Here is a 63,619-nt window from a genome sequence, read left to right as displayed (position 1 = left end):
GTCCTCCCCCGTGTCTTCATCAGATGGTGACCTCCACTGTCGTTGTCCCCCTTGTGTTCATCCTATGGTGACCCCACCTCCCCATTCCCCAACCTACTGTGTGTTCAACGTATGGTGACCCCTTCATCCCCTCTCATCTTCCCGTATATTCATCGGATGGTGACCTCCCCTGTCCTCCTCCTGTGTGTTCATCAGATGGTGGCCTCCCCTGTCCTCCTCCTGTGTGTTCATCAGATGGTGGCCTCCACTGTCCTCCTCCTGTGTGTTCATCAGACTGTGACCTCCCCTGTCCTCCTCCTGTGTGTTCATCAGACTGTGACCTCCCCTGTCCTCCTGTATGTTCATTGGATGGTGACCTCCCCTGTCCTCCCCCGTGTCTTCATCAGCTGGTGACCTCCCCTGTCCTCCCCCGTGTGTTCATCAGATGGTGACCTCCACTGTCGTCGTCCCCCTTGTGTTCATCCTATGGTGACCCCACCTCCCCATTCCCCAACCTTCTGTGTGTTCAACGTATGGTGACCCCTTCATCCCCTCTCATCTTCCCGTATATTCATCGGATGGTGACCTCCCCTGTCCTCCTCCTGTGTGTTCATCAGATGGTGGCCTCCCCTGTCCTCCTCCTGTGTGTTCATCAGATGGTGGCCTCCCCTGTCCTCCTCCTGTGTGTTCATCAGATGGTGGCCTCCCCTGTCCTCCCCCGTGTGTTCATCAGATGCTGACCTCCCCTGTCCTCCTCCTGTGCGTTCATCAGATGGTGACCTCCCCTGTCCTCCTTCTGTGCGTTCATCAGATGGTGGCCTCCCCTGTCCTCCTCCTGTGCGTTCATCAGATGGTGGCCTCCCCTGTCCTCCTCCTGTGCGTTCATCAGATGGTGACCTCCCCTGTCCTCCTTCTGTGCGTTCATCAGATGGTGGCCTCCCCTGTCCTCCTCCTGTGCGTTCATCAGATGGTGGCCTCCCCTGTCCTCCTCCTGTGCGTTCATCAGATGGTGGCCTCCCCTGTCCTCCTCCTGTGCGTTCATCAGATGGTGGCCTCCCCTGTCCTCCTCCTGTGCGTTCATCAGATGGTGACCTCCCCTGTCCTCCTCCTGTGCGTTCATCAGATGGTGACCTCCCCTGTCCTCCTCCTGTGTATTCATCAGATGCTGACCTCCCCTGTCCTCCTCCTGTGCGTTCATCAGATGGTGACCTCCCCTGTCCTCCTCCTGTGCGTTCATCAGATGGTGACCTCCCCTGTCCTCCTCCTGTGCGTTCATCAGATGCTGACCTCCCCTGTCCTCCTCCTGTGCGTTCATCAGATGCTGACCTCCCCTGTCCTCCTCCTGTGCGTTCATCAGATGGTGACCTCCCCTGTCCTCCTCCTGTGCGTTCATCAGATGGTGGCCTCCCCTGTCCTCCTCCTGTGTGTTCATCAGATGGTGTCCTCCTCCTGTGTGTTCATCAGATGCTGACCTCCCCTGTCCTCCTCCTGTGCGTTCATCAGATGGTGACCTCCCCTGTCCTCCTCCTGTGCGTTCATCAGATGGTGGCCTCCCCTGTCCTCCTCCTGTGTGTTCATCAGATGGTGTCCTCCTCCTGTGTGTTCATCAGATGGTGACCTCCTCTGTCCAGTTTCTCTGTTTCCCCCAGCTTTACATCCCGCCACCACAAGGTCCCCTGATGAAGTCACCCATTGATCCACTCACGTGTTCATCTGACCTCCCTCCTCATTGAGAATTGTTGTGTTATTATATTCGCTATGCTGGCCAAATGTTGGATTTTTTTCTATCTTTGGTGGAAGTGAGGCCTTCATATACGTTCTGTACTAGGAGGACTCCTCGGGGGTTCTTTGTCATTGAATTGGGGAGGGGTTCTTTGTCATTGAATTGGGGAGGGGTTCTTTGTCATTGAATTGGGGAGGGGTTCTTTGTAGTCTTCACTTGAAATGTGAACAGTAAATACCCAGAGATGGAACGAAGGTAAGTGGTGAGCGGCCAGAAGCTGTAGGCTGCAGTAAATACAAAAATGTTGAAGTTGTAGCCCTGAAATGGGTGGATCGTTCCTTTATATCTGACCTTTGACCTCCGTCTCCTATAGTTCAGGCTTTTTTATTGGTAGGGACATTCCCCTATATAACCCCTCCCAGCAGACATCCCCCTATATAACCCCTCCCACTTGTAGCAAGGACACCCCCTATATAACCCCTCCCATTAGGGACATTCCCTATATTACCCCTCCCACTCCTAGCAGGGACATCCCCTATATAACCCCTCCCTGCAGGGATCATCCCCTATATAACCCCTCCCACTCCTAGCAGGGACATCCCCTATATAACCCCTCCCACTCCTAGCAGGGACATCCCCTATATAACCCCTCCCACTCTTAGCAGGGACATCCCCTATATAACCCCTCCCACTCCCAGCTAGCCTCAGTTTTTACTAGTGTCGTCAGGTGATGGACTTCTCCCTGGTGAGGACCCTATCTTCTTCTATGGAGGTTTTCTTTCCTGGGATGATCACACACCTTCACCATAGTCAGTGCAGTTCTTGGTGCATATTTCGGATTGGTTGACTCCTTGGCAGAGCCTTTGGGGACCATACCTGGACCCTGTCCCAATCCTGCTGTAGATGCTCCTCTTGGCACATAGTTCAGTGTGTGTAGTTAGCCATGGGGTGCTTTGCAGGTCTAGAACCATGGTCTGCCTGGTGCACAACACAATCCCTGAAGACCCCTGTGGGGGTATACCCACCATGGTAGACAAAGCCAGGATGGGGTTAGAACCCCTTATTTCTGCTACTGAAGTGACTTTAGGGTGGAACACTCACCCAGGGTGCTCATTTAATCCTCTTTGGATGTAAAAGCCCGGGGCCATCATCAAGCAGTTCAGGGTGTGGTGCCGGTTTAGTAGTCCTGCTGGAGGGCGCTTGGTGTGGTCCTCTTGCTGAGAGGCTCCATGTTGTGCTTGCTTAGCCTGAAGCGTAGCCTGCACAGCCCCCGCCTCATTATGAGGAGATTATTGATGGTGCGTGCCACCTCTTCCTCTTTGGGTTCAGGATGCCGGCTGAGCAGTCTTCTGGTCCTTCCTGAGGACACATTCACAGAGGTTTCCTCTCGCTGATCCCGGGTTGCAGCATCTACAGGTACTTGTACTAAGGCACCCCCCTGCACCACTGTGTGGAGGTCATCAGTACCCCTTTGGTGTCATTTTACTCACAAAACATGGGGGACCTTTCTAGGACAGATAAGTGGTCAGATGGGTACCAGCTCAGCCTGTACCTCCCTTAATATACAGGATGTATGGTGCCAGCAATCTGCACGGGAGACAATACAGGAACAATACAATTCTATACAAGAGGGATAGGAGGGCCTGATCCTGGGAGCTTACAATCTAAGAGGGAGGGGCCTGATCCTGGGAGCTTACAATCTAAGAGGGAGGGGTCTGATCCTGGGAGCTTACAATCTAAGAGGGAGGGCCTGATCCTGGGAGCTTACAGTCTAAGAGGGAGGGGTCTGATCCTGGGAGCTTACAATCTAAGAGGGAGGGGTCTGATCCTGGGAGCTTACAGTCTAAGAGGGAGGGGTCTGATCCTGGGAGCTTACAGTCTAAGAGGGAGGGGCCTGATCCTGGGAGCTTACAATCTAAGAGGGAGGGGTCTGATCCTGGGAGCTTACAATCTAAGAGGGAGGGCCTGATCCTGGGAGCTTACAGTCTAAGAGGGAGGGGCCTGATCCTGGGAGCTTACAATCTAAGAGGGAGGGGCCTGATCCTGGGAGCTTACAGTCTAAGAGGGAGGGGCCTGATCCTGGGAGCTTACAATCTAAGAGGGAGGGGTCTGATCCTGGGAGCTTACAATCTAAGAGGGAGGGGTCTGATCCTGGGAGCTTACAATCTAAGAGGGAGGGCCTGATCCTGGGAGCTTACAGTCTAAGAGGGAGGGGCCTGATCCTGGGAGCTTACAATCTAAGAGGGAGGGGCCTGATCCTGGGAGCTTACAGTCTAAGAGGGAGGGGCCTGATCCTGGGAGCTTACAATCTAAGAGGGAGGGGCCTGATCCTGGGAGCTTACAATCTAAGGAGGGGCCTGATCCTGGGAGCTTACAATCTAAGAGGGAGGGGCCTGATCCTGGGAGCTTACAATCTAAGAGGGGGGGCCTGATCCTGGGAGCTTACAATCTAAGAGGGAGGGGCCTGATCCTGGGAACTTACAATCTAAGAGGGAGGGGCTGATCCTGGGAGTTTACAATCTAGGAGGGAGGGGCCTGATCCTGGGAGCTTACAATCTAAGAGGGAGGGGCCTGATCCTGGGAGCTTACAATCTAAGAGGGAGGGGCCTGATCCTGGGAGCTTACAATCTAAGAGGGGGGGGCTGATCCTGGGAGCTTACAATCTAAGAGGGAGGGGCTGATCCTGGGAGCTTACAATCTAAGAGGGAGGGCCTGATCCTGGGAGCTTACAATCTAAGAGGGAGGGGCTGATCCTGGGAGCTTACAATCTAAGAGGGAGGGGCAAGTGGAACAAAAGGTAATTACTGTAAGGGATGGTTTTCCTGGATCGCCTAAAAGTGTACAGGGTAGGAGACATTCGGACATGGTAGAGAGTTTCAGAGGATGGGAGAGGCCCTGGAGAAGTCCTGAAGAGAAGCATGGGAGGAGGAGATGAGAGCAGGAGGTCATGGGAGGAGTGGAGAGAATGATTTGGGTGATATTTGCAGATCGGTGATGTAGCTCGGGGCAGAGTTGTGGATGGCTTTGTATGTTGTTAAAATTTAGAATTTTAGTAATTGGGCAATGGGAGGCCAGTGGAGGGATTGGCAGAGAGGGGTAAAGCACACTGAATGGAGGCCAGTGGAGGACACTGACTGGAGACCAGTGGAGGGATTGGCAGAGAGGGGTGGAGGACACTGAATGGAGGCCAGTGGAGGGATTGGCAGAGAGGGGTAAAGCACACTGAATGGAGGCCAGTGGAGGGATTGGCAGAGAGGGGTAAAGCACACTGAATGGAGGCCAGTGGAGGGATTGGCAGAGAGGGGTAAAGCACACTGAATGGAGACCAGTGGAGGGATTGGGAGAGCGGGGTGGAGGACACTGAATGGAGGCCAGTGGAGGGATTGGCAGAGAGGGGTGGAGGAGACTGAATGGAGGCCAGCGGAGGGATTGGCAGAGTGGGGTGGAGGACACTGAATGGAGGCCAGCGGAGGGATTGGCAGAGAGGGGTGGAGGACACTGAATGGAGGCCAGTAGAGGAATTGGCAGAGAGGGGTGGAGGACACTGAATGGAGGTCAGTAGAGGGATTGGCAGAGAGGGATAAAGAACACTGAATGGAGGCCAGTGGAGGGATTGGCAGAGAGGGGTGGAGGAGACTGAATGGAGGCCAGTGGAGGGATTGGCAGAGAGGGGTGGAGGACACTGAGTGTAGGCCAGCGGAGGGATTGGCAGAGAGGGGTGGAGGAGACTGAATGGAGGTCAGTGGAGGGATTGGCAGAGGGGGGTGGAGGACACTGAATGGAGGCCAGTGGAGGGATTGGCAGAGAGGGGTGGAGGACACTGAATGGAGGCCAGTGGAGGGATTGGCAGAGGGGGGTGGAGGACACTGAATGGAGGCCAGTGGAGGGATCAGCAGAGAGGGGTGGAGGACACTGAATGGAGGCCAGTGGCTGAATTAAATAAAACTGAGAGGTTGCCGTACTAAGCAATGTTCATGCAGCGATCGCCCCCTCTAAGTTCTGCCCCCCACCAGAACATACTGACCAGCTCATACAGTCGTGGGCTGCCCGCTCTGATTGGATGCTGGGTATTAGACTGGCTTCTTTTGGATAGGCTGCTGTACATACCGGCCGATGGTTGGCCTGTTTCTGTTGAACTGGCCGATATTCAGCCTTTACAGAGATTGGAGAAAACAGACGAATACATTGAGTCTCGAGAGAAGGGAGGGATAGTGAGGGATAGAACCAAACCAGCTCCACCTCCTTTCCATCCTCTGGGTGCGTCTAGTGGAGGCCACCATGGGAGAAGGCAGCAGGAGAGGCAGAGTAAGGATCTTTGCAACAGGTTTCAGTACAAGTAGGATAAGGGAATGGGAGACGATAATGTGATGGACAGAGGTGTGCATGTTAGATGAGTGGGAATTCCAGAGGACACATGAGAAGGGGGGGGGGGCTATTACCAGAGGGAGGAGTGTGCCGGGTGTGGCAATGAGATACTGGAGGTCTATGATAAGGGGTGATGACCTTTGGGGGTTGTAGTACATCTGTTCTGGGTCCTGGTTCCCAATCTCTGGTGGTTGCCCCCATTCTGGCTCTCTACCTTCCTGTGGTCATGCAGCCCACTTTCTGGCCATGCCAGCCTCATCCTTCTAGAAAGGGATTTTCTGCCCCAATGTCAGAGATCAGAGGCAGAATTTCTGGCCTTGCTGATGCCTTAGACTTCAGGGGTCACAGCTGTCTCCCACCTCCCCTCTATCCTCAGACTTTGCCCTTGAGCCAGGCGTGGTACCAGAGAATGAGGCATCTGCTGGGGAGGAATCCTCGCCTTCTGAGACTTCTTATCAGGATGACTTTTCTCCTCAAGTCCTGAAAAGGTGACGATTGTTACATTGAAGATGATGACTCTCGTTAAAGCAGCCTTCATCCTTTCTCCCTAAGGTTTCCAGTATGGGGTCATTAAAGTTCCCTACCCCAGCTAAGATCGTTCCACCTAATGTGCTGGCTGAGCCCATCCTATATGGAGGCTGGCCTTACCCCGAGAAGATTTTTTTTTCTCCAAAAACAATTCACCCAACAATATCCTGTTGAGGAAAGTTTCCGTCGGAAATGAGCAATTGCTGTGGAAGTTTCAAATATTTCTTACCTTAACAAAACCCTTTGGCTCCTATGAAAGATGATTCGAAGAGTTTGAAGACCCGTAGTCTAAAGGTTAGAGGACCTCCTTAAGGCTGTCCTTGCTTTGTGGTCCCTGCCGTGCAGCTCACATTTGCCCCTACGGCAGTCTGTCAGACCATTGTAATGTGAACTAAGTGTATGGAACCCCAGCTTCATCCTTACCGTACGGCTGCCCATGGTCAGCTGGAACGTTTGCCTTCTGCCTTACGCTACTACATGGATGGTTGGCGGATACATTTCACCACATATCTAGAATGATCCTTCTCTGTACATATGAGCGGCATTCTCTGACTGAAGTCAGCTAAGCTCCCATGCAAGAAATGCTTTGAGCGGTTACTTTTTGAAGGCCCGTTTGGGCTCTTCTTGGGTAAATATATAAAGGAGACCTCTCCTACCTTAGAAGGCAAAGGCTTGCACCTCTACTAGTAGGTCCTCTACTCCTGAAGTCAGGAACAGTTCCTTTTGTCCCTCTCAATCTTCCAATGTTAAGTCATACATTTGGAAAAGACATGGCCTCCCAAGTGAGCCCAGACTAGTGCCAAGGCCTCTTCACAGCAATAGGGCACCCTCCCTTCTCTGAATGGGGGGACTTCTGTCGGCCTTCTGGTCCCAGAACATCTCAGACGCCTGGGTCTAGTGCAGGGGTGGGCAAACTTTTTGACTTGAGGGCCGCAATGGGTTCATATATTGGACCCGGGGCCGGACCAAGAGTAGATGAATGATGTGTATGTGTCATCCATAGTAAGTATAGTAATATTCCCCCATAGTAAGCATAGTAATTCATCCCCCCTATAGTAATTCATCCCCCCTATATCCATATAGTAATTCATCCCCCATATAGTAATTCATCCCCCATATAGTAATTCATCCCCCCTATAGTAATTCATCCCCCATAGTAATTCATCCCCCATATAGTAATTCATCCCCCATATAGTAATTCATCCCCCCTATAGTAATTCATCCCCCCTATATCCATATAGTAATTCATCCCCCCTATAGTAATTCATCCCCCCTATAGTAATTCATCCCCCATATAGTAATTCATCCCCCATATAGTAATTCATCCCCCATAGTAATTCATCCCCCATATAGTAATTCATCCCCCATAGTAATTCATCCCCCATATAGTAATTCATCCCCCATATTAAGTCCCCAAGTCCCCCCTGTGTCAATTCACTTACCTTTGCTCCGCGCGTTCCTCTCACCGTGTTCCTGCGCCGTTCCGGTCTTCAGGGCGGACTGTGAGAGGAGCCTAGCTCCCCTCACGTTCCTCACGCTGCCCCGCCTACACACATCCTGACAGGCGATGTTTGCCACGCTCCGCGGGCCGGATTAAAAGGTCCGCCGGGCCGTAGTTTGCCCATTGCTGGTCTAGTGTGTTGTTTCCAGGGTCTACTAACGAGTGTTGTACTCTCCTTCCTCCATGCTCACCAACTTGTCTCCTCCATCATGGTGAGTGGATCTGCTGCCCAGCAACTGTTGGATCAAGGGGTCATGAGTGATGGTCCGAGTATGTGGTAAGATACGGCACAGCTACTAAAATCCGGCATGAGTTGTATTATGAAGCCACGCGGTATGTTAGTAGTGAGACATTCATTCCTATTTCAGCTGTCGGTGGGGTTCCCGGCTGACAGCTGAATGGAAAAAGAATTGTCGGCATTGCCTGATGTAACGTACCTGGTGGTAGAACCTGAAGTGCAGAGGAGGACCTCCCGTGCAGCTCTGGGTCAGGGGCCCTGGTAGAGTAACGGAGCACAGAAGTGCATAAGTGCCTGGTAGAACTTCTGCAGATGGATGTTGACGTGCGTCAGGAATGTAGGAGCAGCTGGTGGATGGCACACTGGCAGAGGTGCAGGATCGGCTAGGCAGGTGACACTCGGACAGAGGTGCAGGAACGGCTAGGCAGGTGACACTCGGGCAGAGGTGCAGGAACGGCTAGGCAGATGACACTCATTAGAGGTGCAGGATCGGCTAGGCAGATGACACTCGGGCAGAGGTGGAGGAACGGCTAGGCAGATGACACTCGGGCAGAGGTGGAGGAACGGCTAGGCAGATGGCACTCGGGCAGAGGTGCAGGAACGGCTAGGCAGGTGACACTCGGACAGAGGTGCAGGAACGGCTAGGCAGGTGACACTCGGGCAGAGGTGCAGGAACGGCTAGGCAGATGGCACTCGGGCAGAGGTGGAGGAACGGCTAGGCAGATGACACTCATTAGAGGTGCAGGATCGGCTAGGCAGATGACACTCGGGCAGAGGTGGAGGAACGGCTAGGCAGATGACACTCGGGCAGAGGTGGAGGAACGGCTAGGCAGATGACACTCGGGCAGAGGTGCAGGAACGGCTAGGCAGGTGACACTCGGGCAGAGGTGCAGGAACGGCTAGGCAGATACCACTCGGGCAGAGGTGCAGGAACGGCTAGGCAGATGACACTCGGGCAGAGGTGCAGGAACGGCTAGGCAGATGACACTCGGGCAGAGGTGCAGGAACGGCTTGGCAGATGACACTCGGGCAGAGGTGCAGGAACGGCTTGGAAGGTTACACTCGGGCAGAGGTGCAGGAACGGCTTGGCAGACGACACTCGGGCAGAGGTGCAGGAACGGCTTGGCAGATGACATTCGGGCAGAGGTGCAGGAACGGCTTGGCAGATGACATTCGGGCAGAGGTGCAGGAACGGCTTGGCAGATGACATTCGGGCAGAGGTGCAGGAACGGCTTGGCAGATGACACTCGGACAGAGGTGCAGGAACGGCTTGGCAGATGACACTCGGGCAGAGGTGCAGGAACGGCTAGGCAGGTGACACTCGGGCAGAGGTGCAGGAACGGCTAGGCAGGTGACACTCGGGCAGAGGTGCAGGAACCGAATGGCACCAATGCAAGGTACTATCCCAGCTTAAATAGCCCACCTGGTGCCAATATGCCATCGTGCATGCGCACCTGTGTACGCGCATTTGCCAATCAGCCCCCAGCATGATGGGGGCCCCCCCATTCATTCCAAGCTCTTCGGGCCTGGTATAGATTTTGAGGGGAACCCCCACTTTTTAAAAAATGGCATGGGGGTTCCCCCAAAAATCCATACCAGATCCTTATCCAAGCATGCTGCCCGACAGGTCAGGAACGGGGGGGACGAGCGCCCCCCCCCTTCCTGAAGCATATCAGGCCCCATGCCCTCAACATGGGGGGGGTGCTTTGCTGTGGGGACAAGGGCCTGTTCCCCACAACCATGGCCGGTGGTTGGGGTTTGCGGGCGGGGGGCTTATCTAAATATGGAAGTCCCTTTTAACAAGGGGGCTCCAAGATCCCATCCCCCCATGTAAATGAGTATAGGGTACATATGGGGTCAGTTGCATTGCTTTGGCCAATCACAATGCACTATCAGGGCGCAGGTGATGCCCTTACCGTTCGTCTGCTCACCGAACACTCGAATGGCCGATGTTCGAGAAGAACGTATGTTCGACTTGAACATCTAGCCCAACCCTCGGATCATCACTCCATACCACCAGCAGATCACGTTCAAGGTTTCTTTTGAATCATATTTTGATGATTCTGTGGACTGTATGGGGGAGATTTACTAAAACTGGAGCACTCAGAATCTGATGCAGCTGTGCATGGGAGCCAATCAGCTTCTTACTTCAGCTGGTTCAATTGAGTGTTGATAAAACCTGGAAGATGATTGGTTTCTATGAGAGCTCTCAGGGTTTCTTCTTGAACCTTTTTATTTTGCCTAACCAGATGGAGGAATTCGGCCCATTTTGGATCTAAAGACTCAGCTTGTTCCTAGGGGTTCATGCGTTTTGTATGGAGAATTCCAAGTCAGTCATTGTCTTCATCTTTTGGGGGGGGTTCTGGACTCAATAAACATCTAGGAAACCCATCCGCACATCCCCATTGTTCCGCATCATCAATGCTATCAGTATTACCAATGTGTCACCCTTCCCTTTGGTCTGCCTGTGGTCCCCTTCCACCACCAATGTGCTTCCTTGGATTTCGGCTCTCCTTTGTTCTTAGGACTAGATGGATGATCTCTTGTTAAAGGACCAGTCCTCCCCATCCTCCCCGTCCTCCCCGTCCTGTGCCTGTTTGCTTCTATTTTATCGCTAACCGCTCAGTTCATTGCTTGGGGATGTCCCCAAATCACCTGAAGGTAGCGGCATGTAACCCATGGCCTATGACTTCCTGTACTGTACTCCATGGAATTTACTGCTAGGTCAGAAAATACTCATTTTTATTTCTCTGATGTGTGTCGCCCCTAGAGATGTCCCTCTAAATCCTATGTCTGGTCATGTGTTCATCAGGTCTGAAGGAGCACCTAGACTGCTGCAGTGTGAGGGCACAATGGGCACCAGAGACCTAAAGTGACAATGCAGCAATACACAGGGGACCATTCTGGACTTGTATCTTGGAAAACTTGTCTCCTCTTCATGGTGGAAAGAGTGGAGAAGATTTACTAAAACTGGATCACTCAGAATCTGGTGCAGCTGTGTATGGCAGCCAATCAGCATCTAACCTCAGCTTGTTCAATTAGGCTTTGGCAATAAAACCTGGAAGCTGATTGGTTTCTATGCAGAGCTGCCCCAGTTTTTTCACCCTCCAGTTTCAGTAAATAACCCCCAGTATTTATATTGCCACTGAACGTTACCCTGCTGACTGCTAGTCTGAGGAGCTGCGGGGAACCCAAATACTCTACCTATGGAGGTACCAGGGCCATTAAGAGGTACTCCTCAAAAATGTCTCCAGAAAATGATGCAGTTATGACTGAAGTGCCGCTGTACACATTTCTATAATTCAGCCTTGAGTCTACCCTGGAATTGTTCTGGATTGGTCGTAATCACGGCGTACTTTGTTGGAGACAATGCAGGAAATGAACATAGCCATGATGTGAACCAACAGAAGATACTGAGCCCACCATCCTGACCACGATATATACTCTCCATTGTCCTCACCATCTTGGGTTGTCCCCATCTATCCTGTTCAGTGTCCTCTTTAACTCTCAGTGCTTCCATGGTAACATTTATACAAGTCTCTGGCAGCCCAACCTCCCAGTGCTGCCATGGTAACGTATGCTGAAATCTAGTAGCCTAACTTCCCAGTGCTGCCATGGTAACATATACAGGACACTACCAGCTTGACCTTCCAGTGCTGCCATGTTTGTGTAAACAGAACTTTGCCAGTGCTGCACAAGAAAAGGAAAGTTGCAGCACCGAGGACTGGAAAAGATTGGAATCAAACCCCTCATTGTACTTTACCTTGACATACCTGCTGTCCACACACAGCCAACCAGAGCCTTGGATTATCTTCAACCCCAATATTAATGGAAGTCATATCTATCCCCTGAGCTGGTGGCAAGTTTACTCAGCACTTAGCTTGTCCCTCTTCCGTATGAGTGGTACATGACCTTGATGAAAATGATGTGTGGGTTCCTTCATTCAGCAGTCATGGTGAGCGATGTCCATTAGGTTCCTTCATTCAGCAGTCATGGTGAGCGATGTCCATTGGGTTCCTTCATTCAGCAGTCATGGTGAGCGATGTCTATTAGGTTCCTTCATTCAGCAGTCTAGGTGAGCGATGTCCATTAGGTTCCTTCATTCAGCAGTCATGGTGAGCGATGTCCATTGGGTTCCTTCATTCAGCAGTCATGGTGAGCGATGTCCATTAGGTTCCTTCATTCAGCAGTCATGGTGAGCGATGTCCATTAGGTTCCTTCATTCAGCAGTCATGGTGAGCGATGTCCATTAGGTTCCTTCATTCAGCAGTCATGGTGAGCGATGTCCATTAGGTTCCTTCATTCAGCAGTCATGGTGAGCGATGTCCATTGGGTTCCTTCATTCAGCAGTCATGGTGAGCGATGTCCATTAGGTTCCTTCATTCAGCAGTCTAGGTGAGCGATGTCCATTGGGTTCCTTCTTTCGCAGTCATGGTGAGCGATGTCCATTGGGTTCCTTCATTTGGCAGCCATGGTGAGCGATGTCCATTGGGTTCCTTCATTCGGCAGCCATGGTGAGCGATGTCCATTGGGTTCCTTCATTCGGCAGCCATGGTGAGCGATGTCCATTGGGTTCCTTCATTCGGCAGCCATGGTTAGCAATGTCCATTGGGTTCCTTCTTTCGCAGTCATGGTGAGCGATGTCCATTGGGTTCCTTCATTCGGCAGCCATGGTGAGCGATATCCATTGGGTTCCTTCATTCGGCAGTCATGGTGAGCGGTGTCCATTGGGTTCCTTCTTTCGCAGTCATGTTGAGCGATGTCCATTGGGTTCCTTCATTCAGCAGCCATGGTGAGCGATGTCCATTGAGTTCCTTCATTTGGCAGTCATGTTGAGCGATGTCCGTTGGGTTCCTTCTTTCGGAAGTCATGGTGAGCGATGTCCATTGGGTTCCTTCTTTCTCAGTCATGGTGAGCGATGTCCATTGGGTTCCTTCTTTCTCAGTCATGGTGAGCAATGTCCATTGGGTTCCTTCTTTCTCAGTCATGGTGAGCGATGTCCATTGGGTTCCTTCTTTCTCAGTCATGGTGAGCGATGTCCATTGGGTTCCTTCATTCGGCAGCCATGGTGAGCGATGTCCATTGGGTTCCTTCATTCGGCAGCCATGGTGAGCGATGTCCATTGGGTTCCTTCATTCGGCAGCCATGGTGAGCGATGTCCATTGGGTTCCTTCTTTCGCAGTCATGTTGAGCGATGTCCATTGGGTTCCTTCATTCGGCAGCCATGGTGAGCGATGTCCATTGGGTTCCTTCATTCGGCAGCCATGGTGAGCGATGTCCATTGGGTTCCTTCATTCGGCAGCCATGGTGAGCGATGTCCATTGAGTTCCTTCATTTGGCAGTCATGTTGAGCGATGTCCGTTGGGTTCCTTCTTTCGGAAGTCATGGTGAGCGATGTCCATTGTGTTCCTTCATTCGGCAGCCATGGTGAGCGATGTCCATTGTGTTCCTTCATTCGGCAGCCATGGTGAGCGATGTCCATTGGGTTTTTTCATTCGGCAGTCATGGTGAGCGATGTCCATTGTGTTCCTTCATTCGGCAGCCATGGTGAGCGATGTCCATTGGGTTCCTTCATTCAGCAGTCATGGTGAGCGATGTCCATTGGGTTTTTTCATTCGGCAGTCATGGTGAGCGATGTCCATTGGGTTCCTTCATTTGGCAATCATGGTGAGCAATGTCCATTGTGTTGGTCAATGACCGAATGTTTCTGGGGATGGCACCTAGGTCATGGCACAATTTTCTTTGGCCTTGTATAGAATATTCCAGATCAGTGATGTCACCAGAACTCAGTGTGTCCATAGCATAGCCCATTCTGATGTCTCTTGAACCATTTTCATGACATGATGAATTTCTATGATTTCTAGAATATGTGATGACTGAGAAGTTGGTGGTTGATGCCCAATGGTGGCCCCAGGTTATCTCACTTCATAAAAGAAGCCAGTAGACGTTTTCGGTGAATCATTTTGCTGTAGATGTGGTTCTGTAGGATTTTGGGTACTCCAGTAGTGGTATTTGTGTCCTGTTATCTGCTCCTGGTCTACCTTTTTCTTTTACAGGTTCCTGGAGGTGTCGCAGCAAGTCATGGTGGACAGAGGTGGAGGGGTTCTTGTCAGCACTGCAATGAGCCTCTCCGGGAATGGGGGGAACCCATCATTGTGCCTCAGTCGAGGGATGGATGTGGGGTCTAGTCTGACTGGAGGAGTAACTATGGTGAAACATGAGGAACCCAGCACACCTCCGGTGCCCATGAACCTGTTTGCTACGTGGGAGGTGGACAGATGTTCTCCCAGCTGTGTGCCCAGGTATGTCCATGTCGTGTCTACTAAAGTACTTCACAGTAACAGTCATTCTGGAGGAAGATTCCCAGGAATGTCCAGAATTCAGGTCAAATTTTTACACAACTAAATAGCCCACCCTCTTCGTATGTTTTCATATATTTATATAGCACCAACATTCTCCACAGCGCTGTACATGGAACAGAGGACTATTCAAACCAGTCTCTGTACCAGAGGAGCTTACACTCTAATGTCTCAAAACTTCCCCGATCTCGGTATTTCTGTATGTCAGCTTTGTCTGTGTTCCAGTGTCTCTCTATGCGAGGATCTACAGTTGTGTCTTCCAGCTGTTATGGGGGCACAAACTGAACCTCATTAAGAGGTCTGTAACCTACCTTCCCAGGCGGATGGGTGGCCTAGGTATGGTGACCCCGGTGGTTTTCTTTTCTCTGATGTTTTTGAAACATAATTTTGGTAGCATGCTGGCAGAGGAACCGCCTGGGTGGGTTGGTATTTTTCAGTCCTGGTTTAGGCCTTTTCTACGGAGCTGGGAGAATGGTGGGCAGTGAGAAGCCTGAGGGTCCAACATGGTGAGCTCCCGGCTTATGTTGCCCCGTGTCTGAAAATGCTTCGGCAATGGTGAGTGACGGCGGAGGAAATGAAGTCTCTTCCTAGGAAGGCCCTGGAGAGGAGGGTTGTTGAATCTGCCTTTAGCGAGCCATTGGCCTTGAGGGATTGCCCGGGCCCGGTTATGAGAGAGGGATTGCCCGGTTGTGGGGGAGGGATTGCCCAGGCCCGGTTATGGGGGAGGGATTGCCCAGGCCCGGTTATGGGGGAGGGATTGCCCAGGCCCGGTTATGGGGGAGGGATTGCCCAGGCCCTGTTATGGGGGAGGGATTGCCCAGGCCCTGTTATGGGGGAGGGATTGCCCAGGCCCTGTTATGGGGGAGGGATTGCCCAGGCCCTGTTATGGGGGAGGGATTGCCCAGGCCCTGTTATGGGGGAGGGATTGCCCAGGCCCGGTTATGAGGGAGGGATTGTCCAGGCCTGGTTGTGGGGGAGGGATTGCCCAGGCCCTGTTATGGGGGAGGGATTGTCCAGGCCCGGTTGTGGGGGTGGGATTGCTTAGGCCCTGTTATGGGGGAGGGATTGTCCAGGCCCGGTTATGGGGGAGGGATTGCCCAGGCCCGGTTATGGGGGAGGGATTGCCCAGGCCCTGTTATGGGGGAGGGATTGCCCAGGCCCTGTTATGGGGGAGGGATTGCCCAGGCCCGGTTATGAGGGAGGGATTGTCCAGGCCTGGTTGTGGGGGAGGGATTGCCCAGGACCGGTTATGAGGGAGGGATTGTCCAGGCCTGGTTGTGGGGGAGGGATTGCCCAGGCCCTGTTATGGGGGAGGGATTGTCCAGGCCCGGTTGTGGGGGTGGGATTGCTTAGGCCCTGTTATGGGGGAGGGATTGTCCAGGCCCGGTTGTGGGGGTGGGATTGCCCAGGCCCTGTTATGGGGGAGGGATTGTCCAGGCCCGGTTGTGGGGGTGGGATTGCCCAGGCCCGGTTATGGGGGAGGGATTGCCCAGGCCCGGTTATGGGGGAGGGATTGCCCAGGCCCGGTTATGGGGGAGGTATTGCCCAGGCCCGGTTATGAGGGAGGGATTGCCCAGGCCCGGTTATGAGGGAGGGATTGCCCAGGCCCGGTTATGAGGGAGGGATTGCCCAGGCCCTGTTATGAGGGAGGGTCTGTGTTTGATGAATCTGGAGAGAATCCCTTTAAAGTTTCGGGATTTGGCCTGGCTCTCGTTCCATGGCAGACTCTATGTGAAGGGCAACCTGAAGCATCGCTCTGTGGAGAACCGTGGTTGTCCAAGAGTGGAGTGTGGTGGGGTGGAGGTGCTGGAGTGGAGTGGAGTGCGGTGGGGTGGAGGAGTGCGGTGGGGGGGAGGAGTGGATTGCGGTGGGGTGGAGGTGGTGGAGTGGAGTGCGGTGGGGTGGAGGTGGTGGAGTGGAGTGCGGTGGGGTGGAGGTGGTGGAGTGGATTGCGGTGGGGTGGAGGAGTGGAGTGCGGTGGGGTGGAGGTGGTGGAGTGGATTGCGGTGGGGGGGAGGAGTGGAGTGCGGTGGGGGGGGGGAGGAGTGGAGTGCGGTGGGGGGGAGGAGACGATGGACCATTTCTTGCTTCAGTGCCCCTTCAATATAGAAGTCTACAAGCGGGTGGGTGGGGCTCTGGGGATCCCTTTCCTTTCCCCCTTGAGTTACGTGGAGTGGTCTTACGGAGCCTTTCAGACTCTCCGGGACTTTGAGACACTTTTTCGAGTTAGCTTAGTACTCCATTACTACACGTGGAATGCACGGTGTCAGGTTTCCTCCTGCCGAGGTGGTGGAGCACAACATTCTGGGTGAGTGGAATGCACGGTGTCAGGTTTCCTCCTGCCGAGGTGGTGGAGCACAACATTCTGGGTGAGTGGAATGCACGGTGTCAGGTTTCCTCCTGCCGAGGTGGTGGAGCACAACATTCTGGGTGAGTGGAATGCACGGTGTCAGGTTTCCTCCTGCCGAGGTGGTGGAGCACAACATTCTGGGTGAGTGGAATGCACGGTGTCAGGTTTCCTCCTGCCGAGGTGGTGGTGCACAACATTCTGGGTGAGGTTGGGAAGATTTGGGGTCTTGAGAGGACAGGTGGGGGCTGGGAGCCTGGACAAAGGCGTGGAGGAATGTCAGGTCCCCGTAGCTGCTGTCAGTCTCTGGGGGCGTGGCTTCTCTTTCTGTCCTTTCAGGTCCATGCATGGGATAAATATTTCATTGTTTCTTAGCCTGAGGGGGGGGGGGGGGGGGTTTAGGTGGGGGATGGGCTGTGTGGAGGTGGGGGATGGGCTGTGTGGAGGTGGGGGATGGGCTGTGTGGAGGTGGGGGATGGGCTGTGTGGAGGTGGGGGATGGGCTGTGTTTAGGTGGGGGATGGGCTGTGTGGAGGTGGGGGATGGGTGGTGTTTAGGTGGGGGATGGGCTGTGTGGGGGATGGGCTGTGTGGGGGATGGGCTGTGTTTAGGTGGGGGGTGGGCTGTGTTTAGGTGGGGGGTGGGCTGTGTGGAGGTGGGGGATGGGCTGTGTGGGGGATGGGCTGTGTTTAGGTGGGGGGTGGGCTGTGTTTAGGTGGGGGGTGGGCTGTGTGGAGGTGGGGGATGGGCTGTGTGGAGGTGGGGGATGGGCTGTGTGGAGGTGGGGGATGGGCTGTGTTTAGGTGGGGGATGGGCTGTGTGGGGGAAGGGCTGTGTGGAGGTGGGGGATGGGCTGTGTTTAGGTGGGGGATGGGCTGTGTGGAGGTGGGGGATGGGCTGTGTGGAGGTGGGGGATGGGCTGTGTGGAGGTGGGGGATGGGCTGTGTGGAGGTGGGGGGTGGGCTGTGTGGGGGATGGGCTGTGTGGGGGATGGGCTGTGTGGAGGTGGGGGATGGGCTGTGTTTAGGTGGGGGGTGGGCTGTGTGGAGGTGGGGGGTGGGCTGTGTGGAGGTGGGGGATGGGCTGTGTGGAGGTGGGGGATGGGCTGTGTTCAGGTGGGGGATGGGCTGTGTTCAGGTGGGGGATGGGCTGTGTGGGGGATGGGCTGTGTGGGGGATGGGCTGTGTTTAGGTGGGGGGTGGGCTGTGTGTAGGTGGGGGGTGGGCTGTGTGGAGGTGGGGGATGGGCTGTGTTCAGGTGGGGGATGGGCTGTGTTCAGGTGGGGGATGGGCTGTGTGGGGGATGGGCTGTGTTCAGGTGGGGGATGGGCTGTGTTCAGGTGGGGGATGGGCTGTGTGGGGGATGGGCTGTGTTCAGGTGGGGGATGGGCTGTGTTCAGGTGGGGGATGGGCTGTGTGGAGGTGGGGGCTGTGTTCAGGTGGGGGCTGTGTTCAGGTGGGGGATGGGCTGTGTGGGGGATGGGCTGTGTTCAGGTGGGGGATGGGCTGTGTTCAGGTGGGGGATGGGCTGTGTTTCGGTGGGGGATGGGCTGTGTTTCGGTGGGGGATGGGCTGTGTTTCGGTGGGGGATGGGCTGTGTTCAGGTGGGGGATGGGCTGTGTTCAGGTGGGGGATGGGCTGTGTTTCGGTGGGGGGTGGGCTGTGTTTCGGTGGGGGATGGGCTGTGTTCAGGTGGGGGATGGGCTGTGTTCAGGTGGGGGATGGGCTGTGTTTCGGTGGGGGATGGGCTGTGTTTCGGTGGGGGATGGGCTGTGTTTCGGTGGGGGATGGGCTGTGTTCAGGTGGGGGATGGGCTGTGTTCAGGTGGGGGATGGGCTGTGTTCAGGTGGGGGATGGGCTGTGTGGAGGTGGGGGCTGTGTTCAGGTGGGGGCTGTGTTCAGGTGGGGGCTGTGTTCAGGTGGGGGCTGTGTTCAGGTGGGGGCTGTGTTCAGGTGGGGGATGGGCTGTGTGGGGGATGGGCTGTGTGGGGGATGGGCTGTGTTCAGGTGGGGGATGGGCTGTGTTCAGGTGGGGGATGGGCTGTGTTCAGGTGGGGGATGGGCTGTGTTTCGGTGGGGGATGGGCTGTGTTTCGGTGGGGGATGGGCTGTGTTCAGGTGGGGGATGGGCTGTGTTCAGGTGGGGGATGGGCTGTGTTCAGGTGGGGGATGGGCTGTGTGGAGGTGGGGGCTGTGTTCAGGTGGGGGCTGTGTTCAGGTGGGGGCTGTGTTCAGGTGGGGGCTGTGTTCAGGTGGGGGATGGGCTGTGTGGGGGATGGGCTGTGTGGGGGATGGGCTGTGTTCAGGTGGGGGATGGGCTGTGTTCAGGTGGGGGATGGGCTGTGTTCAGGTGGGGGATGGGCTGTGTTCAGGTGGGGGATGGGCTGTGTTTCGGTGGGGGATGGGCTGTGTTCAGGTGGGGGGTGGGCTGTGTGGGGGATGGGCTGTGTTCAGGTGGGGGATGGGCTGTGTGGGGGATGGGCTGTGTTCAGGTGGGGGATGGGCTGTGTTCAGGTGGGGGATGGGCTGTGTTCAGGTGGGGGATGGGCTGTGTTCAGGTGGGGGATGGGCTGTGTTCAGGTGGGGGATGGGCTGTGTTCAGGTGGGGGATGGGCTGTGTTCAGGTGGGGGATGGGCTGTGTTCAGGTGGGGGATGGGCTGTGTTCAGGTGGGGGTTGGGCTGTGTTCAGGTGGGGGATGGGCTGTGTTCAGGTGGGGGATGGGCTGTGTTCAGGTGGGGGATGGGCTGTGTGGGGGATGGGCTGTGTTCAGGTGGGGGATGGGCTGTGTTCAGGTGGGGGATGGGCTGTGTGGAGGTGGGGGCTGTGTTCAGGTGGGGGCTGTGTTCAGGTGGGGGATGGGCTGTGTGGGGGATGGGCTGTGTTCAGGTGGGGGATGGGCTGTGTTCAGGTGGGGGATGGGCTGTGTTCAGGTGGGGGATGGGCTGTGTTTCGGTGGGGGATGGGCTGTGTTTCGGTGGGGGATGGGCTGTGTTTCGGTGGGGGATGGGCTGTGTTCAGGTGGGGGATGGGCTGTGTTCAGGTGGGGGATGGGCTGTGTTTCGGTGGGGGGTGGGCTGTGTTTCGGTGGGGGATGGGCTGTGTTCAGGTGGGGGATGGGCTGTGTTCAGGTGGGGGATGGGCTGTGTTTCGGTGGGGGATGGGCTGTGTTTCGGTGGGGGATGGGCTGTGTTTCGGTGGGGGATGGGCTGTGTTTCGGTGGGGGATGGGCTGTGTTCAGGTGGGGGATGGGCTGTGTTCAGGTGGGGGATGGGCTGTGTTCAGGTGGGGGATGGGCTGTGTGGAGGTGGGGGCTGTGTTCAGGTGGGGGCTGTGTTCAGGTGGGGGCTGTGTTCAGGTGGGGGCTGTGTTCAGGTGGGGGATGGGCTGTGTGGGGGATGGGCTGTGTGGGGGATGGGCTGTGTTCAGGTGGGGGATGGGCTGTGTTCAGGTGGGGGATGGGCTGTGTTCAGGTGGGGGATGGGCTGTGTTTCGGTGGGGGATGGGCTGTGTTCAGGTGGGGGGTGGGCTGTGTGGGGGATGGGCTGTGTTCAGGTGGGGGATGGGCTGTGTTCAGGTGGGGGATGGGCTGTGTTCAGGTGGGGGATGGGCTGTGTTCAGGTGGGGGATGGGCTGTGTTCAGGTGGGGGATGGGCTGTGTTCAGGTGGGGGATGGGCTGTGTTCAGGTGGGGGTTGGGCTGTGTTCAGGTGGGGGATGGGCTGTGTTCAGGTGGGGGATGGGCTGTGTTCAGGTGGGGGATGGGCTGTGTGGGGGATGGGCTGTGTTCAGGTGGGGGATGGGCTGTGTGGGGGATGGGCCGTGTTTCGGTGACGGTCGGGTTTGCTGAGATACAATATAAAGATGATAATAGTAAAATATGATCTGTCCTGTTTATGGGTTTTCCCGGCAAAAAAAGCCGTTTCCTGTTTTCTAGGCTGAAGTCAGTGATTTTTGGTTAATTATATACAGGAAGGAAATGCGTATTTGTCCCCCCGGCTGATGCTGAATGTTCGCCCCTCACACAGAAACGATCGGTCTAACAATGGAATGTTCGCCCCTCACACAAACGATCGGTCTAACAATGGAATGTTCGCCCCTCACACAGAAACGATCGGTCTAACAATGGAATGTTCGCCCCTCACACAGAAACGATCGGTCTAACAATGGAATGTTCGCCCCTCACACAGAAATGATCGGTCTAACAATGGAATGTTCGCCCCTCACACAGAAACGATCAGTCTAACAATGGAATGTTCGCCCCTCACACAGAAATGATCGGTCTAACAATGGAATGTTCGCCCCTCACACAGAAATGATCGGTCTAACAATGGAATGTTCGCTCCTCACACAGAAATGATCGGTCTAACAATGGAATGTTCGCTCCTCACACAGAAATGATCAGTCTAACAATGGAATGTTCGCTCCTCACACAGAAATGATCGGTCTAACAATGGAATGTTCGCCCCTCACACAGAAATGATCGGTCTAACAATGGAATGTTCGCTGTAACACTGAGAGACAGAATACAACAAATTCAGCAGAAATGCGTCTAACAAATGATGATGATCTGTATAATAAACAAAAATTTACACTGTAATGTCCCCTCCCCCACAGTCCCATCAGTCTCTGTACAGAGGAGCTGACACTCTAATGTCCCCTCCTCCGCAGTCCCATCAGTCTCTGTACCAGAGGAGCTGACACTCTAATGTCCCCTCCCCCACAGTCACCCCCATTATCACTAGGCTTGTGGCCCCTGGCCTCCCTCCTGTAGTATGGTCACATTGGTCCAGGTTTGGGGCCCCATCAAGGACAGGTAGTCTCCTGCTGTGGGTCAGGATGGGGGGTGAAGGCTGGAGGTTCCATTCCTGGGGCCGGGATCTCAGACAGGCGGCCAATCAGCAGTCGATGTGTCTCCGGAACATCACTCAGGCTGCACCATCTTGGCTCCGGGCCCCTGGGGGCCAATATGTCCTCGCTGACACACAGAGCCGAGATGCAGCTTCTAGCTGTTAATAAGGATTATCCGTCTGTTTAACATTTACCGGATTAGTGAGCGGGGGATGGGCACGCTGCAAATAATTACTACATAATACTCCAGTGAGAGGATGAATGAGACGGAAATAAACACCCCGATAATCATTGTTACTCCCATCCCGGATACTGCAGGAGATCATCATTGTTACTCCGATCCCGGATACTGCAGGAGATCATCATTGTTACTCCGATCCCGGATACTGCAGGAGATCATCATTGTTACTCCGATCCCGGATACTGCAGGAGATCATCATTGTTACTCCCATCCCGGATACTGCAGGAGATCATCATTGTTACTCCGATCCCGGATACTGCAGGAGATCATCATTGTTACTCCGATCCCGGATACTGCAGGAGATCATCATTGTTACTCCCATCCCGGATACTGCAGGAGATCATCATTGTTACTCCGATCCCGGATACTGCAGGAGATCATCATTGTTACTCCGATCCCGGATACTGCAGGAGATCATCATTGTTACTCCGATCCCGGATACTGCAGGAGATCATCATTGTTACTCCCATCCCGGATACTGCAGGAGATCATCATTGTTACTCCCATCCCGGATACTGCAGGAGATCATCATTGTTACTCCCATCCCGGATACTGCAGGAGATCATCATTGTTACTCCGATCCCGGATACTGCAGGAGATCATCATTGTTACTCCCATCCCGGATACTGCAGGAGATCATCATTGTTACTCCCATCCCGGATACTGCAGGAGATCATCATTGTTACTCCCATCCCGGATACTGCAGGAGATCATCATTGTTACTCCGATCCCAGATACTGCAGGAGATCATCATTGTTACTCCGATCCCGGATACTGCAGGAGATCATCATTGTTACTCCGATCCCGGATACTGCAGGAGATCATCATTGTTACTCCCATCCCGGATACTGCAGGAGATCATCATTGTTACTCCCATCCCGGATACTGCAGGAGATCATCATTGTTACTCCGATCCCGGATACTGCAGGAGATCATCATTGTTACTCCGATCCCGGATACTGCAGGAGATCATCATTGTTACTCCCATCCCGGATACTGCAGGAGATCATCATTGTTACTCCCATCCCGGATACTGCAGGACAGAGATCATCATTGTTACTCCCATCCCGGATACTGCAGGAGATCATCATTGTTACTCCGATCCCGGATACTGCAGGAGATCATCATTGTTACTCCCATCCCGGATACTGCAGGAGATCATCATTGTTACTCCCATCCCGGATACTGCAGGAGATCATCATTGTTACTCCCATCCCGGATACTGCAGGAGATCATCATTGTTACTCCCATCCCGGATACTGCAGGACAGAGATCATCATTGTTACTCCCATCCCGGATACTGCAGGAGATCATCATTGTTACTCCCATCCCGGATACTGCAGGAGAGAGATCATCATTGTTACTCCCATCCCGGATACTGCAGGAGAGAGATCATCATTGTTACTCCCATCCCAGATACTGCAGGAGAGAGATCATCATTGTTACTCCCATCCCGGATACTGCAGGAGAGAGATCATCATTGTTACTCCCATCCCGGATACTGCAGGAGATCATCATTGTTACTCCGATCCCGGATACTGCAGGAGATCATCATTGTTACTCCCATCCCGGATACTGCAGGAGATCATCATTGTTACTCCGATCCCGGATACTGCAGGAGATCATCATTGTTACTCTGATCCCGGATACTGCAGGAGATCATCATTGTTACTCCCATCCCGGATACTGCAGGAGATCATCATTGTTACTCCGATCCCGGATACTGCAGGAGATCATCATTGTTACTCCGATCCCGGATACTGCAGGAGATCATCATTGTTACTCCCATCCCGGATACTGCAGGAGATCATCATTGTTACTCCGATCCCGGATACTGCAGGAGATCATCATTGTTACTCCCATCCCGGATACTGCAGGAGATCATCATTGTTACTCCGATCCCGGATACTGCAGGAGATCATCATTGTTACTCCGATCCCGGATACTGCAGGAGATCATCATTGTTACTCCGATCCCGGATACCGCAGGAGATCATCATTGTTACTCCGATCCCAGATACCGCAGGAGATCATCATTGTTACTCCGATCCCGGATACCGCAGGAGAGAGATCATCATTGTTACTCCGATCCCGGATACCGCAGGAGATCATCATTGTTACTCCGATCCCGGATACTGCAGGAGATCATCATTGTTACTCCCATCCCGGATACTGCAGGAGATCATCATTGTTACTCCCATCCCGGATACTGCAGGAGATCATCATTGTTACTCCCATCCCGGATACTGCAGGAGAGAGATCATCATTGTTACTCCCATCCCGGATACTGCAGGAGATCATCATTGTTACTCCCATCCCGGATACTGCAGGAGAGAGATCATCATTGTTACTCCCATCCCGGATACTGCAGGAGATCATCATTGTTACTCCCATCCCGGATACTGCAGGAGATCATCATTGTTACTCCCATCCCGGATACTGCAGGAGATCATCATTGTTACTCCGATCCCGGATACTGCAGGAGATCATCATTGTTACTCCCATCCCGGATACTGCAGGAGATCATCATTGTTACTCCCATCCCGGATACCGCAGGAGATCATCATTGTTACTCCCATCCCGGATACCGCAGGAGATCATCATTGTTACTCCCATCCCGGATACCGCAGGAGATCATCATTGTTACTCCCATCCCGGATACCGCAGGAGAGATCATCATTGTTACTCAGATCCCGGATACCGCAGGAGAGATCATCATTGTTACTCCGATCCCGGATACCGCAGGAGATCATCATTGTTACTCCCATCCCGGATACTGCAGGAGATCATCATTGTTACTCCCATCCCGGATACTGCAGGAGATCATCATTGTTACTCCCATCCCGGATACCGCAGGAGATCATCATTGTTACTCCGATCCCGGATACTGCAGGAGATCATCATTGTTACTCCGATCCCAGATACTGCAGGACCCACAGTGAAGGAAATGCGTATTTGCCCCCCTCTGATGCTGAATGTTCGCCCCTCACACAGAAATGATCGGTCTAACAATGGAATGTTCGCCCCTCACACAGAAACGATCGGTCTAACAATGGAATGTTCGCCCCTCACACAGAAACGATAGGTCTAACAATGGAATGTTCGCCCCTCACACAGAAACGATCGGTCTAACAATGGAATGTTCGCCCCTCACACAGAAACGATCGGTCTAACAATGGAATGTTCGCCCCTCACACAGAAATGATCGGTCTAACAATGGAATGTTCGCCCCTCACACAGAAATGATCGGTCTAACAATGGAATGTTCGGTGTAACACTGAGAGACAGAATACAACAACAAATTCAGCAGAAATGCGTCTAACAAATGATGACGGATCTGCATGTTCATGAGGGAAAGAAGGATTTGATCCCCTTCACAAAACATGACTTAGTACTTGGTGGCCAATCCCTTGTTGGCAATCACAGAGGTCAGACGTTTCCTGGAGTTGGCCCCCAGGTTCGCACACATCTCAGGAGGGATTTTGGCTCACTCCTCTTGGCAGATCCTCTCCAAGTCATTAAGGTTTGGTGGCTGACGTTTGGCAACTCGAACTTTCAGCTCCTCCACAGATTTTCCATCGGATGAAGGTGTGGAGACTGGCTAGGCCACTCCAGGACCTTAATGTGCTTCTTCTTGAGCCGCTCCTTTGTTGCCTTGGCCGTGTGTTTTGGGTCATTGTCATGCTGGAACACCCATCCACCACCCATTTTCAATGCCCTGGCTGAGGGAAGAAGGTTCTCACCCAAGATTTGAGGGTACATTGCCCCGTCCATCGTCCCTTTGATGCGGTGCAGTTGTCCTGTCCCCTTAGCAGAAAAACCCCCCCAAAGCAGAATGTTTCCACCACCATGTTTCACAGTTGGGATGGTGTTCTTGGGGTCATAGGCAGCATTCCTCCTCCTCCAAACACGGCGAGTTGAGTTGATGCCAAAGAGCTGGATTTTGGTCTCCTCTGACCACAACACTTCCCACCAGTCCTCCTCGGCATCATTCAGATGTTCAGTGGCAGACTTCAGACGGGCCTGGACATGGGCTTTCTTGAGCAGAGGGACCGTGCGGGCACTGCAGGATTTCAGTCCTTGTCGGCGTAGTGTGTTACCAATTGTTTTCTTGGTGACTGTGGTCCCAGCTGCCTGGAGATCATTGACAAGATCCTCACGTGTAGTTCTGGGATGATTCCTCACTGTTCTCATGATCATTGACACTCCACGAGGGGAGATCTTGCATGGTGCACCAGACCTAGGGAGACTGACACTTGTTTTGTGTTTCTTCCATTTGTGAATGATTGCACCAACTGTTGTCACCTTCTCACCAAGCTGCTTGGCCAGAAGATTCTCATACTACCGCATCATGTTCACAAGTCCGTCAGCTGGCTGAGAGCATCATGACGTCACCAAGCTCCTTCCCTACGCGTTACGCCACAGGGTCACATGGCTTCCTAGGGTGGATGTGATTGGACGCCACGCCGTTCCTACACTATATATAGTCTCTCAGTGCCATTTTCTTGTGGTCTCACCCGATCGCCATACAATATCTGACCCATCTATCATCATGTGTAGTAACACTGTTACCGATACTCGTGGATTCTGCCCAACACTAACCTATCACTCCATACCTAGAGGTCAACGACCCCAACATGACCGCACAAAGCCAACCCATCTTCTGACATCCAGTACCCCCCCGATGTAACCAGGAACCTCGTCTGTCAGAGAACCGATACTCAGTACTCCCCCTTACCCGCCCCCCATAGTATTAGTGATAGTCGTACGGTACTCTCAGTACTCCCCACCCCCCCCATAGTATTGGTGATGGATGTGTCTTGGTCTCCTCAGGCTCTGCAGTCTGACCCTGAAGAAGTTGCTGGTTCTGAGGGAATTGGACCGAGATCTGAGCTCTGTGGTGATCGCTGTGAAGCTGCAGGTAAGTTGCTGAGTAATGTTCCCTGACACTGATATGGGGGGGGGGGGGGGGGAGGGGAGGGGGCACTTCATGGATGACTGTTTCTTCTGAGGAGAACAAAGACCATTTCCACCATTACTCTCCACTGTGCACAGTGTGACCCTGGGCAAGGGAAACATCTTCATCCATCCATCCACCAGTCCATCCATCCACCAGTCCATCCATCCATCCATCCATCCACCAGTCCATCCATCCATCCATCCATCCATCCACCAGTCCATCCATCCACCAGTCCATGCATCCACCAGTCCATCCATCCATCCATCCATCCACCAGTCCATCCATCCATCCACCAGTCCATCCATCCACCAGTCCATGCATCCACCAGTCCATCCATCCATCCATCCATCCATCCATCCACCAGTCCATCCATCCATCCACCAGTCCATCCATCCACCAGTCCATGCATCCACCAGTCCATCCATCCATCCATCCATCCACCAGTCCATCCATCCACCAGTCCATCCATCCATCCATCCATCCACCAGTCCATCCATCCATCCATCCACCAGTCCATCCATCCATCCATCCACCAGTCCATCCACCAGTCCATGCATCCACCAGTCCATCCATCCATCCATCCACCAGTCCATCCATCCATCCACCAGTCCATCCATCCATCCACCAGTCCATCCATCCATCCACCAGTCCATCCATCCATCCACCAGTCCATCCATCCACCAGTCCATCCATCCATCCATCCACCAGTCCATCCATCCACCAGTCCATCCATCCATCCACCAGTCCATCCATCCATCCACCAGTCCATCCATCCACCAGTCCATCCATCCACCAGTCCATCCATCCACCAGTCCATCCATCCATCCACCAGTCCATCCATCCATCCACCAGTCCATCCATCCATCCATCCATCCACCAGTCCATCCATCCATCCATCCATCCATCCATCCACCAGTCCATCCATCCATCCATCCACCAGTCCATCCATCCACCAGTCCATCCATCCATCCATCCACCAGTCCATCCATCCATCCACCAGTCCATCCATCCACCAGTCCATCCATCCACCAGTCCATCCATCCAACAGTCCATCCATCCATCCACCAGTCCATCCATCCATCCACCAGTCCATCCATCCATCCATCCACCAGTCCATCCATCCATCCATCAGTCCATCCATCCATCCATCCATCCACCAGTCCATCCATCCATCCACCAGTCCATCCATCCATCCATCCACCAGTCCATCCATCCACCAGTCCATGCATCCATCCATCCACCAGTCCATGCATCCATCCATCCACCAGTCCATGCATCCATCCATCCACCAGTCCATGCATCCATCCATCCACCAGTCCATCCATCCACCAGTCCATCCATCCACCAGTCCATCCATCCACCAGTCCATCCATGCATCCATCCACCAGTCCATCCATGCATCCATCCACCAGTCCATCCATGCATCCATCCACCAGTCCATCCATGCATCCATCCACCAGTCCATCCATGCATCCATCCACCAGTCCATCCATCCATCCACCAGTCCATCCATCCATCCACCAGTCCATCCATCCATCCATCCACCAGTCCATCCATCCACCAGTCCATCCATCCATCAGTTTGTCCATCCATTTGGCTACTTCTCTGTCCATCTCCCATCCATCCAACCCTCCATTCATCCATTCTTCCTTCTCTACAACTGTCCATCCATTCATATATCCATCTGTCTGTCTTTTTATATACACATCTCTATCCCTCCATCTGCCCATCCATTCACCCATAGTTCTTTCATTTGTCCATCCATCCATCCATCCATCCATCCATCCATCCATCCTTAGACAGACCCTCTTCTCTCCTTCCAGGGATCCAAGAGGGTCCTTCGCTCCAATGAGTACCACCTTCCACCATGTGGAGTCATGGAGACGGACCTGGAACTGACCTTCTCCCTTCAGGTAGGTTGACGTTCCTCTCATGGTGGGTGACATGGAGGGTCTGGGCTGAATCAGGTGACAGGTTCTCCTCCTCCTATCAGACTAAGGTGGGGGAGGGGCCATGATTTGGGGTTGGGGCAGAGTAATAGGGTGTCTGTGAGGTGTGGTATCCCCAGTTAGAGAGTCACAATGACAGTCCTTCTGATATAGAGCCCCCCACAGTCCTTCTGCTATAGAGCCCCCCCCACAGTCCTTCTGCTATAGAGCCCCCCACAGTCCTTCTGATATAGAGCCCCCCACAGTCCTTCTGATATAGAGCCCCCCACAGTCCTTCTGATATAGAGCCCCCCCACAGTCCTTCTGCTATAGAGCCCCCCCCCACAGTCCTTCTGCTATAGAGCCACCCACAGTCCTTCTGATATAGAGCCCCCCCCACAGTCCTTCTGCTATAGAGCCCCCCCCCACAGTCCTTCTGCTATAGAGCCCCCCCCACAGTCCTTCTGATATAGAGCCCCCCACAGTCCTTCTGATATAGAGCCCCCCACAGTCCTTCTGATATAGAGCCCCCCACAGTCCTTCTGATATAGAGCCCCCCACAGTCCTTCTGATATAGAGCCCCCCACAGTCCTTCTGATATAGAGCCCCCCACAGTCCTTCTGATATAGAGCCCCCCACAGTCCTTCTGATATAGAGCCCCCCACAGTCCTCCTGATATAGAGCCCCCCACAGTCCTTCTGATATAGAGCCTCCCACAGTCCTTCTGATATAGAGCCCCCCACAGTCCTTCTGCTATAGAGCCCCCCACAGTCCTTCTGCTATAGAGCCCCCCCACAGTCCTTCTGCTATAGAGCCCCCCCACAGTCCTTCTGCTATAGAGCCCCCCCACAGTCCTTCTGCTATAGAGCCCCCCACAGTCCTTCTGCTATAGAGCCCCCCACATTCCTTCTGATATAGAGCCCCCCACATTCCTTCTGATATAGAGCCCCCCACAGTCCTTCTGATATAGAGCCCCCCACAGTCCTTCTGATATAGAGCCCCCCACAGTCCTTCTGATATAGAGCCCCCCACAGTCCTTCTGATATAGAGCCCCCCACAGTCCTTCTGATATAGAGCCCCCCCCCAGTCCTTCTGATATAGAGCCCCCCCCAGTCCTTCTGATATAGAGCCCCCCACAGTCCTGATACAGAGCCCCCCCACAGTCCTTCTGCTATAGAGCCCCCCCACAGTCCTTCTGCTATAGAGCCCCCCCACAGTCCTTCTGCTATAGAGCCCCCCCACAGTCCTTCTGCTATAGAGCCCCCCCACAGTCCTTCTGCTATAGAGCCCCCCCACAGTCCTTCTGCTATAGAGCCCCCCCACAGTCCTTCTGCTATAGAGCCCCCCCACAGTCCTTCTGCTATAGAGCCCCCCCCACAGTCCTTCTGATATAGAGCCCCCCACAGTCCTTCTGATATAGAGCCCCCCACAGTCCTTCTGATATAGAGCCCCCCACAGTCCTTCTGCTATAGAGCCCCCCACTGTCCTTCTGATATAGAGCCCCCTACAGTCCTTCTGATATAGAGCCCCCCCACAGTCCTTCTGATATAGAGCCCCCCCACAGTCCTTCTGCTATAGAGCCCCCCACTGTCCTTCTGATATAGAGCCCCCCCACAGTCCTTCTGCTATAGAGCCCCCCACAGTCCTTCTGATATAGAGCCCCCCACAGTCCTTCTGATATAGAGCCCCCCACAGTCCTTCTGATATAGAGCCCCCCACAGTCCTTCTGATATAGAGCCCCCCACAGTCCTTCTGATATAGAGCCCCCCCACAGTCCTTCTGCTATAGAGCCCCCCACTGTCCTTCTGATATAGAGCCCCCCGCAGTCCTTCTGATATAGAGCCCCCCACAGTCCTTCTGATATAGAGCCCCCCGCAGTCCTTCTGATATAGAGCCCCCCCACCCCCGTATACAATGCACCCCCAGCTGGAACACTGACCATAGTGAATGCAGTAAATGGGACTTTTCTGTTCCTCCTCTTTAGTATCCTCATTTCCTGAAGAGAGACGCCAACAATCTTCAGATCATGCTGCAGAGGCGGAAGAGGTACAAGAACCGGACAATCCTGGGCTACAAATCCTTGGCCATTGGTGTCATCAACATGGCAGAGGTAGGTGTCCATAAGCTGAGGGCTGGCAGAGGTAGGTGTCCATCTGCTGAGGGCTGGCAGAGGTAGGTGTCCATCCGCATAGGGCTGGCAAAGGTAGGTGTCCATCCACATAGGGCTGGCAGAGGTAGGTGTCCATCAGCTGAGGGCTGGCAGAGGGAGGTGTCCATCCGCTGAGGGCTGGCAGAGGTAGGTGTCCGTCCGCTGAGGGCTGGCAGAGGTGGGTGTCCATAAGCTGAGGGCTGGCAGAGGTAGGTGTCCATCTGCTGAGGGCTGGCAGAGGTAGGTGTCCATCCGCTGAGGGCTGGCAGAGGTAGGTGTCCGTCCGCTGAGGGCTGGCAGAGGTAGGTGTCCGTCTGCTGAGGGCTGGCAGAGGTGGGTGTCCATCCGCTGAGGGCTGGCAGAGGTAGGTGTCCGTCCGCTGAGGGCTGGCAGAGGTAGGTATCCATCCGCTGAGGGCTGGCAGAGGGAGGTGTCCATCCGCTGAGGGCTGGCAGAGGGAGGTGTCCATCCGCTGAGGGCTGGCAGAGGGAGGTGTCCATCCGCTGAGGGCTGGCAGAGGTAGGTGTCCATCCGCTGAGGGCTGGCAGAGGTAGGTGTCCATCCGCTGAGGGCTGGCAGAGGGAGGTGTCCATCCGCTGAGGGCTGGCAGAGGTAGGCGTCCATCCGCTGAGGGCTGGCAGAGGTAGGCGTCCATCCGCTGAGGGCTGGCAGAGGTAGGCGTCCATCCGCTGAGGGCTGGCAGAGGTAAGTGTGCATCCGCTGAGGGCTGGCAGAGGGAGGTGTCCATCCGCTGAGGGCTGGCAGAGGTAGGTGTCCATCCGCTGAGGGCTGGCAGAGGTAGGTGTCCATCCGCTGAGGGCTGGCAGAGGGAGGTGTCCGTCCGCTGAGGGCTGGCAGAGGGAGGTGTCCATCCGCTGAGGGCTGGCAGAGGTAGGTGTCCATACGCTGAGGGCTGGCAGAGGTAGGTGTCCATACGCTGAGGGCTGGCAGAGGTAGTGTCCATCCGCTGAGGGCTGGCAGAGGGAGGTGTCCATCCGCTGAGGGCTGGCAGAGGTAAGTGTCCATATGCTGAGGGCTGGCAGAGGGAGGTGTCCATCCGCTGAGGGCTGGCAGAGGTAGGTGTCCATCCGCTGAGGGCTGGCAGAGGTAGGTGTCCATCCGCTGAGGGCTGGCAGAGGTAGGTGTCCATCAGCTGAGGGCTGGCAGAGGTAGGTGTCCATCCGCTGAGGGCTGGCAGAGGGAGGTGTCCATCCGCTGAGGGCTGGCAGAGGTAGGTGTCCATCAGCTGAGGGCTGGCAGAGGTAGGTGTCCATCCGCTGAGGGCTGGCAGAGGTAGGTGTCCATCCGCTGAGGGCTGGCAGAGGTAGGCGTCCATCCGCTGAGGGCTGGCAGAGGTAGGCGTCCATCCGCTGAGGGCTGGCAGAGGTAGGCGTCCATCCGCTGAGGGCTGGCAGAGGTAAGTGTGCATACGCTGAGGGCTGGCAGAGGGAGGTGTCCATCCGCTGAGGGCTGGCAGAGGGAGGTGTCCATCCGCTGAGGGCTGGCAGAGGTAAGTGTCCATATGCTGAGGGCTGGCAGAGGGAGGTGTCCATCCGCTGAGGGCTGGCAGAGGTAGGCGTCCATCCGCTGAGGGCTGGCAGAGGTAGGTGTCCATCCGCTGAGGGCTGGCAGAGGGAGGTGTCCATCCGCTGAGGGCTGGCAGAGGTAGGTGTCCATCCGCTGAGGGCTGGCAGAGGTAGGTGTCCATCCGCTGAGGGCTGGCAGAGGGAGGTGTCCGTCCGCTGAGGGCTGGCAGAGGTAAGCGTCCATCCGCTGAGGGCTGGCAGAGGTAGGCGTCCATACGCTGAGGGCTGGCAGAGGTAAGTGTCCATCCGCTGAGGGCTGGCAGAGGGAGGTGTCCATATGCTGAGGGCTGGCAGAGGGAGGTGTCCATCCGCTGAGGGCTGGCAGAGGTAGGCGTCCATCCGCTGAGGGCTGGCAGAGGTAGGCGTCCATCCGCTGAGGGCTGGCAGAGGTAAGTGTCCATATGCTGAGGGCTGGCAGAGGTAGGCGTCCATCCGCTGAGGGCTGGCAGAGGTAGGCGTCCATCCGCTGAGGGCTGGCAGAGGTAAGTGTCCATATGCTGAGGGCTGGCAGAGGTAGGCGTCCATATGCTGAGGGCTGGCAGAGGTAGGTGTCCATCCGCTGAGGGCTGGCAGAGGTAGGTGTCCATCCGCTGAGGGCTGTTCAGCATGACCACCATACATGAACTGGATGGTCCTAATCACCTATTGATGATTCCTGGGTCACATACCAGAATATGGGGCTATTGGGACGTACTGGTTGGATGTTCTGGTTGGAGTGTTCATCTCCTGATATAAAGGTGTCTCTGGTCCTCCTCAGGTGATGCAGCGTCCTACGGAGGGGATGAAGGTTTTGGACCTCCACAGTAACAGGAAAGACCCAGCTATTCGAGTGGCTGAAATCAGCATCCTCTCCCTGTCCAGCCAGCCGATCGATCACGAGGAGGTCAACACAGCGACCCGAACAAAGATCAAAGGCTTGGGTGAGACTCCCGCTAGACACGAAGGATGATGGGCAGACATTTTCCTTGGAGCCACATGTAGCTTCTCATCTACTTCAGACACTGACTTTCCGGTTGGTGATTTCATGAAGAGACGTCGAAGTCGGCCCCAGGGCCAGTCTGAGTATTAAAGTGAACTTACCGCCATGTTTTAGAACAGGCTGCTGATAGCGGGACTTACCTGCTCTTGCTTTGGGTTTTAATCCTCCTCTGTTTTTGCTCCGCTAGCCATGTCCTGGCCGTAATGGCTGACTTCAGGTATATAGATGCCCCATATGCCTGCCAGGACTGACAGCAGCTCCGGAGTCAGCGGTTCGGCGTCTTTCGCTCTGCCTGTCGGTGGCCCAGGGAGCAGCTGCACAATTGTTCTACACGGGAGCGAGTTTATAGCGGAGAATCCAGGAAAACTCTAAAGGTCCCGGCAGGCACAAGGAGCACCACCTACCTGAAGTCAACCAGCAGTACAGTTAGCGGAGGAAGAACCAAGGAGAACACAGAACAGGAAAAGTGGTCAGTCCCGCCATCTGATTTATATCATGGCTTCTATCACTTCCCATGAAGAAACATTTCATCCCATCGCAGAGGTCAGAATGTCCTCCTAGACTTATGGAGACGTTCCTGATCAGCCAGAGGTCTCCTGTACTCCAATGTATTTCAGACACATCAGTGCCATGACTATATCTTGTGTCCCTTTCAGATGCCGATCAGTATTGGGAGGAGGAGGATGATGAGGACAGCTATTCCTCTGAACCCGAAGGCAGCGATGAAGGCCAAGGACAGGTGAAGTCTTCATCTATGCAGTCAGGGCTTCCTTCCTATAGACTCCACCCAAATCCTCATCCGGCTCCAGCAGAAACAATGGTGGTAGAACATCACCTCCCCCATCATACCCGGGTGTCCTCCTGTCTGGAGACTTGTGATAACCCCATCCGACCCTTCACCTCCCCCATCATACCCCAATGTTATCCTCTCTGGAAACTTGTGATAACCCCAGCCACCTCCTCACCTTCCCCATCACCCCCCAATGTCCTCCTGTCTGGAGACTTGTGATAACCCCATCCGACCCTTCACCTCCCCCATCATACCCCAATGTTATCCTCTCTGGAGACTTGTGATAACCCCATTCGACCCTTCACCTCCCCCATCATACCCCAATGTTATCCTCTCTGGAGACCTGGGATAGCCCCAGCCACCTCCTCACCTCCCCCATCATACCCCAATGTTATCCTCTCTGGAGACTTGTGATAACCCCATCCGACCCTTCACCTCCCCCATCATACCCCACTGTTATTCTCTCTGGAGACTTGTGATAACCCCATCCGACCCTTCACCTCCCCCATCATACCCCACTGTTATTCTCTCTGGAGACTTGTGATAACCCCAGCCACCTTCTTACCTCCCCCGTCATACCCCATTGTCTTTCTCTCTGTAGACCTGGGATAGCCCCAGCCACCTCCATCATACCCCAATGCTGTCCTATCTGGAGACTTGTGATGACCCATCGACCTCCTCACCTTCCCCATCACAACCTGAATGTCCTCCTCTCTGGAGAGTTGTGATGACCCCCATCCACCGCCGCTCCTCCCCCACACCCGAATTTCCTCCTTCTGAAGACTTGTAAAGATCCCATCCACCTCCCCCATCATACCCCAATCTCCTCCTGTCTGGAGACTTCTGATAATGCCATCCACCTCCTCACCTCCCCTATCATACTCCAATGCTGTCCTCTCTGGAGACTTGTGATGACCTATCCACCTCCTCCCCTCCCCTATCATACCTCAATGTCCTCCTTCTCGAGACTTGTGATGACCCCATCCATCTCCTCAATCATACCCCAATGTCCTCTCTGGAGACTTGTGATGGCCCCATCCACCTCCTCATCTCCCCCAGCATACCCCAATGTCCTCTCTGGAGACCTGTCATGACCCCATCCACCTCCTCACCTCCCCCATCATACCTCAATGTCCTCCTTCTGGAGACTTGTGATGACCCCCATCCACTGCTCCTCCTCCCCCATCATACCCCAATGTCCTCCTTCTGGAGGCTTGTAAAGACCCCATCCACCTTCTCACCTCCCCCATCATACCCCAATGTCCTTCTGTCTGGAGACTTGTGATGGCCCCATCCACCTCTGTCCCTCCCTCATCATACCCCAATGTCCTCCTCTCTCCCTCCCCCATCATACCCCAATGTCATCCTCTCTGGAGACTTGTAATGACCCCCATTGACCGCCGCCCCTCCACCATCATACCCCAGTGTCCTCCTTCTGGAGGTTTGTGATGACTCCATCCACCTCCTCGCCTCCCCCATCACACCCCAATGTCCTCCTTCTGGAGACTTGTGATGACCCCCATCCACCGCTCCTCCTCCCTCATCACACCCCAATGTCCTCCTTCTAGAGGCTTGTAATGACCCCATCCACCTCTTCACCTCCCCCATCATACCACAATGTCCTCCTTCTGAAGGCTTGTGATAACTCCATCCACCTCCCCCATCATACCCCAATGTCCTCCTGTCTGGAGACTTGAGATTACCCCATCCACCTCCTCACCTCCCCCATCATACCCCAATGTCCTCCTGTCTGGAGACTAGGGATGACTCCATCCACCTCCCCCCTCATACCCCAATGTCCTCCTTCTGGAGGTTTGTGGTGACCCCATCCACCTCTTCACCTCCCCCATCATACCCCAATGTCTGTCTCTCTAGAGAATTGTGATGGCCCCATCCACCTCCTCACCTCCCCCATCATACCCCAATGTCCTCCTCTCTGGAGACTTGTATTGACCCCATCCACCTCCTCCCCTCCCCTATCATACCTCAATGTCCTCCCTTCTGGAGACTTGTGGTGACCCCATCCACCTCCTCACCTCCCCCATCATACCCCAATGTCCTCCTCTCTGGAGACTTATAATGACTCCATCCACCTCCTCACCTCCCCCATCATACCCCAATGTCCTCCTTCTGGAGACTTGTGATGACTCCATGTACCTCCTTTACTCCAGGATGTGGAGGATGAAGAGGAAGAAATTCGAAGGCCAAAGAAACTCAGCAGGAAGTTACTGCGCAGCGCCTCGCTCAGCCGCCAGGTAATGGCCCCAAAGTGGGCGTATATGGGGTGTTTATATACAAGACGCTGACTGGAGTGTATAATAAAGAATTCTCTTTCATTCACAGCCAAATTTTAAACAGAAGTTTGTGTCGTTATTGAAGAGATTCAAAGTGAATGATGATGTGAGTTCTCTGGAGATGACATTAACATGTCCCCTATATAACGCCCGCCTCCATATATCTACAGTATATAACGCCCGCCTCCATATACGTACAGTATATACGCCCGCCTCCATAAATCTACAGTATATACGCCCGCCTCCATATACGTACAGTATATACGCCCGCCTCCATATACGTACAGTATATACGCCCGCCTCCATAAATCTACAGTATATACGCCCGCCTCCATATATCTACAGTATATACGCCCGCCTCCATATACGTACAGTATACAGTGCAGGAAATGCGTATTTGCCCCCCGGCTGATGCTGAATGTTTGCCCCTCACACAGAAACGATCGGTCTAACAATGGAATGTTGGCCCCTCACACAGAAACGATCGGTCTAACAATGGAATGTTCGCCCCTCACACAGAAATGATCGGTCTAACAATGGAATGTTCGCCCCTCACACAAACGATCGGTCTAACAATGGAATGTTTGCCCCTCACACAGAAATGATCGGTCTAACAATGGAATGTTCGCCCCCTCACACAGAAATGATCGGTCTAACAATGGAATGTTCGCCCCCTCACACAGAAATGATCGGTCTAACAATGGAATGTTCGCCCCCTCACACAGAAACGATCGGTCTAACAATGGAATGTTCGCCCCTCACACAGAAACGATCGGTCTAACAATGGAATGTTCGCCCCTCACACAGAAATGATCGGTCTAACAACGGAATGTTCGGTGTAACACTGAGAGACAGAATACAACAAATAATTCAGCAGAAATGCGTCTAACAAATGATGACGGATCTGCATGTTCATGAGGGAAAGAAGGATTTGATCCCCTATCATTCAGCAGGATTTCTGGCTCCCAGGTGTCTCTCATACAGGTAACAAGCTGAGATTAGAAGCAGTCTCTTAAAGGGAGTGCTGCTAATCTCATTGTGTTCCCTGTATAACAGACACCTGTCCACAGGAGCCATCAAACCATCAGATTCCAAACTCTCCACCATGGCAAAGACCAAAGAGCTGTCCAAGGAGGTCAGGGACAAGATGGTAGACCTACACAAGGCTGGACTGGGCTACCAAACTATGGCCAAGCAGCTTGGTGAGAAGGTGACAACAGTTGGTGCAATCATTCACAAATGGAAGAAACACAAAACAAGTGTCAGTCTCCCTAGGTCTGGTGCACCATGCAAGATCTCCCCTCGTGGAGTGTCAATGATCATGAGAACAGTGAGGAATCATCCCAGAACTACACGTGAGGATCTTGTCAATGATCTCCAGGCAGCTGGGACCACAGTCACCAAGAAAACAATTGGTAACACACTACGCCGACAAGGACTGAAATCCTGCAGTGCCCGCACGGTCCCTCTGCTCAAGAAAGCCCATGTCCAGGCCCGTCTGAAGTCTGCCACTGAACATCTGAATGATGCCGAGGAGGACTGGTGGGAAGTGTTGTGGTCAGAGGAGACCAAAATCCAGCTCTTTGGCATCAACTCAACTCGCCATGTTTGGAGGAGGAGGAATGCTGCCTATGACCCCAAGAACACCATCCCAACTGTGAAACATGGTGGTGGAAACATTCTGCTTTGGGGGGGTTTTTCTGCTAAGGGGACAGGACAACTGCACCGCATCAAAGGGACGATGGACGGGGCAATGTACCCTCAAATCTTGGGTGAGAACCTTCTTCCCTCAGCCAGGGCATTGAAAATGGGTGGTGGATGGGTGTTCCAGCATGACAATGACCCAAAACACACGGCCAAGGCAACAAAGGAGCGGCTCAAGAAGAAGCACATTAAGGTCCTGGAGTGGCCTAGCCAGTCTCCACACCTTCATCCGATGGAAAATCTGTGGAGGAGCTGAAAGTTCGAGTTGTCAAACGTCAGCCACCAAACCTTAATGACTTGGAGAGGATCTGCCAAGAGGAGTGGGCCAAAATCCCTCCTGAGATGTGTGCGAACCTGGGGGCCAACTCCAGGAAACGTCTGACCTCTGTGATTGCCAACAAGGGATTGGCCACCAAGTACTAAGTCATGTTTTTGAAGGGGATCCAATCCTTCTTTCCCTCATGAACATGCAGATCTGTCATCATTTGTTAGACGCATTTCTGCTGAATTTGTTGTTGTATTCTGTCTCTCAGTGTTACACCGAACATTCCATTGTTAGACCGATCATTTCTGTGTGAGGGGGAACATTCCATTGTTAGACCGATCATTTCTGTGTGAGGGGCGAACATTCCATTGTTAGACCGATCATTTCTGTGTGAGGGGCGAACGTTCCATTGTTAGACCGATCATTTCTGTGTGAGGGGCGAACATTCCATTGTTAGACCGATCATTTCTGTGTGAGGGGCGAACATTCCATTGTTAGACCGATCGTTTCTGTGTGAGGGGCGAACATTCCAGTGTTAGACCGATCGTTTCTGTGTGAGGGGCGAACATTCCATTGTTAGACCGATCGTTTCTGTGTGAGGGGCGAACATTCCATTGTTAGACTGATCATTTCTGTGTGAGGGGCGAACATTCCATTGTTAGACCGATCATTTCTGTGTGAGGGGTGAACATTCCATTGTTAGACCGATCATTTCTGTGTGAGGGGCGAACATTCCATTGTTAGACCGATCATTTCTGTGTGAGGGGCGAACATTCACCATCAGCCGGGGAGCAAATACGCATTTCCTGCACTGTATATACCTCACCCCATATGTCACTTCTATGTATATACACAGTATATGTTTTCCTGTATACACGATGCCTTCTCCAATCCCCCCCCATATGACATTTAGACCCCCCCATTCCATGTCTCTGATCATGGTGCCCCATGTGATTGTGCATCTCATTGACTGGAGTGCGCTCCTTCTGATTGGCTGTCCAGCCGGAGATCTCTATATATGTGAGATTATTATTATTATTATTATTATTCAGTATTTATAAAGCGCCAATAGTTGGCTCAGCGCTGTACATTACAAAGGGGGACAGAACATGTGACAGAACAATACCAATACAATGCAAAACATGAGGGGATCGAGGGCCCTGCTCTTTCGAGCTTACAATCTAGGAGGGAGGGGATGGTGGCACAGGAGGAGATAGCTGTGGGGGATGGAGTGGTAGGAAGAGTGGAGGAGGTCAGCAAGTTAGCAAGGGGTGAGGTAGGCTTCCCTGAAGAGATGGGTTTTCAGGGTGCGCCTAAAGGAGAGGAGAGTAGGTGATAATCTGATGGGTTGGGGCAGGGAGTTCCAGAGGATGGGTGACACCCTGGAGAAGTCCTGGAGGCGGGCATGGGAGGAGGAGACCAGGGAACTAGAGAGAAGGAGGTCTTGTGAGGAGCGGAGTGTGCGTGCTGGGCGGTACTTGGATATTAGGTCAGTGATGTAGTTCGGGGCAGTATGGTGGACAGCTTTGTACGTCAGTGTTAGGATTTTGAATTTGATCCGTTGCGCAATCGGAAGCCAGTGGAGGGATTGGCAGAGGGGGGTGGCGGAAACGGAGCGGTTGGAAAGGTGAATGAGTCTGGCAGCCGTATTCAGGATGGACTGAAGCGGGGATAGCCAGCGGCGAGGCAGGCCAGTGAGGAGGGAGTTGCAGTAGTCGAGTCGCGATATGATGAGGGAGTGGATGAGCTGTTTAGTGGTTTCTGGGGTTAGGAACGTGCGGATTTTGGCGATGTTGCGGAGGTGGAGTCTGCATGTTGCGGAGGTGGAGTCTGCATGTTGTGGAGGAGGAGTCTGCATGAGTTTGTTAAAGAGTGGACTTGGGGCTGGAAGGATAGGTTGGAGTCCAAAATGACACCAAGTACTCTGGCCTGCGGGGCGGGTTTGATGGTGGCGTTGTTGGACATGATGGAGAAGTCAATGGGGGGTGGTGTCCGGGCTGGAGGGAAGACAAGAAACTCGGTTTTGGAGAGGTTCAGTTTAAGGAAGTGGAGCGACATCCAGTCTGATATGTCGCTCAGTAGGTGTGTGATTCGGGCGGAGACCGAGGGGGTGAGGTGGGGGGTTGAGAGATAGATTTGTGTGTCGTCGGCATAGAGGTGGTAGTTGAAGCCGTGAGAGTGTATGAGTTGGCCAAGGGAGGAGGTGTAGATGGAGAAGAGAAGGGGCCCGAGGACAGAGCCTTGGGGGACCCCAACAGAGAGGGGGAGTGAGAGGGAGGTGGTGGCATTATAGGTAACGCTGAAAGAGCGTTGTGACAGGTAGGATGAGAGCCAGGAGAGAGCAGAATCTCTGAGGCCGAGGGAGTGTAGTTTTTTGAGGAGGAGGGGGTGGTCGACTGTGTCAAAGGCCGCAGAGAGGTCAAGGAGTAGGAGCACTGAATAGTGGCCATTAGCTTTGGCGGTTAGCAGGTCGTTGGAGAGTTTGAGTAAGGCAGTTTCGGTGGAGTGTAGGGGACGGAAGCCGGACTGTAGGGGATCGAGGAGGTTGTTGTCGTTGAGGTGAGAGCATAGGCGGGCGTAGACTAGGCGCTCGAGGAGTTTAGATGTAAATGGGAGCAGGGAGATGGGTCTGAGGTTGTTCGGGTCATTGGGGTCCAGGGAGGGCTTTTTAAGTATGGGGGTGATGTGTGCATGTTTCAGAGGGGAAGGGAAAGTGCCGGAGGAGAGGGAGAGATTGAAGATGTGAGTGAGGGAGCGTAGGATGGAGGGGGAGGGAGGTTGTAGGAGTTGTGTGGGGATAGGGTCAAGGGGGCAGGTGGTGAGGCAGGCATCAGAGAGGATCTTGGAGACTTCCTCGATGGTAGTAAGGTCAAAGGTGCGGAGTGTTGGGGGAGCTTCAGTATGAGGAATGTAGGGTGGGGTGGGAGAGGAGGTCAGAGCAGTGGTGGGGCCGTGGGAGAGGGGTGTAGAGGGGGTAGCTGAGTGAGGGGGAAGGGGGTTGGAGGGAGTTTGAGCAGCGATGAAGTCCCTGTGGGTTATGTCGAGGGGGAGGGGGGATGAGGGGGTAGCTGTGTAGAGGGGACGGGTTGAGAAGGCGTGTGAGTTGCGGAGATGTCCTTGCGAATTGTGTCAATCTTGTTTTTGAAGTGATTGGCAATCTCAAGGGCAGTGAGTGAGGTGCTGGGTGGAGGTGGGGGTGGAGAGAGTAGAGAGTTGAAGGTGGAGAAGAGTCGGCGAGGATTGGAGGAGAGGGCCTTGATGAGGGTCAGGAAGTAGGCTTGTTTGGCAGTATGGAGGAAGGAGGTGTAGGTGTGGAAGGCAGATTTGTAGCGGGTGAAGGCTTGTTGGGATTTGGTTTTGCGCCATAGTCGCTCCAGGGCACGACTGTGTCGTTTGAGGGTTTTGGTGTGATCAGTCTGCCAGGGCTGGAGCGGTCGGGGTCTGATGTTGCATGTGGTTAAAGGCGCTAGTGAGTCAAGGGCTGTTGACAGCGCATTGTTGTAGGCGGTCATAGCCAAGTCGGGGCAGGACAGGGGGAGGATGCTGTCATGGAGTTGATCAACTGCGGAGTGGAGGGGGGCAGGGTTAAGGTTGCGGAGGTTACGGCTGGTAGTAGTGTGACATTTGGAGGGGTAGGCGTTGGAGGACGAGGAGATAGAGAAGGTGATCAGGTTGTGGTCAGAGAGAGGGAAGGGGGTGTTAGTGAGGTTGTGGGGAGCGCAGCGGTTGGAGAAGACAAGATCAAGGATATTACCGAGATGATTGCGCTGTGTGGCCCCCGTGCTGTGATTTGGGCGGAGCTCCCCCCCCCCCCCCCCCCCCGGATTTATTTGTCTTGTGTCTGTCCTGCAGCCGCTGGACGCGGAGCGGACGTGCCGGGAACAGGAGGAGGACGAGGAGCTGGGACTTCTCTATGACAGTCTGGATGAGTGTAATAATAGTGAGAGCGGATTCGATATCGAGGACAATGACAGCGTCATGAGCACCCCAAAACCAACACTGAGGTGAGCAGGAACCCCATCAGTCTGGGTCCCCAGAGACACTGATCCCCCAATTCTGAAATAAACGAGCCCCCTATAGTGAGCAGCCCCCCATAGTGATCAGCCCCCCATAGTGATCAGCCCCCCATAGTGATCAGCCCCCCATAGTGATCAGCCCCCCATAGTGATCAGCCCCCCATAGTGAGTCCCCCATAGGGAGCCCTCTATTGGGAGCCCTCCATAGTGATCATCTCTCCATAGTGAGCCCCCCATAGTGAACCCTTTATAGTGATCCCTCCATAGTGAGCTCTCCATAGTGAACCCCCCATAGTGATCCCTCATAGTGATCAGCCCTCCATAGTGATCAGCCCTCCATAGTGATCAGCCCTCCATAGTGATCAGCCCTCCATAGTGATCAGCCCTCCATAGTGATCAGCCCTCCATAGTGATCCCTCCATAGTGATCCCTCCATAGTGATCCCTCCATAGTGAACACCTCATAGTGATCAGCCCTCCATAGTGATCAGCCCTCCATAGTGATCAGCCCTCCATAGTGATCAGCCCTCCATAGTGATCAGCCCTCCATAGTGATCAGCCCTCCATAGTGATCAGCCCTCCATAGTGATCCCTCCATAGTGATCCCTCCATAGTGAACCCCTCATAGTGAACCCTCCATAGTGAACCCCTCATAGTGATCAGCCCTCCATAGTGATCCCTCCATAGTGATCCCTCCATCGCGATCCCTCCATAGTGATCCCTCCATAGTGAACCCTCCATAGTGAACCCTTTATAGTGATCCCTCTATAGTGAACCCTTTATAGGGATCCCTCCATAGTGAATCCTCCATAGTGAACCCCTCATAGTGATCAGCCCTCCATAGTGATCCCTCCATCGCGATCCCTCCATAGTGATCCCTCCATAGTGAACCCTTTATAGTGATCCCTCTATAGTGAACCCTTTATAGGGATCCCTCCATAGTGAATCCTCCATAGTGATCCCTCCATAGTGATCCCTCCATAGTGAGCTCTCCATAGTGTACCCCCCATAGTGAGCCCTCCATAGTGAACCTCTCATGGTGAGCCCTCCATAGTGAACCCCTCATAGTGAGCCCTCCATAGTGATCCCTCCATAGTGAACACCTCATAGTGATCAGCCCTCCATAGTGAACACCTCATAGTGATCAGCCCTCCATAGTGATCCCTCCATAGTGATCCCTCCATAGTGAACCCTCCATAGTGAACCCCTCATAGTGATCAGCCCTCCATCGCGATCCCTCCATCGCGATCCCTCCATCGCGATCCCTCCATCGCGATCCCTCCATCGCGATCCCTCCATAGTGATCCCTCCATAGTGATCCCTCCATAGTGATCCCTCTATAGTGAACCCTTTATAGGGATCCCTCTATAGTGAACCCTTTATAGGGATCCCTCCATAGTGAATCCTCCATAGTGATCCCTCCATAGTGATCCCTCCATAGTGAACCCCTCATAGTGAGCCCTCCATAGTGGACCACCACCAATTCCCAGCAGGGGATCTATGGAGAAGGCATTGGTGAACCCAGTGGAGCCCTCTATCACACATACTGGGAATGACACCAGAGATCACTGTTTTGGTGGGGGAGGGTAATGCTGTGTGTCATCTATGCTCTGATCTCGCACAATCCTCAACTTTCAGGAGATATTTTGAAGGCGTCTCCAATTCCGGCTCTCAGACCGAAATCAGTCAGAAGGGAACAGACAAGGCTGCAGTGAGTATAAAGCCATCCAGTAATATCTGACCAATCATACTGCAGGGGAAGGGTACACCCCACCCGATACCAACATCCAATCACATCTCAGCCATGTCCCACTGAGGTCCCCTGTGACCACACTATGACCAGATCTCAGCCATGTCCAACCGATGTTCTCTGTGACCACACTATGACCAGATCTCAGCCTTGTCCAACCGAGGTCCCCTGTGACCACACTATGACCAGATCTCAGCCATGTCCAACCGAGGTCCCCTGTGACCACACTATGACCAGATCTCAGCCTTGTCCCACCGAGGTCCCCTGTGACCACACTATGACCAGATCTCAGCCATGTCCAACCGATGTTCTCTGTGACCACACTATGACCAGATCTCAGCCTTGTCCAACCGAGGTCCCCTGTGACCACACTATGACCAGATCTCAGCCATGTCCAACCGAGGTCCCCTGTGACCACACTATGACCAGATCTCAGCCTTGTCCCACCGAGGTCCCCTGTGACCACACTATGACCAGATCTCAGCCATGTCCAACCGAGCTTCTCTGTGACCACACTATGACCAGATCCCAGCCATGTCCAACTGATGTTCTCTGTGACCACACTATGACCAGATCTCAGCCATGTCCAACCGAGGTCCCCTGTGACCACACTATGACCACATCTCAGCCATGTCCAACCGAGGTCCCCTGTGACCACACTATGACCACATCTCAGCCATGTCCAACCAAGGTTCTCTGTGACCACACTATGACCACATCTCAGCCATGTCCAACCTAGGTTCTCTGTGACCACACTATGACCAGATCTCAGCCTTGTCCCACCGAGGTCCCCTGTGACCACACTATGACCAGACAAGAGATCCCTGTGCTCAAATCCATACAGCTAGTGCATGCATTTATCCATCAGGTGCTAAAGGGGTGTAACCACATTAACTCTAGAAATTCTGAGGCCCCTCTGCACACGGCTATATACCCTTCCCAGCAGACTCTGCAATAAATGGGGATATTTAGTTCACACATATTACAATACAGGCTTAAGCCGGCCAACTGCATCAAAGTCATCCCTCTATGGCCAGTCCTACTCCGCCCTGCCTCTATGGCCAGTCCTACTCCGCCCTGCCTCTATGGCCAGTCCTACTCCGCCCTGCCTCTATGGCCAGTCCTACTCCGCCCTGCCTACACAATGCTAACATAGGGGAGAAGACACAATGGGGGAGCTACAAGGTTCAGAGAGCGTAGGCAGAGCGGAGTAGGACTGACCATAGAGGGATGACTTTGATGCAGTTGGCCGGCTTAAGCCTGTATTGTAATATGTGTGAACTAAATATCCCCATTTATTGCAGAGTCTGCTGGGAAGGGTATATAGCCGTGTGCAGAGGGGCCTTCAGAATTTCCACACTATGACCAGATCTCAGCCATGTCCCACCGAGGTCCCCTGTGACCACACTATGACCAGATCTCAGCCTTGTCCCACCGAGGTCCCCTGTGATCACACTATGACCAGATCCCAGACATGTCCAACCAAGGTCCCCTATGACCAGATCTCAGCCATGTCCCACCGAGGTCCCCTATGACCACACTATGACCAGATCTCAGCCATGTCCAACCGAGGTCCCCTGTGACCACACTATGACCAGATCCCAGCCATGTCAAACCGAGGTTCTCTGTGACCACACTATGACCAGATCTCAGCCATGTCCAACCAAAGTTCTCTGTGACCACACTATGACCAGATCTCAGCCATGTCCAACCGAGGTCCCCTGTGACCACACTATGACCACATCTCAGCCATGTCCAACCAAGGTTCTCTGTGACCACACTATGACCACATCTCAGCCATGTCCAACCTAGGTTCTCTGTGACCACACTATGACCAGATCTCAGCCTTGTCCCACCGAGGTCCCCTGTGACCACACTATGACCAGACAAGAGATCCCTGTGCTCAAATCCATACAGCTAGTGCATGCATTTATCCATCAGGTGCTAAAGGGGTGTAACCACATTAACTCTAGAAATTCTGAGGCCCCTCTGCACACGGCTATATACCCTTCCCAGCAGACTCTGCAATAAATGGGGATATTTAGTTCACACATATTACAATACAGGCTTAAGCCGGCCAACTGCATCAAAGTCATCCCTCTATGGCCAGTCCTACTCCGCCCTGCCTCTATGGCCAGTCCTACTCCGCCCTGCCTCTATGGCCAGTCCTACTCCGCCCTGCCTCTATGGCCAGTCCTACTCCGCCCTGCCTACACAATGCTAACATAGGGGAGAAGACACAATGGGGGAGCTACAAGGTTCAGAGAGCGTAGGCAGAGCGGAGTAGGACTGACCATAGAGGCAGGGCGGAGTAGGACTGGCCATAGAGGCAGGGCGGAGTAGGACTGGCCATAGAGGCAGGGCGGAGTAGGACTGGCCATAGAGGGATGACTTTGATGCAGTTGGCCGGCTTAAGCCTGTATTGTAATATGTGTGAACTAAATATCCCCATTTATTGCAGAGTCTGCTGGGAAGGGTATATAGCCGTGTGCAGAGGGGCCTTCAGAATTTCCACACTATGACCAGATCTCAGCCATGTCCCACCGAGGTCCCCTGTGACCACACTATAACCAGATCTCAGCCTTGTCCCACCGAGGTCCCCTGTGATCACACTATGACCAGATCCCAGACATGTCCAACCAAGGTCCCCTATGACCAGATCTCAGCCATGTCCCACCGAGGTCCCCTATGACCACACTATGACCAGATCTCAGCCATGTCCAACCGAGGTCCCCTGTGACCACACTATGACCAGATCCCAGCCATGTCAAACCGAGGTTCTCTGTGACCACACTATGACCAGATCTCAGCCATGTCCAACCAAAGTTCTCTGTGACCACACTATGACCAGATCTCAGCCATGTCCAACCGAGGTCCCCTGTGACCACACTATGACCAGATCTCAACCATGTCCCACCGAGGTCCTCTGTGACCACACTATGACCAGATATTAGTCTTGTCCTACTGAGGCCCCCTGGGACCACACTATGATCAGATCTCAGCCATATCTCACCAGGGTCCCCTGTGACCACACTACGACCAGATCTGAGTTATGTCCCCCAGAGTTCTCCTGTGACCACACCATGACCGGATCTGAGTTCTGTCCCCCAGAGGTCCCCTGTGACCACACCATGACCAGATCTGAGTTATGTCCCCCAGAGTTCTCCTGTGACCACACCATGACCAGATCTGAGTTATGAGGTCACCTGTGACCAAACCATGACCAGATCTGAGTCATGTCCCCAGAGGTGCCCTGTGAGCACACTATGACCAGATCTGAGTTATGTCCCCCAGAGGTCCCCTGTGAGCACAGTATGACCAGATCGGAGTTATGTCCCTAGAGGTGCCCTGTGAGCACAGTATGACCAGATCTGAGTTATGTCCCTCAGAGTTCCCCTGTGACCACACCATGACCAGATCTGAGTCATGTCCCTAGAGTTCCCCTGTGAGCACAGTATGACCAGATCTGAGTTATGTCCCCCAGAGGTCCCCTGTGACCATACCATGACCAGATCTGAGTTATGTCCCCCAGAGTTCCCCTGTGAGCACAGTATGACCAGATCTGAGTTATGTCCCCCAGAGGTCCCCTGTAACCACACCATGACCAGATCTGAGTCATGTCCCCAGAGGTGCCCTGTGAGCACAGTATGACCAGATCTGAGTTATGTCCCCCAGACGTCTCCTGTAACCACACCATGACCAGATCTGAGTTATGTCCCCCAGAGTTCCCCTGTGACCACACCATGACCAGATCTGAGTCATGTCCCCAGAGGTGCCCTGTGAGCACAGTATGACCAGATCTGAGTTATGTCCCCCAGAGGTCCCCTGTAACCACACCATGACCAGATCTGAGTCATGTCCCCAGAGGTGCCCTGTGACCACACCATGACCAGATCTGAGTTATGTCCCCCAGAGTTCCCCTGTGACCACACTATGACCAGATCTGAGTTATGTCCCCCAGAGTTCCCCTGTGAGCACAGTATGACCAGATCTGAGTTATGTCCCCCAGAGTTCCCCTGTAACCACACCATGACCAGATCTGAGTTATTTCCCCCAGAGTTCTCCTGTGACCACACTATGACCAGATCTGAGTTATGTCCCCCAGAGTTCCCCTGTAACCACACCATGACCAGATCTGAGTTATGTCCCCCAGAGTTCCCCTGTAACCACACCATGACCAGATCTGAGTCATGTCCCCCAGAGTTCCCCTGTGAGCACAGTATGACCAGATCTGAGTTATGTCCCCCAGAGTTCCCCTGTAACCACACCATGACCAGATCTGAGTTATTTCCCCCAGAGTTCTCCTGTGACCACACTATGACCAGATCTGAGTTATGTCCCCCAGAGTTCCCCTGTAACCACACCATGACCAGATCTGAGTTATGTCCCCCAGAGTTCCCCTGTAACCACACCATGACCAGATCTGAGTCATGTCCCCAGAGTTCCCCTGTGAGCACAGTATGACCTGATCTGAGTTATGTCCCCCAGAGTTCCCCTGTGAGCACAGTATGACCAGATCTGAGTTATGTCCCCCAGAGTTCCCCTGTGAGCACAGTATGACCAGATCTGAGTTATGTCCCCCAGAGTTCCCCTGTGACCATACCATGACCAGATCTGAGTTATGTCCCCCAGAGTTCCCCTGTGAGCACAGTATGACCAGATCTGAGTTATGTCCCCCAGAGTTCCCCTGTGACCACACTATGACCAGATCTGAGTTATGTCCCCCAGAGTTCCCCTGTGAGCACACCATGACCAGATCTGAGTCATGTCCCCAGAGTTCCCCTGTGAGCACAGTATGACCTGATCTGAGTTATGTCCCCCAGAGTTCCCCTGTGAGCACAGTATGACCAGATCTGAGTTATGTCCCCCAGAGTTCCCCTGTGAGCACAGTATGACCAGATCTGAGTTATGTCCCCCAGAGGTCCCCTGTGACCACACTATGACCAGATCTGAGTTATGTCCCCCAGAGGTCCCCTGTGACCACACTATGACCAGATCTGAGTTATGTCCCCCAGAGGTCCCCTGTGACCACACTATGACCAGATCTGAGTTATGTCCCCCAGAGGTCCCCTGTGACCACACTATGACCAGATCTGAGTTATGTCCCCCAGAGGTCCCCTGTGACCACACTATGACCAGATCTGAGTTATGTCCCCCAGAGTTCCCCTGTGACCACACTATGACCAGATCTGAGTTATGTCCCCCAGAGTTCCCCTGTGAGCACAGTATGACCAGATCTGAGTTATGTCCCCCAGAGTTCCCCTGTGACCACACTATGACCAGATCTGAGTTATGTCCCCCAGAGTTCCCCTGTGAGCACAGTATGACCAGATCTGAGTTATGTCCCCCAGAGGTCCCCTGTGACCACACTGTGACCAGATGTCTGCAGTCTCACGTCACATACTATGTACTATATGCATACAATGAAATGCTGTATCTATCTCTTTGTCAGTCTGTAGACTTAAAGTGGTTGTAAAGCTCAGGCCTGAAATCTGAACAAAGCACATCCCTCTATAGTGTGTCCTTGTGTCAGTCCACAGCACTGATGTTATTTCTGTCTGCTGCCTCCTAACTCTGCTATCAGCATGAGTCGCTTCTGGCAAATTTCCCTGACACCAAGAGATAAATGGTGACAGGGGAGGAACTCCAGCACACAGCCTGTGATTGATAGCCTCAGCTCTGTTGCTGTGTGGAGGGGGTGTGCCTCTTTCCTCCAGTCAGCACTTAGAGCTCTCCTCACTGATCTAACTTCAGCTCCCAGCCCCTGCTTTTCAGAGATGGGAGATCCTGTGTAAATTCTGCACTTTGAATGGCTGTAGGGGACAGACGGCTGTAGATAAAACAGGTACAACTTATGTAGGAGGATGTGTTTCATCTGTATCTCCTGAGGCCGGTCACTGCACCTGGTGTATGGAGGGTTTACGATAGAAGCCTGGAGCCGTTTCATGTCTGTCTCATAGAAAGATTTAGCAAAGTCCCATTTCCAATGGCCAGACAATGTTTTTCTGTGTCGGTTGGTTGGAGGAGTTCGGTTGACTCCTCCTACATCTGGAATATTTGGTGTTTCTGGCTCCATCACGTCTGTAATTGATGATGTTTTTGGTTGAGGATTTCGGGTTTATCAATTGTACGTAAGTCAGGAGCAGCATGTTCCTCCATCATCACATCTGTAATTCATTGTCCATCTCCACCAGCAAGTGGGGGGTAAGTGGGGTACAACACCCCGAAACAGGCATGCACTCACCCACATGGGGATCAGCCCGCTCACCCAGGAATCTGACGATAAATTGGATGTTCTTTCTTCCAGATGGACAGAGGTGATCAGAAACTTGTCCACACACGCTCTGAGGACACGGACCCGGGACTGACTGATGTGAGTCTTCTCCATACAAATCCACCGTTACCAGACCTGGCACCAGGAATTCAACATTTACACGGCCAAACTCGTCCTACACACGTGGCCAAACTCGTCCTACACACGTGGCCAAACTCGTCCTACACACGTGGCCAAACTCGTCCTACAAACGTGGCCAAACTCGTCCTACACACGTGGCCAAACTCGTCCTACACACGTGGCCAAACTCGTCCTACACACGTGGCCAAACTCGTCCTACACACGTGGCCAAACTCGTCCTACACACGTGGCCAAACTCGTCCTACACACGTGGCCAAACTCGTCCTACACACGTGGCCAAACTCGTCCTACACACGTGGCCAAACTCGTCCTACACACGTGGCCAAACTCGTCCTACACACGTGGCCAAACTCGTCCTACACACGTGGCCAAACTCGTCCTACACACGTGGCCACACATCAGTCGCCCTACACGCGTGGCCAAGCTCGCCCTACACGCGTGGCCAAGCTCGCCCTACACGCGTGGCCAAGCTCGCCCTACACGCGTGGCCAAGCTCGCCCTACACGCGTGGCCAAGCTCGCCCTACACGCGTGGCCAAGCTCGCCCTACACACAACTGCTGACTACATCTCTGCCTGTCCTCCCTCCACAGATCAATTGTATCTATCAGCAGACCCAATCTTCTGTGTAAAAATTGAGTAAGATTGTCTTCTGTGACCACACCATGACCAGATCAGAGTCATGTCCCACAGAGGTCCCCTGTGACCACACCATGGCCAGATCAGAGTCATGTCCCACAGAGGTCCCCTGTGACCACACCATGGCCAGATCTGAGTCATGTCCCACAGAGTTATCCTATGAACACACCATGGCCAGATCAGAGTCATGTTGCCCAGAGTTCTCCTGTGACCACACCATGACCAGATCTGAGTCATGTCCTCCAGAGGTCCCCTGTGACCACACTACGACCAGATCTGAGTCATGTCCTCCAGAGGTCCCCTGTGACCACACCATGACCAGATCTGAGTCATGTCCTCCAGAGGTCCCCTGTGACCACACTATGACCAGATCTGAGTCAGGTCCTCCAGAGGTCCCCTGTGACCACACCATGACCAGATCTGAGTCATGTCCTCCAGAGGTCTCCTGTGACCACACTATGACCAGATCTGAGTCATGTCCTCCAGTGGTCCCCTGTGACCACACTATGACCAGATCTGAGTCATGTCCTCCAGAGGTCCCCTGTGACCACACCATGACCAGGTCTGAGTCATGTCCTCCAGAGGTCCCCTGTGACCACACCATGACCAGATCTGAGTCATGTCCTCCAGAGGTCTCCTGTGACCACACCATGACCAGATCTGAGTCATGTCCCACAGAGTTATCCTATGAACACACCATGGCCAGATCAGAGTCATGTTGCCCAGAGTTCTCCTGTGACCACACCATGACCAGATCTGAGTCATGTCCTCCAGAGGTCCCCTGTGACCACACTACGACCAGATCTGAGTCATGTCCTCCAGAGGTCCCCTGTGACCACACCATGACCAGATCTGAGTCATGTCCTCCAGAGGTCCCCTGTGACCACACTATGACCAGATCTGAGTCAGGTCCTCCAGAGGTCCCCTGTGACCACACCATGACCAGATCTGAGTCATGTCCTCCAGAGGTCTCCTGTGACCACACTATGACCAGATCTGAGTCATGTCCTCCAGTGGTCCCCTGTGACCACACTATGACCAGATCTGAGTCATGTCCTCCAGAGGTCCCCTGTGACCACACCATGACCAGGTCTGAGTCATGTCCTCCAGAGGTCCCCTGTGACCACACCATGACCAGATCTGAGTCATGTCCTCCAGAGGTCTCCTGTGACCACACCATGACCAGATCTGAGTCATGTCCCACAGAGTTATCCTATGAACACACCATGGCCAGATCAGAGTCATGTTGCCCAGAGTTCTCCTGTGACCACACCATGACCAGATCTGAGTCATGTCCTCCAGAGGTCCCCTGTGACCACACCACGACCAGATCTGAGTCATGTCCTCCAGAGGTCCCCTGTGACCACACCACGACCAGATCTGAGTCATGTCCTCCAGAGGTCCCCTGTGACCACACCATGACCAGATCTGAGTCAGGTCCTCCAGAGGTCCCCTGTGACCACACCATGACCAGATCTGAGTCATGTCCTCCAGTGGTCCCCTGTGACCACACCATGACCAGATCTGAGTCATGTCCTCCAGAGGTCTCCTGTGACCACACCATGACCAGATCTGAGTCATGTCCTCCAGAGGTCCCCTGTGACCACACCATGGCCAGATCTGAGTCATGTCCCACAGAGGTCCCCTGTGACCACACCATGGCCAGATCAGAGTCATGTCCCACAGAGGTCCCCTGTGACCACACCATGGCCAGATCTGAGTCATGTCCCACAGAGTTATCCTATGAACACACCATGGCCAGATCAGAGTCATGTTGCCCAGAGTTCTCCTGTGACCACACTATGACCAGATCTGAGTCATGTCCTCCAGTGGTCCCCTGTGACCACACCATGACCAGATCTGAGTCATGTCCTCCAGAGGTCTCCTGTGACCACACCATGACCAGATCTGAGTCAGGTCCTCCAGAGGTCCCCTGTGACCACACCATGACCAGATCTGAGTCAGGTCCTCCAGAGGTCCCCTGTGACCACACTATGACCAGATCTGAGTCATGTCCTCCAGTGGTCCCCTGTGACCACACCATGACCAGATCTGAGTCATGTCCTCCAGAGGTCTCCTGTGACCACACCATGACCAGATCTGAGTCATGTCCCCCAGAGGTCCCCTGTGACCACACCATGACCAGATCTGAGTCATGTCCTCCAGAGGTCCCCTGTGACCACACCATGGCCAGATCTGAGTCATGTCCCACAGAGGTCCCCTGTGACCACACCATGGCCAGATCAGAGTCATGTCCCACAGAGGTCCCCTGTGACCACACCATGGCCAGATCTGAGTCATGTCCCACAGAGTTATCCTATGAACACACCATGGCCAGATCAGAGTCATGTTGCCCAGAGTTCTCCTGTGACCACACTATGACCAGATCTGAGTCATGTCCTCCAGTGGTCCCCTGTGACCACACCATGACCAGATCTGAGTCATGTCCTCCAGAGGTCTCCTGTGACCACACTATGACCAGATCTGAGTCAGGTCCTCCAGAGGTCCCCTGTGACCACACCATGACCAGATCTGAGTCAGGTCCTCCAGAGGTCCCCTGTGACCACACCATGACCAGATCTGAGTCATGTCCTCCAGAGGTCCCCTGTGACCACACCATGACCAGATCTGAGTCATGTCCTCCAGAGGTCCCCTGTGACCACGCTGTGATCAACAGTTCAGCATGGATCAGCATATTGCGGAACCTTAGAGGCATGCTCTGCTTGTGTAGATAGTTTTATACATTAGTTGAATTTTAAAATTGCAAAAACTGCAAAAACGGCTTCATTGAATTTTCCTCCATTTGTTGAAATGCACTTCTGTGAATAATCCTAACCCTAATGTAATATCAGGAGCTCAGGTTTTCACAGATGGAGTTAGAGGAAGTAGTGTGACACCCAGACTGATGTGTGAGGAGATGGAAGGGGTGAGCGGAGGAGCAGAGGGAAAGATTTGGGTGTCATCAACATTGAGCTGATATTGGAAGCCATGAGAGGTTTTCAATGGCCAAGAGAGGTGGGGATCCCTATGGAAAAATGAAGCAGAAAGGATGAGACGGAGTTGTAGGTGACACTGAAGGAAAAGATCTGATTGGTAGGAGGAGAACCAGACAGGAGTAGATCCTTGGAGACCAAGAGAATGAAGTTTTCTAAGGAGGAGTGGGTGGTCAAAGGCAGCAGAAAGGTGTATAGTAAGAGTATGGAGTCATGGCCATTAGTTTAGGCAGTTAGTCATTCGTTCTGGTAGAGAGGTTTCAGTGGAATGTTGAGGGTGGAAGCCAGACTGTAGGGGGTCAGGAAGTTATCAGTGAGACATAAGCTCAGATGGTTGGAGACAAGGAATTTAAAGAGGTTTGGAGGCAAATGGGAGCAGAGAGATGGGTCTTAATTTGTTCAGATTGGTGGGGTCCAATGAGGGTTCTTCAAGTATTGGGCTGACCAGTGTATGTTTGAGAAAGGGGGATCACAGCAGTTGTGAGGGAGCAGAGTCCATGGGGCAGGTGGACTTCAGAAAAGAGTTTGGCAACTTCCTCTGTGCACAGAGGGTGAAGAGAGCAAAGGATGGAGTGCGGGGTTAGAACAGGTATGCCAGTTGGGTGGTTGGAGGAGAAAGCTGGACAGTGGAGATCTCACCACAAGTTGCATCAGCCCTGTTTTTGGAAATGATTGCCAATCTTCTGAGCAGGGATTGGTGGAGACAGTGGAGGACAAAGCAGAGAGAGACAATCGACAAAGACTGGATGATAGGTGTTAATGGGGGCAACAAAGTAGGGTTGTTTAGCAGCATGGAGGCCGCAGTTGTGGGATGAAGTCTTGTAGGGTCTTAGATTTATGCCATTGTCACTCAAGACCACGACTATGTCTATTGAGACCTCTGGTGACATCTGTTTTTTGGGGTTGTATTTGTGTCTGGGAAGGGGGGGGTGAGTTTTTTGGGGTGCAATGAACCTAAATAGCTCCTGAGGGTTAAAAAAACTTCTTTCAACTCTGCCAGGCCTGTTCTGGTACTAGAAGAAAGCTGACCCATACCCTAATGGTAAACCCGATCCTAGCATTACCTATAGAGGTAACCCCGATCCTAGCATTACCCATAGAGGTAACCCCGATCCTAGCATTACCTATAGAGGTAACCCCGATCCAGCATTACCCATAGAGGTAACCCCGATCCTAGCATTACCCATAGAGGTAACCCCGATCCAGCATTACCCATAGAGGTAACCCCGATCCTAGCATTACCCATAGAGGTAACCCCGATCCTAGCATTACCCATAGAGGTAACCCCGATCCTAGCATTACCCATAGAGGTAACCCCGATCCTAGCATTACCCATAGAGGTAACCCCGATCCTAGCATTACCTATAGAGGTAACCCCGATCCTAGCATTACCCATAGAGGTAACCCCGATCCTAGCATTACCTATAGAGGTAACCCCGATCCAGCATTACCCATAGAGGTAACCCCGATCCAGCATTACCCATAGAGGTAACCCCGATCCTAGCATTACCCATAGAGGTAACCCCAATCCTAGCATTACCCATAGAGGTAACCCCGATCCTAGCATTATCCATAGAGGTAACCCCGATCCTAGCATTATCCATAGAGGTAACCCCGATCCTAGCATTACCCATAGAGGTAACCCCGATCCTAGCATTATCCATAGAGGTAACCCCGATCCTAGCATTATCCATAGAGGTAACCCCGATCCTAGCATTACCCATAGAGGTAACCCCGATCCTAGCATTACCCATAGAGGTAACCCCGATCCTAACATTACCCATAGAGGTAACCCCGATCCTAGCATTACCCATAGAGGTAACCCCGATCCTAGCATTACCCATAGAGGTAACCCCGATCCTAGCATTACCCATAGAGGTAACCCCGATCCTAGCATTACCCATAGAGGTAACCCCGATCCTAGCATTACCCATAGAGGTAACCCCGATTCTAGCATTACCCACAGAGGTAACCCCGATCCTAGCATTACCCATAGAGGTAACCCCGATCCTAGCATTACCCATAGAGGTAACCCCGATCCTAGCATTACCCATAGAGGTAACCCCGATTCTAGCATTACCCACAGAGGTAACCCCGATCCTAGCATTACCCATAGAGGTAACCCCGATCCTAGCATTATCCATAGAGGTAACCCCGATCCTAACATCCATAGAGGTAACCCCGATCCTAGCATTACCCATAGAGGTAACCCCGATCCTAGCATTACCCACAGAGGTAACCCCGATCCTAGCATTACCCATAGAGGTAACCCCGATCCTAACATCCATAGAGGTAACCCCGATCCTAACATCCATAGAGGTAACCCCGATCCTAGCATTATCCATAGAGGTAACCCCGATCCTAACATCCATAGAGGTAACCCCGATCCTAGCATTACCCATAGAGGTAACCCCGATCCTAGCATTACCCACAGAGGTAACCCCGATCCTAGCATTACCCATAGAGGTAACCCCGATCCTAACATCCATAGAGGTAACCCCGATCCTAACATCCATAGAGGTAACCCCGATCCTAGCATTACCCATAGAGGTAACCCCGATCCTAGCATTACCCATAGAGGTAACCCTGAAAGTATCCTATTCTCTGTATATAAACAAAGCCATGTGATCACTGCTAGGAGCACTGCACTCTTTAAAGGGAAACATCTTTTTCAACTGATTTCACGTAGTCGGTGTTGAAATTGGAGGCTATTGTAGATGAAATGTTGGTGAAGGTGAAATTGCCTGCTAATCCATTCCCATCACCAAAACCAGCTGGTTGGAAGATGGCGCTCATTATTAGCCCCTCCTCCTCTTTGTGCCTCTTGGAGAGTCCTCTAAGCTTTGAACTGATGTGAATCTCCATGTGGAATAAATGACTGAAGAACTAACACGGTGTATCAATTCCTTCTGATTAGGAAGCCAGTGAACCTGTACCGGCAACATCCCTGGCACCAGATCTGGGCTCCTGGGAGCCCACCGAGCGAATGCCGCATCTGGGTATGATTTCCAGAACAGAGTCCCAAATTATTATGTCTCCCAGGTAATAAATCTCTTACCAGAATATATCACTGCTGAGACCTTACCAGTCACATAATGGTGGATACATGATGTATGTCAGGCACAGTGCCGGTAACGGTGATATAATGAAAGGAATGGTGCTGGTTATGGTATGTTGAATAAGGAGCCAGTAGTGGTGCGTTGTGATGGGTATGGTGATGGTAATGGTGATATGTGATGGGTATGGTGATGGTAATGGTGATATGTGATGGGTATGGTGATGGTAATGGTGATATGTGATGGGTATGGTGATGGTAATGGTGATATGTGATGGGTATGGTGCTAGTAATGGTGATATGTGATGGGTATGGTGGTGGTAATGGTGATATGTGATGGGTATGGTGGTGGTAATGGTGATATGTGATGGGTATGGTGATGGTAATGGTGATATGTGATGGGTATGGTGATATGTGATGGGTATGGTGGTGGTAATGGTGATATGTGATGGGTATGGTGATGGTAATGGTGATATGTGATGGGTATGGTGATGGTAATGGTGATATGTGATGGGTATGGTGGTGGTAATGGTGATATGTGATGGGTATGGTGATGGTAATGGTGATATGTGATGGGTATGGTGATGGTAATGGTGATATGTGATGGGTATGGTGCTAGTAATGGTGATATGTGATGGGTATGGTGGTGGTAATGGTGATATGTGATGGGTATGGCGATGGTAATGGTGATATGTGATGGGTATGGTGATGGTAATGGTGATATGTGATGGGTATGGTGATGGTAATGGTGATATGTGATGGGTATGGTGATGGTAATGGTGATATGTGATGGGTATGGTGATGGTAATGGTGATATGTGATGGGTATGGTGATGGTAATGGTGATATGTGATGGGTATGGTGATGGTAATGGTGATATGTGATGGGTATGGTGATTGTAATGGTGATATGTGATGGGTATGGTGATATGTGATGGGTATGGTGATGGTAATGGTGATATGTGATGGGTATGGTGATGGGTATGGTGATGGTAATGGTGATATGTGATGGGTATGGTGATGGAAATGGTGATATGTGATGGGTATGGTAATGGTGATATGTGATGGGTATGGTGATGGTAATGGTGATATGTGATGGGTATGGTGATGGTAATGGTGATGTGATGGGTATGGTGATGGTAATGGTGATATGTGATGGGTATGGTGATGGTAATGGTGATATGTGATGGGTATGGTGGTGGTAATAGTGATATGTGATGGGTATTGGGGTGGTAATGGTGATATGTGATGGTATGGTGATGGTGATGTGTTGGGTATGGTGGTACCTATGGGTATGGTGGTGGTAATGATGATATGTGTTGGGTATGGTGGTAGTGATGGGTATGGTGGTACCGATGGGTATGGTGGTGGTAATGGTGAGATGTGATGGGTACGGTGGCGGTAATGGTGAGGTGTGATGTGTTGGGTATGGTGGTACCGATGGGTATGGTGGTGGTAATGGTGGTACCGATGGGTATGGTGATGGTAATGGTGAGATGTGATGGGTACGGTGGCGGTAATGGTGAGGTGTGATGGGTACGGTGGCGGTAATGGTGAGGTGTGATGTGTTGGGTATGGTGGTACCGATGGGTATGGTGGTGGTAATGGTGGTACCGATGGGTATGGTGGTGGTAATGGTGGTACCGATGGGTATGGTGGTGGTAATGGTGGTACCGATGGGTATGGTGGTGGTAATGGTGGTACCGATGGGTATGGTGGTGGTAATGGTGGTACCGATGGGTATGGTGGTGGTAATGGTGGTACCGATGGGTATGGTTGGTAATGGTGGTACCGATGGGTATGGTGGTGGTAATGGTGGTACCGATGGGTATGGTGGTGGTAATGGTGGTACCGATGGTATGGTGGTGGTAATGGTGGTACCGATGGGTATGGTGGTGGTAATGGTGGTACCGATGGGTATGGTGGTGGTAATGGTGGTACCGATGGGTATGGTTGGTAATGGTGGTACCGATGGGTATGGTGGTGGTAATGGTGGTACCGATGGGTATGGTGGTGGTAATGGTGGTACCGATGGGTATGGCGGTGGTAATGGTGGTACCGATGGGTATGGTGGTGGTAATGGAGGTACCGATGGGTATGGTGGTGGTAATGTGGTACCGATGGGTATGGTGGTGGTAATTGGTGGTACCGATGGGTATGGTGGTGGTAATGGTGGTACCGATGGGTATGGTGGTGGTAATGGTGGTACCGATGGGTATGGTGGTGGTAATGGTGGTACCGATGGGTATGGTGGTGGTAATGGTGGTACCGATGGGTATGGTGGTGGTAATGGTGGTACCGATGGGTACGGGTCTGGAATAGGTAAAGTCGGTGATATTTATATCCTTCTCTCAGACAGGAAAATAAATTGTCCCGAGGTCCTCGCAGTGTTTCTATGAGGGATCGGCAGAATTCTCGAGCTACGGGTGACCGCGGGAGCAGCCTGGAAGGTGAATTTTCTCCAGACTCGCGGCTCTGCAGTCAGGTAGGTCCATGAGATTTGGGTGCTCTTAGTAGGTGATGGTCCCATCAATGTCTATGGAAAGCCAGGTGTAACATGCAGCCATAGACACATTGCAGCCAGGCGTTGTGCGGCCCGACTGGGAGATGATTGGCCGGCACCAGCAGAGAAAACTACAAATCACTTCTCACCAGTTCAGGTCATTCAGTGATGGCTGCTATGGAGTGGGGGAAAAATAGTGCACCCCTCCTCCACCACCTCTCACAGTGTTCCTGGATGCACATGAGGTGGTGTACCCCTCCTCCACCACCGCTCACAGTGTTCCTGGATGGATATGAGGTGGTGTACCCCTCCCCCACCATCGCTCAGTGTTCCTGGATGGATATGAGGTGCTGTACCCCTCCTCCACCATCGCTCACAGTGTTCCTGGATGGATATGAGGTGGTGTACCCCTCCTCCACCACCGCTCACAGTGTTCCTGGATGGATATGAGGTGGTGTACCCCTCCCCCACCATCGCTCACAGTGTTCCTGGATGGATATGAGGTGGTGTACCCCTCCCCCACCATCGCTCACAGTGTTCCTGGATGGATATGAGGTGGTGTACCCCTCCCCCACCATCGCTCACAGTGTTCCTGGATGGATATGAGGTGGTGTACCCCTCCCCCACCATCGCTCACAGTGTTCCTGGATGGATATGAGGTGCTGTACCCCTCCCCCACCATCGCTCACAGTGTTCCTGGATGGATATGAGGTGGTGTACCCCTCCTCCCCCATGGCTCACAGTGTTCCTGGATGGATATGAGGAGGTGTACCCCTCCCCCACCATCGCTCACAGTGTTCCTGGATGGATATGAGGAGGTGTACCCCTCCTCCCCCATCGCTCAGTGTTCCTGGATGGATATGAGGAGGTGTACCCCTCCCCCACCATCGCTCACAGTGTTCCTGGATGGATATGAGGTGCTGTACCCCTCCCCCACCATCGCTCACAGTGTTCCTGGATGGATATGAGGTGCTGTACCCCTCCCCCACCATCGCTCACAGTGTTCCTGGATGGATATGAGGTGGTGTACCCCTCCTCCCCCATCGCTCACAGTGTTCCTGGATGGATATGAGGAGGTGTACCCCTCCTGCACCATCGCTCACAGTGTTCCTGGATGGATATGAGGAGGTGTACCCCTCCTCCCCCATCGCTCAGTGTTCCTGGATGGATATGAGGAGGTGTACCCCTCCCCCACCATCGCTCACAGTGTTCCTGGATGGATATGAGGTGCTGTACCCCTCCCCCACCATCGCTCACAGTGTTCCTGGATGGATATGAGGTGGTGTACCCCTCCTCCACCATCGCTCACAGTGTTCCTGGATGGATATGAGGTGGTGTACCCCTCCTCCCCCATCGCTCACAGTGTTCCTGGATGGATATGAGGAGGTGTACCCCTCCTCCACCATCGCTCACAGTGTTCCTGGATGGATATGAGGAGGTGTACCCCTCCTCCACCATCGCTCACAGTGTTCCTGGATGGATATGAGGTGGTGTACCCCTCCTCCACCATCGCTCACAGTGTTCCTGGATGGATATGAGGAGGTGTACCCCTCCTCCCCCATCGCTCACAGTGTTCCTGGATGGATATGAGGAGGTGTACCCCTCCCCCACCATCGCTCACAGTGTTCCTGTATATATCCCTCTCCTGTAGATATATCGGAGAACGTCTCCAGTCAGTATTTGTCTTTAGGCGCAGTCTGTGGACACAGATACATGGGGATCCCCTCCCCCTCTCGGTGTAGAGAGCCCCTCCCCCTCTCAGTGTAGAGAGCCCCTCCCCCTCTCAGTGTAGAGAGCCCCTCCCCCTCTCTGTGTAGAGAGCTCCCTCCCCCTCTCTGTGTAGAGAGCCCCTCCCCCTCTCTGTGTAGAGAGCCCCTCCCCCTCTCTGTGTAGAGAGCCCCTCCCCCTCTCTGTGTAGAGAGCCCCTCCCCCTCTCTGTGTAGAGAGCTCCCTCCCCTCTCGGTGTAGAGAGCTCCCTCCCCCTCTCGGTGTAGAGAGCTCCCTCCCCCTCTCGGTGTAGAGAGCTCCCTCCCCCTCTCTGTGTAGAGAGCTCCCTCCCCCTCTCTGTGTAGAGAGCTCCCTCCCCCTCTCTGTGTAGAGAGCTCCCTCCCCCTCTCGGTGTAGAGAGCTCCCTCCCCCTCTCGGTGTAGAGAGCTCCCTCCCCCTCTCGGTGTAGAGAGCCCCTCCCCCTCTCGGTGTAGAGAGCTCCCTCCCCCTCTCTGTGTAGAGAGCTCCCTCCCCCTCTCTGTGTAGAGAGCTCCCTCCCCCTCTCGGTGTAGAGAGCTCCCTCCCCCTCTCGGTGTAGAGAGCTCCCTCCCCCTCTCTGTGTAGAGAGCCCCTCCCCCTCTCGGTGTAGAGAGCTCCCTTCCCCCTCTCTGTGTAGAGAGCCCCTCCCCCTCTCGGTGTAGAGAGCTCCCTCCCCCTCTCGGTGTAGAGAGCTCCCTCCCCCTCTCGGTGTAGAGAGCTCCCTCCCCCTCTCGGTGTAGAGAGCTCCCTCCCCCTCTCTGTGTAGAGAGCTCCCCTCCCCCTCTCGGTGTAGAGAGCTCCCTCCCCCTCTCGGTGTAGAGAGCTCCCTCCCCCTCTCGGTGTAGAGAGCTCCCTCCCCCTCTCGGTGTAGAGAGCTCCCTCCCCCTCTCGGTGTAGAGAGCTCCCTCCCCCTCTCGGTGTAGAGAGCTCCCTCCCCCTCTCGGTGTAGAGAGCTCCCTCCCCCTCTCGGTGTAGAGAGCTCCCTCCCCCTCTCGGTGTAGAGAGCTCCCTCCCCCTCTCTGTGTAGAGAGCTCCCTCCCCCTCTCGGTGTAGAGAGCTCCTCCCCCCTCTCTGTGTAGAGAGCTCCCTCCCCTCTCGGTGTAGAGAGCTCCTCCCCCTCTCTGTGTAGAGAGCTCCCTCCCCCTCTCGGTGTAGAGAGCTCCCTCCCCCTCTCTGTGTAGAGAGCTCCTCCCCCCTCTCGGTGTAGAGAGCTCCCTCCCCCTCTCGGTGTAGAGAGCTCCTCCCCCCTCTCTGTAGAGAGCCCCTCCCCCCTCTCTGTAGAGAGCCCCTCCCCCCTCTCTGTAGAGAGCCCCTCCCCCCTCTCTGTAGAGAGCCCCTCCCCCCTCTCTGTAGAGAGCCCCTCCCCCCTCTCTGTAGAGAGCCCCTCCCCCTCATTGATATTTGGCTTCTCCTATAGGTGCCCCGAAAGTCTGTATTTGATGAACTGAATGAGATTCTCGGAGCAGAACAGCAGCTTCCAGACTCCATCATCCTCGTCAACACTACGGACTGGCATGGACAGGTGAGGGATGATGGGCGGGAGTACGATCAGTTCGGGGGAGGAGACGGGTGAGGGATGATGGGCGGGAGTGGGGTCAGATCGGGGGAGGAGACAGGTGAGGGATGATGGCGGGAGTACGATCAGTTCGGGGGAGGAGACAGGTGAGGGATGATGGCGGGAGTACGATCAGTTCGGGGGAGGAGACAGGTGAGGGATGATGGGCGG

At 53.5% G+C, this 63,619-nt stretch overlaps 1 protein-coding gene across 1 annotated transcript; it reads left to right on the top strand.

The window, feature by feature from the left end:
• Nucleotides 1-14,365: 14,365 nt before the first annotated feature.
• Nucleotides 14,366-63,462, top strand: LOC149427668 (phosphofurin acidic cluster sorting protein 2-like; the record flags this gene model as incomplete). The annotated part of the gene is made up of 14 exons (XM_089667798.1): nucleotides 14,366-14,636; nucleotides 26,960-27,047; nucleotides 28,910-28,999; nucleotides 30,999-31,124; nucleotides 33,507-33,669; nucleotides 34,385-34,467; nucleotides 36,690-36,773; nucleotides 36,862-36,918; nucleotides 42,634-42,785; nucleotides 44,435-44,507; nucleotides 50,854-50,919; nucleotides 57,509-57,633; nucleotides 60,000-60,129; nucleotides 63,311-63,462. Coding segments are annotated over exons 1-14 (1,610 nt in total), but the record flags the coding sequence as incomplete, so codon positions are not given.
• Between the last annotated feature and the right edge of the window lie 157 nt (nucleotides 63,463-63,619).

The sequence above is a fragment of the Staurois parvus genome, unplaced genomic scaffold (assembly GCF_062004578.1).
Source record: "Staurois parvus isolate SC_StPar_1 unplaced genomic scaffold, SC_StPar_1.0 ptg003592l, whole genome shotgun sequence".
Taxonomy (NCBI): Eukaryota; Metazoa; Chordata; class Amphibia; order Anura; family Ranidae; genus Staurois; species Staurois parvus.
This window is presented reverse-complemented; position numbering and strand designations above follow the sequence as displayed.